The sequence below is a fragment of the Apium graveolens genome, chromosome 9 (genome assembly GCF_009905375.1).
Source record: "Apium graveolens cultivar Ventura chromosome 9, ASM990537v1, whole genome shotgun sequence".
NCBI lineage: Eukaryota > Viridiplantae > Streptophyta > Magnoliopsida > Apiales > Apiaceae > Apium > Apium graveolens.
Genome location: NC_133655.1, coordinates 248,295,039 through 248,367,127, shown reverse-complemented (window position 1 = coordinate 248,367,127; position 72,089 = coordinate 248,295,039). Strand labels below are relative to the sequence as shown.

Sequence of the window (72,089 nt, the reverse complement as noted above, 5' to 3'; positions counted from 1 at the left end):
AAAGAATTAACTAAATAATAAATAATAAATAATTACCTAATAAATAATTAAATAATTAAATAAATAATTATATTTTCGAATTTCTAACTTAATAAAACAATTTAGAATTTATTTACAAAATATTTCAGATTTTTAATCTGATTTATAATTGATTTTTATAATTTACAAAATTAAATTCTGTTTTATCAAAATAAAAGTAAATAAATTTAATTCCAGAAACATAATTCAGATAAACGAATTGGGTGATTTTGGATCGAAACCGGGTCAACCAACCGGGTTGACACCGGGTCTTCAAGAACACGAACCGGGTCGGTTCGCCGGTGACGGAAACTGGGAAAGCGACCGGAACCGGCCGTCGCCCGACTTGAACTCCGGTAGCCTCGCCGGAGTGCCATATCAACGTTGTGACCCTCGATTTCGGCTGGAATCGATCCGTGACGCTCCCAGGAACTCATCTATACCGTCAACCACCCCTCTCCATCCCTCCTTCGATTTCTCCGATCACCACCCGAAGCTTCTCCGGTGGCTTCACCGGAAAATCGTATCTCCCCCAAAACACAACCAAACCTATCGATTAATACATGAAATCGAAGCTACAGAGTTCCCTAATCGATTCCAATAGGCCACAACAATCACAGACATCCAGAAATCAACAAAAACTAAATCAAAATTCTCTAAAACACAAGAACTCGGGAACCACTTCCAGGGGTTATATAATCAAAATAAATATATGAAATCATTCCTAAACTCGAGATAAAGCTATCTGGATCAACCAAAACATCAAACAATTCACGAATCAAAAACGCCTAATTCGACTATAAACCCTAAAAATACGAATTGAAAATCAAAGCAACAAAACACAAAATTGATGACAGAAATAGAAAGTAGAGATCAAGAGCTTTCGATTGACTAATCACATGTCTGATTTGGAGGTCGGAATCACGATCAAATCTCTGGTTGAAATTAAGAACACCAAACCCTAATTTCTGGAAAATTGGGGAAATTGCAGAATTTCTGATTTTTAATTAATTAAATTAATAATAATTAGGGTATTTATAGCTGCAAAAATTAATACTCCTAAATAAAATTAAGGGGCTAATTATACATTTAATAAAAATATTTGGCCCTAATTTTTTGATTTTTGGGTATTAAAATTTAATTTATAAATATTATATATATATATAATATATATGCCAAAATTTCTCAAAAATTGTGAATAATGCAAAAATACAAAGAAATGGTATAAATAAAAGTCCTATAATTTTATAAAAATAAAAATGTGATTTTTGTGGGGTTTTTAACACCAAATGGGGCCCGAAAAAGTCATTTTCACAAAACGAAAAAATTTATAAAATATCTAGATGTTCAGAATAATGCGATGGTAAAAGCCGTTTGATGAAAAATAAGGCCCATTATTTTATTTGAAATACTGCCTTTAAATTCGTGGTTTGAGTCGTAAAACGTTTGAAATGAAACCTATGAATGCGAAATAAAACATCTGGAAAATATCTTAAAAATATAGAAATGACACGGAATGCACGTAACACGTAACAATTAGGGTTTAACAGATAATCACACATAATTGACATATTAATACACATAATTTATTATAAATATGATATAATACAATGTAAATTTCCCAGTCGTTACATCCTTCCCCCCTTAGTAGGATTCTGTCCTCAGAATCTTCTATGAAAACAAATGAGGGTATTTCTCTAACATTTCACTTTCAAGTTCCCAGGTTGATTCTTCAACCATTTGATTTCTCCACAACACTCGCACTAAATATACAGATTTATTTCTCAACACTTTCTCTCGTCGATCTAAAATTCTTACCGGCTGTTCTACAAAAGACAAATCAGGTTGGATATCTATCAGTTCATACTCTATTACATGCCTAGAATCAGGATTATATCGCTTAAGAATCGACACATGAAACACATTGTGAATATGTTGCATATGAGGCGGTGAAGCTAATTCGTACGCAACTTTTCCCACTTTCTTCAAAATTTTAAACGGTCCGACGTATCGTGGTTTCAATTTACCCTTATTGCCAAATCTGGTCAATCCTTTCTATGGTGATATTTTGAGTAATACATTTTCTCCTTCCTGATAGTCCATATCCTTCCTTGCTTGGTCTGCATATTTGCGTTGCCTGTTTTGTGCTGCATCGAGTCGTTTCTGAATGAGTTCAATCTTTTCTTTAGTTTGTTGAATTAATTCTGGACCCAAAATCTTGCATTCTCCAACTTCATCCCAATGTATTGGTGATCTGCATTTTCTTCCGTATAATGCTTCGTACGGTGGCATTCAAATGCTTGCGTGATAGCTGTTATTATAAGAAAATTCCACCAAAGGTAAATGCTTATCCCAACTGCCTTCGAAATCGATCGCACAAACTCGTAGCATATCTTCGATTGTTTGGATAGTTCTTTCACTTTGCCCATCGGTTTGCGGATGATAAGCGGTACTCATGTTTAATTTAGTTCCAAGACATTCTTGAAATTGTCTCCAAAATCTTGAGTTGAAACGAGGATCTCGATCAGACATGATAGATATTGGAACTCCATGGCGCATCACAATTTCCTTGAGATACAAGTGCACTAGCTTGTCAAGCGAAAATCTTTCGTTAATCGGTAGAAAATGTTCCGACTTCGTGAGTCTATCAATGATTACCCATATCGCATCATGATTTTCCCTAGTCCTCGGTAGTCCTACTACAAAATCCATCGCTAGATGTTCCCATTTCCATTCTGGAATGTCTAACGGTTGTAATAATCCGCTCGAACGTTGATGTTCCGCTTTAACTCTCTGGCATGTGTAGCATTTACTCACCCATTCTGCTATTTCCTTCTTCATATTCGGCCACCAAAAGTTTTCCTTCAGATCGCGATACATTTTTGTGCTTCCTGGATGAATGGAATATTTCAAACTGTTCGCATCTCGCAATATCTCTTCTTTTAGTTCGTACATGTTAGGGATCCAGATTCTCGATGCAAAGCATAAAATTCCTTCATTATCCTTCTTAATTGTGATTTCTTCTCCTGTTAAGTCGTCATCTTGACCCATCACTTCTTCTTGACAGCGGCGAATCTTTTCTAGCAACTCCGGTGGGAAAGTCATAGCGTAGATAGCTTCTACAGATTCATTGGGAATATGAATCTCGATTTCCAATTTGTCGAATTCCTTGGCTAATTCTTCACATGAAGTTAACCGATTCAATCTTTCTTTCCTGCTTAGCGCATCTGCTACAACATTTGCTTTTCCTGGATGATAACTGGTTGTGATATCGTAATCTTTAATCAATTCCAGCCATCGACGTTGACGCCTGTTTAGTTCCTTTTGCGTAAAGATATACTTCAGACTTTTATGATCTGTATAGATTTCGCACTTTTCACCGTAGAGATAATGTCTCCAAAGCTTCAACGCAAATACGATCGCTGCCAATTCCAGGTCATGCGTAGGATACTTCTGCTCATGAGGTTTAAGTTGTCTCGAAGCATATGCGATGACGTTACCGTGCTGCATCACTACATATCCTAGTCCACGATACGAAGCGTCACTGTAAATGACGAAATTTACATGCTCGTCTGGCAATACTAGTACTGGTGCGCTTACTGACCGATTCTTTAACTCTTGGAGACTTTCTTCACATTTATCATTCCATACGAACTTTTCACTTTTTCGAGTTAACTTGGTCAGCGTTGCTATTTTCGCAAAATCCTTGACAAATCTTCGATAATACCCTGCCAATCCCAAGAAACTTTGAACTTCTGTCGGTGTCTTTGGTCTTTCCCAATTTAACACGGCTTCAATCTTTGTTGGATCGACTTGGATGCCTTCTCTACTGACGATATGCCCTAGAAATTGTACTTCCTTTATCCAGAATTCACATTTTGAGAATTTAACGTACAGTTGCTCTTTCCTCAGAATTTCCAAAGCTATCCTCAAGTGCTCAGCATGCTCTTCTTCCGTCCTTGAGTAAATCAAGATGTCATCAATAAATACAATCACGAATTTGTCCAAATATTTCTTGAATACCCGATTCATCAGATCCATTAATGCTGCTAGCGCATTTGTTAAACCAAATGCCATTACCAAAAACTCGTAATGCCCATATCTTGTACGAAATGCAGTCTTTGGAATATCTTTAGCTTTAATCTTCAATTGATTATAGCCTGATCGCAAATCTATCTTCGAAAACCATGTAGCTCCTTTTAGCTGATCGAACAAATCGTCGATTCTCGGTAGCGGATACTTGTTCTTGATGGTGAGTTTATTCAACTCCCGATAGTCGATACAGAATCGCATGCTGCCGTCCTTCTTCTTCACGAATAACACCGGTGTACCCCATGGGGATACACTAGGTCGTATGATGCCTCGGTCTAGCAGATCTTGCAGTTGCGTTGATAATTCTTTAATCTCGACTGGAGCCATTCGATATGGAGCTTTCGATACTGGTTCTGTACCTGGTGCTAGTTCAATCGTGAACTCAATTTCCCGATCTGGCGGTAACCCTGGAAGCTCGTCTGGAAAGACGTCCGGAAACTCACACACAACTGGAATGTCTTCTATTCTAGGACTTCCTTTTTCTGTATCTAACACGTAAGCTATGTACACTTCACAACCTTGTCGAAGCAATCATTTAGTCTGCATCACGGTGATAAATTTCTTCCATTATTTTTCGCCCATGAATATTACCGTTGCATTTTCCAAAGTTCGCAATTTGATTTTCTTATTCGCGCAATCTATCTGAGCATTATGACACGCTAACCAATCCATTCCCAAAATGACAACGAACTCTCATAGCTTAAAAGGAATCAAATCTACAGAAAAATGATGTCCAACTATCTCTATATCACACGTAGGACACACTCGATCCACTGGAACTTGGTCGTCATTCGCTAATTTTATAATTAACATCTTGCCCAACCATTCGATTTTGCAATATAATTTATCAAGAAATTCTTCAGAAATAAATGAACGGGTAGCTCCAGAATCAATTAATACTTTTGAACTTACGGAATTCACCAAAAGCGTACATGCGATAACACTTGGACTCTGCACTGCTTCCTTCATTGTCATGTTGAAAGTTCTTGCTCTGGGTTGATTCGGCGGCGGGGGCGGAGGTAATGCCAATACTTTCAGAATACTGGCTGCCATTGCTGGTCCTTTACAATTTCTAGTGATATGCCCTTTCTTTCCGCATTGGTAGCAAGTGATTTCTGCTGTCTTTCCCGTTGGACATTCGTTAGAATAGTTCCGTTTCTGTTTGCATTTAAAACATGTCACATTTGATTTAATACATACGCCGATATACTTGCGTCCACAAGTTTTGCAATACGACACTGGAACCTTGACAATTCCCTGCTGTTTGGAGGCTTGGAAACGATTACCTGCTTTTTGTGTACCTTGTCCTATCCTTTTAAAATTCAAATTTTTCCGGGCTTGAAATCCCGGCTTCCTGCTGGAGCGGTCTTGGAAACTTCCTTGTCCTCTATCTCTTTGAGATCTTTCACTTTCTCCTTCGATGATCAAGGCTTTTTGGACTACGGCGGTATATATTGTTAATTCAAAAACTGCAACCTGTCCACGGATCCACGGTCGTAATCCCTCTTGAAACCTCTGAACTCGTTTCTCTTCAGTGTCCACCTGTTCTAGGACGAACCTAGCCAACTCATTAAATTTGGCTTCGTACTCTGTTACAGACATACTTACCTGCTTCAGTTTCAAAAACTTTATCTGCATCTGATTTCTTACGTAACGAGGAAAATGTTTCTCCAAAAACAACTCTTTAAACTTATCCCAAGCAATAACATCTTCACCTTCTATGGCCTTTTTAGATTCCCACCAATAATTTGCCTCTCCTTTCAACAAGTAACTAGCAAAATCAGTCTTCTGGTCCTCACCTATCTTCACTAGTGCAAACGCTTTCTCTATTTCTTTTAACCAGGTGGTGGCTTTAATAGGATCAGTAGACCCGTCAAATTCTGGAGGTTTAACTGACTGAAACTGCTTAAAAGTAACAACAAGTAATGCTGGTGGTAATTGAGGTTCAGGACCAGGTGGCTGCTATAACATTTGTTGTTGGATTTGCTGTTATTGATGTTGCATCTACTGCTGCATCATTACCATCTGTTGTTGCATCAGATGGAACATTTGGTTCATGGTCTCATTAGTCTGACCTTCAGAATTGCTGTTAGAGGTCTCATCCCTAGTCTTTCTTTTTGGTGCCATCTTCTTCTGATAATAAAACATGTGATATTTCTTTAACAGTTTAATAAACAATTGATAGTAGGTAAGAAAACAATTTATCCTGTATTAACAACATGCTTTAAATAAAGAAAACGGTTGCTGAATATAAAAAACTGGAAATGTAAGCAATCAAATAAAATAGTTGTTCTTTTCTTTTCTGTTTCTTTTTCTCTTTTTTTTTTCTTTTTTTTCAACAGGAATTATAATATGAAAAATGGTAAAACAATAAAGTAAAAGTAAATGCTGTAAAACTATAAAGACTGAAATTTAAATAAAAGAAATTTGAAAAAGTTCAGTTTATATATATATGTGTGACACCAGCCTCAGGTGTAAATGCTTGATACAAAAAGTCTCGTGATACTGGTAATCACTACGGCTACAAGTCATACTACCAGTACAGGTCAAACTACTACTACAGGTTAAACTACTAGTACACACGTACACACTACTCACTAGGTTATACTATGCTGCCTCTATATACATCTGTACTCTGAAGTCACTGTCTCAAAACCGTCACTGTCTCAAAACCCAGGCGGAATACGCCTAAGCTCCTCTCTAAGTGTCTGGACCAAAGTCTGTGTCAAGCGGAATATCCTATAAAACTCTGCGAAAGAAAGTGGTCCCTCATGGGTCAAATCATCAAGCTCCCAAGTGGCACTCATCAAAACTGACTGCAATCGTTGTCTCATATAGTAATCTGGCCGTAGGGCTGCTAACGGTCCTTTGTCCCTCTGGTCAAACAAATGCATGATCTCTCGACACTGTGCCCGCCAATACTCCATATCATCCCTCATAACCCTGTACTCATAGTATGGTACCATATGCGGCTGAGCAACCTGACCTACTGACTCCTGTGAAGGAACCCTCGGTATACCTGCACCCTGCTGTGGTAATCCTAACTGTAGATCCACATCATGCTCTCCCATCCCCTCGACTGGAATCATCTGAAATACATCCGGCTCTGGGGCATGCACTGGTATAGGAGGTAATAATGATGGTGGTGGTAACTCCTGCTCAATCCCCGGTATAAACTGATGCTCAACTGGTAAAGGAACCATCGGCTCAAAGAACTCAAATGTATTAAACATCAATATGGGGTCATGAACTATCCCCTGTACTGGTGGTACCAGCTCCTGTGGCAATGGTGGTGGAGGTAGTAGAGGAAAAAACATATACTGAGATACTGGAGGTATGACTGGTACTGCTGGCCCGATGACTGTCCTCTCAGAAGATGCAGAATAACCAGAAGATGCCATTTGATAATATACCAAAGAAAAGAAAAGGTCACTAAATAGTCCTAAGATTTATACTTCCTAATCTAATCTGACCTAAATCCTAACACTGATCTCCCTATTTACTATTCCTATTCTATGTGATCTCCCTAGCTTATCTTAATCCTAATGTTCTTGTTTTCAAGGACCAAACCTACAGCTCTGATGCCAAACCTGTCACGCCCTCCAAACCCGGGGTATAAGTCTGGGGGTTACTAGCTAATCTCCAAACCTGTACAATCTGATTAACAAATAATAAAGGAATGAAACTAAACCTCTTTAATACTAACCATGATTTTTTAGGTTGAAGTATGAAAATAAGAACCACTAACTACTTTATTACAAACCAAATTTAATATCTCACAAACTCTCTTTATTACAAACCATTGTCTAATTCATTTTAAACTAAGTTCAGCTTTTATTCAAACATACACACTATCTATCAATACTCCACCTGCTCAGGCAACTCAAAGCTTTCTTCCTGGATTGGGATCAACACCTTGGGTATGAGAGGATGCCGAGGCTTGACCCACATCTTTACCACTCGAGTTCTGATGGGTTTCATATTCCTTCTTAACTGAAAACAATACGGTGAATAACAAAAAAAAAGGGTGAGCCAAAAATTGCTCAACAAGTCCATAAAATATAAACATTATTAAAGCAATATAGATGAATCCGTAACCCGGGTATATCTGCAAAGATATAGCCCCGCGAGAATAGAAAGAAGGCCATTTCTGGTGAATACAAACGAACTAAACTGGACTCAAATTCGCAGCTATACCCTGCTGATTAGCCAGGATATAGTGCAGATCTATATCTCACTATATAGATCCCGTCGGGTCTCAAGGATCCGGTTATGTCCCGATCCTTAGGATTAAGTACACTTAATCCCCAAAGTATTATTATCCAGTCCCTAGAATAGCAACCAGAACAATCGGTATGCTTTGATATATTCTAATCACCAGAATATATCAAAAATTGTGAGTAACAATTGAAATATGAACAATGAATTCAAATGAAAAGAATAAATCAAAAGTTGAAATGAAATTTAAACAAGGGAATCAAAAGAGTGCAAACGTGATAAGAATATCACTATTCTGAAAATAGAATAGGGAAGAAACTTGCCTTCTACGCGACTCACTGCAATTAAATCACTTTCGTCTATCACCTACTCGACCTGCCTTGCTGGCTTAGCTTCTGTTAGCAAAATAGACTGGTTAAGTCATTTTGTACTTCAATTGCATCTTGAATCGACTTCATTTCGTTCCTATTATCTACCCATACGCTTATGACTGACTTGTATATTATATATAAGCAAGTAAGACTCGATTAACCACATAATACACATAAGCACATAAGCACATAATCATTTTTATAGTTAAAATAATTTTTAGAATCAAAATCGACTCGCTGATCGCTCCACTGATCGCCATCTGCTTCATTTCCCATTTTTCCGGAATTTTTCGAACTCGTCTGGGCACACATTTCGACTGATAATCAAGCAATTAATAAAGTCAACTAATTTCTAGAAGAAATTAGGTCTTAATGTTATTTTTAATGAAAAGGATTTATTTTTCTGAGTCAAATGGCTTTCGTTTCGCTTAAATCGGACTAACGGTCTAATTAATATCAATTAAACACTGATAATTTAATTTATTATTCAATATAAATAATTATTGCAAATTTTTAAATCCTAAAATCATTTTTAAATAATTATTTAAGAAAAATCAAAGTCAAATATAATTTTTTATAAGTTTTGGAGTTAAGATGAATATGTTATGATTTATTGAAAGTTACTTGATTAATTATCGAAATAATTAATCATTTTTAAATAATTAATAAATAAATAACTAATTAATAATTATTAAGTAATTATTTAATAATCTAAAATAATTAATCCCTACTTATTAGGATTAATCATAATTTATTACAAATATTTACAACTTATCATTATTTATTCGATTAGATCGATTATTTATAAGTAAATAATCGATATCATTAACTGATACGTTAATTATTGAATAAATAAGTTATTATCCAAATCATATTTCAACTCAACGATCCACTACTCGTATTTATACGAGTTATTCGCATTTCTCGCATATGTATCGAAACATTACGGTTTTTATTACAATTTATTAGATTTAAATCAACTATCTGTATTTAATTATTCATTACTAATAATTATTACGTAATCTAAACGAAAGTAAATATATAAATCGATACTCATACTCTGAATTCCTAAAATTCGAAACGTTACTCGAATAATTCTTAGTCACTCGCTTTAATCGATGAATTAATCGATCCAATTATATAATTTCATTTATTAAAGAATTAACTAAATAATAAATAATAAATAATTACCTAATAAATAATTAAATAATTAAATAAATAATTATATTTTCGAATTTCTAACTTAATAAGATAATTTAGAATTTATTTACAAAATATTTCAGATTTTTAATCTGATTTATATTTGATTTTTATAATTTACAAAATTAAATTCTGTTTTATCAAAATAAAAGTAAATAAATTTAATTACAGAAACATAATTCAGATAAACGAATTGGGGAATTTTGGATCGAAACCGGGTCAACCAACCGGGTTGACACCGGGTCTTCAAGAACACGAACCGGGTCGGCTCGCCGGTGACGGAAACTGGGGAAACGACCGGAACCGGCCGTCGCCCGACGTGAACTCCGGTAGCCTCGCCGGAGTGCCATATCAATGCTGTGACCCTCGATTTCGGCTGGAATCAATCCGTGACGCTCCCAGGAACTCATCTACACCGTCAACCACCCCTATCCATCCCTCCTTCGATTTCTCCGATCACCACCCGAAGCTTCTCCAGTGGCTTCACCGGAAAATCGTATCTCCCCCAAAACACAACCAAACCTATCGATTAATACATGAAATCGAAGCTACAGAGTTCCCTAATCGATTCCAATAGGCCACAACACTCACAAACCTCCAGAAATCAACAAAAACAGAATCAAAATTCTCTAAAACACAAGAACTCGGGAACCACTTCCAGGGGTTATATAATCAAAATAAATATATGAAATCATTCCTAAACTCGAGATAAAGCTATCTGGATCAACCAAAACATCAAACAATTCACGAATCAAAAACGCCTTATTCGACTATAAACCCTAAAAGTACGAATTGAAAATCAAAGTAACAAAACACAAAATTGATGACAGAAATAAAAAGTAGAGATCAAGAGCTTTCGATTGATTACTCACATGTCTGATTTGGAGGTCGGAATCACGATCAAATCTCCGGTTGAAATTAAGAACACCAAACCCTAATTTCTGGAAAATTGGGGAAATTGCATAATTTCTGATTTTTAATTAATTAAATTAATAATAATTAGGGTATTTATAGCTGCAAAAATTAATACTCCTAAATAAAATTAAGGGGCTAATTATACATTTAATAAAAATATTTGGCCCTAATTTTCATAATTTTTGGGTATTAAAATTTAATTTATAAATATTTTATATATATAATATATATGCCAAAATTTCCCCAAAATTGTGAATAATGCAAAAATACAAAGAAATGGTATAAATAAAAGTCCTATAATTTTATAAAAATAAAAAGGTGATTTTTGTGGGGTTTTTAACACCCAATGGGGCCCGGAAAAGTCATTTTTCGCAAAACGAGAAAATTTATAAAATATCTAGATGTTAAGAATAATGCGATGGTAAAAGCCGTTTGATGAAAAATAAGGCCCATTATTTTATTTGAAATACTGGCTTTAAATTCGTGGTTTGGTACGTAAAACGTTTGAAATGAAACCTATGAATGCAAAATAAAACATCTGGAAAATACCTTAAAAATACAGAATTGACACAGAATGCACGTAACACGTAACAATTAGGGTTTAACAGATAATCTCACATAATTGACATATTAATACACATAATTTATTATAAATATGATATAATACAACATAAATTTCCCAGTCGTTACACTTCAGAACAAATCTTTGATCCCTAATTGCATATCATTGATCATTGGTTATCTTCCCAGAATTTAAATCTGGAAATGATTTTGACTTTGGCAAAATTGCAGCTCATAAATGAGGACTCGAATATTATATGACGAGTTTATGAGGTATACTTCTTCATGGAAGTTGAGGGATATCAGGAATTTTGTCACTTAAAAGAATCCTAGTTTCCCCTCTCAGATAGAACATTTCCGAATCTCTTGACTGAGAGTTTCCATCCTTGAAGGTGGAAGGCGAATCTTCTATGAAAAGGATTTTCTCACAGGTACACTTGGATGTTTGGAGCTTTGAGTGAGTGACACATTGTGAGACTGAGTGACAAACACTTGAGTGTAGAGTGGAGTGAAACACAATGTGAGATCACTAAACAGAATTCACACACATGCACTGTGAGAAATGGTTACAATATATAATCTTTTCACTTGGTTGTTTGGTCCTGAGATTCCACTCTGATACACTTTGAAGGATTACTCAACTAAGGGGAAGAGATTATATAAAAGATTATAAAGATTATCAAGATTCAATAGTTTTTCTAACTTTATTATACTAAGGAGGGGATTCTTCATCTTAGGGGGATAGATCATCGGGTTTTGATTTTCTGAGTTCTAAAATGTTTTCTATGTACTTTATGGGAAGATCCGAAGATTATTGAAGACGTATCTATCTGTAACTTTACATAAGGAAGAGAAAAAATTGGTCTCTGCTGAAGCTGAATGTGTATAGAAGATGCGGTAGATATAAGATAGTATTATTTCCAATTCCAGTAATGAAAGTTGATTGAAGATTTTTGGTTATGGTTAGTTGAGTTATCCTCCAAACTGTGGCTTCTCCATTATTATTTGACCGTCAGGTGTAACAATTAAATAGGGGGAGATTGTTGAACAAGATTGAAGCTGTATGTATAACTCAACAATACTGGTTTGGATAACTCAACATAGGACAAAAGACTTTAAAATAATCTATATTCTACTAGAATCATTATAGATTGTCTATTGGGCATATACATAAAGATTTTGGTAGCTACAGTGAAGAAGACGTCAACAGTGATCCGTTTGAAGTTCATTAACATATTCAAGCATCGGAAGATTAAGGTTGGAGTCATTCGAAGCAGTTATCAGAATCAGTATGAAGACCTCAAGGATTCTTAGTGAAGTTATTTATATCTAATAGAAGACTTGACAATGATTTGAGCCTCATGTCTTTAGCCTCATGTAGCTTCTAAGTTGCAACCTAGCTTTCTATATTATACTAAATCGCAACTTAGGTCTCAAGAGTGAGCTCAGTCGCAAGTAAGGTTATACTAGGGAGATAACAGTCGCCAGTCAGTTTGCAGTAGGGGTATTGGTCGCAACTCAAAGGAAATACTAAGTACAAAGACTTCACTTACTTCATCTTAGTCGCAACTTAGCTTTATGGAGTGTTTCTAATCGCAACTCAAGTTAGCTAGGTGGAGTTTGAGTCACAACTCACCCTTTTCTCTAAGGCATTGTACTTGGTAACTCCCTAGTCGCCAGTTATGATTCTAAAGGCACTCAAGGATACTTCAAGTTGCAAGTAAAGGAAAAGATAATTCCCAGGGACGCAAGTGGTACAATTACAGGCTATTCAATTCAAAATGAAAGGTTATTATGAAGCCATGTGTCCCTTCTTCTCTCTCCAATCTATCAAGTCTATAAAACCTATAAATGCAGATTATAAATGGATCTCTCAATTTTACAACAGTGCAGAGCTCTTGCAAAATAATCTCAGCACTTATTGAAAGCTTGATTTGACAAGGAAAGGTCATGTATAATTTGATTCACACCATTTAAAGCCTTAAAAACTTGTAACACTCATTATTTAAAGCTCTTTTGATTGTATTTAATACCTTTTGATACGAGATTTAGATTTTTAGAGTGATAAGAAGAATCCTAGATTTATAGCTTGTTGCTTTGGTTCTTTTTATATTTGTAGCTTCGAATCTTTGTATTTGGAGTTGTAAGCAAACCTTGTGGGTATTTATACTTTTGAATAAAAAGAATATTGACCCATAATCTCTTTATTTGTTTATTTCATTTTAGTTTTGATATTACGCTGCATTAATTTGATAAAAATGAAAAACATACATTCATCCCCACTTTGTATGTACCTTTTGGACCTAACATTTTTAAATCAATTAACTAAAGGTCTATGGTGATGCAGGTTCACTATGTTTACACCAAACTAATCATAAAAGTATAGAAATTTGGTGGGTCAAGTAATTAAAGTAAAAGTTAATCTTTCCCAAACATTAACACTTTCAAAAATCCAGTGATGCTACCGCTCTCACTTTCAATTCTGTTATTATATGTGTGCCTCTAGTGAGTAAAATTTCCTGATCTATTACCCATATTGCATACAGAAAATCTATGATATTGGCCAATTACACATATTAAGTATTAAAACATATCGACTAGAATTACTTTTTACCCATTAAACTACTAATCAAATTAAAGCATATTCATGGTGCAAACATGGCTTACCTTTGCGCCCTAGAATTAAACTACTCACTCATGTTAGATGTAAAATTAATAAAAATAATGATGAACGCTATGTAAAAACAGATACTAATAAAATGAGAATAGATAGGAATACCTTAAACTTTAGATTAATGAAGAAATCAATATCCAAGCTAGAACAAAGTGCTATGAAAGAGATGGAGAAATTGAAAAGCCCTAGCTCTCTCTGTATATATCAACATATGTAACTATCTTCCTAGATAATAATAAAATTTGAAGTCTAATCTAATAATAAAAGTATTTTATTATTCTAATCACATTACAAGTGAGAGTTCTATACCCCGTAGGATTCTATAATAAAAATTCGTTGATGTCTATTCTCTGCAGTTTCTGGGTTTCTACGGCTAGATTCTCCTTACTAGACCATCTCTGAATTAAAGAAAATTCCGTGGAATTTGCGTGGACTGTAAAATCATCAAAATCGGTCTTCTGGATCTCTATATACGACCCAAATAGTATTTGCAGCCCGTATAGTCCAATAATACGAATTTTCTTCTATTTTCACTCAAAAATAGGACTTTTTGCTCTAAATCTTTCGAAGTCGAGAATTTCCTTGTATCCTACAATAAAATATCAAAACCTATTCAATGAATATCCAAATCAATGAAAAACACAGTAAATATGAGGAAAAAAATAATATAAAAATATACTCTATCAACGTCAAATATCATAATGTAGAGCATCTTTAAAATAATAAAATATAAAATTTGTTGAACTTGTAAGCTAATATAATTTGATGGTAATCTACTTTAAACGATCAACAATATGTTTAAAATGCATATAATTAATGATATGAGAATGACATGTCCATTTGCAGAGCTTTTGTAAAAAAATTAGATATTGACCTCACATATCCTATCTTGAAACAAATTATCTAAATTCCAGAAAAGGGGAAGATAAGAGTCAGAGATGAGAAAAAATAAAAGCCTGGTGTAAAATTAAATTCCACATTTTACTTTTTAGTTTAGGGGGAATGCAGCATTTAGAGATGCTCTAAATTTCCACGTCAAACTGGATTAAAAAAATGAAAAAAATGGACCAAAAATAATAATAAAAGGGGTCGATAAAAAACAAATTTCGAACCTTGTTTTAGTTAAATACTCGAACATTACTAAAAAAATAAAATAAAAGGTGTTAGATGAAAAATGAATCTCGGACCTTGGCTTAGTTAGATAATCGAACATTGAAATCTTAAAAATGTTATAGAAATGCATTAAAAACTAAATGAAAAGGAGAAATTACAAAAATTACTACTTTCTTTAATTTACGATTTTACAATCTTTTGAAAATAATTGAAAAAATACGGTTTGCAACCAAAAGCAACTACATATGTAAATTCTCTAAAAAATTATTGAAACTTTTTTGATTTGCATTTAAGGTTGCATCTGGTTGCAGTAAGTTGCAAAATTGTTTTTTTTTTGGAAAGAAAAAATATGAAAAGTCATATTTGAAAGAGATATGTCCTAAGTCCAATCATGTATGAGGATTTAGGAATAACTTTTTATGTAATCTGTTTTGATTTCATTGATATTAATAAAAGACTTGTTTTGTTTTTATTGCGAGCTCTATCTATTTTAAGTGTTTAAATAAGATATACCACAGTTTAGAGTAAAGCTTTTTATGGATTGTGATGAGATCATAATAATGAGACCTAAAAGATGATAACTCTAAACTTAAACAGTTCCTGGTCGTAGGAATACTAACTTGTAATTAATAATCCGCAAAGATCGGTACATACTATGCTTGCTTCATTATGAAGGATGTCTGTTCTCATAGACATTTGTGTGGTGACACTATAGCTAGTATGTAGGTGTTTATTATAGAATAAGTTCACTGAACATGACTCACACAGCTGAACAACTGATGGAGTTCACTCATGTGTCAACAGTTGTTCACATAGTGATACTTGTACAAGTATCCTTAGACTTGAGGTCATCATAGTCATCTTGTGTACACTGAACTATGCTTTGGTTTAGTTCTTAGTCTCCAGGGACAATTATAAGGGCTTTACTGGGTATAGGAATTTTTACACGAAGATAGTGTATGATCAATAAAGGATCTACCCCTTCTAGTGAAGGAAAAGAATGTTCAATGCTGATCCACTTATGCTAGTTCAGGAATCTCTGGCCAGAGTTAATAAAATTAGAAAGGAGTTTCTAATTTACATAAAATAGAACTAAGCATAGTGAATGGGAAAGCAAGTGATTAAATAAGATAGGCTTGACACAAGTTCCATGCCTTATATTTAATCGTGACATTGCAGGATAGAAGGAATTGATTGTACGGTAACTACTCACTGAATATGTTCTTGGTATTCTAAGCAGTGAATTCGTATTATCCGGATAGTTGCGATATACTGAGAAGTATCCCTCACGATGTAGAATAAATATGATTAATTAATTAATCATATTTAATGAATTAGAGAATTTATATAAATAATGATAAAATAGTTTTATTATTATTTATTTCTACTACCGGCTTAATATTGAACCTACAGGGTCACACCATAAAAGAGAATGATTTAATGGTGGAGGAATTAATTAATAATGGTTGATAATTATTTATTTATGAAATAAATAATTAATTGGCAAATTTAATAATTGATTAAATGATATTTAATTGATTATAAATTAATTAAGAAAAAGTTCTTAATATTATTAATTAAGAATTTAATTTTTGGAAATTAAATCAAGTGAGAGAATTATTTCTAAAGTGTTTAGAAAAGGATTAATAATTAAAAGGTGTTTTAATTATTAGTGAGAATAATAAAGGGTTAATAATAAAAATATTTTATGGGAAAATTTTCAGCTGAAAATTTTGCCTATAAATATACTATTATAAACCCTATTTTTTGCCTCAACCTAAAAATTTACAAAAAACCTAATTCTCTCCACCTCCTCCTCCTCCATTACATCGATTTCTTGGTGGATACCGGTGGAGTGCTTCACACTTGAGGTGCAGCTGCTAAGAATCTTCGCTCGTGATTCTTGGATCGCTTTTAAAGGTTAAAAACGATCCTTCGATTTAAATCATGATCTGTATGCGTATTATATGGATTTTATATCAATAAAAATGTTTTACTGTAACACCCCCAAATCCGGGGTCGGGGATCCGGGTTGTCACGAGTTCCATTTCCCTTAATAACACCCGGTCTTAATAAACAATCAACTACTCCATACTGTGACCCCACAATATACACACACACGCCACAAGTTATAGTCTCAGAGATGACTACCAAAAATAACACAAGTCATTTTATTCCACATTATAAGCCATTACACCTCAAGAAGGTTTCTGAATAAATTTACATTTCTTTGCCATTATTACAATTCATAAAGATACATAAGTCTGGTACATCAAAAGTTGAAAGCCTAGCCTATTGGTAGTTCCTACCTCAGCTACAGCGACATCAACGCCTACGGGAAACTGCGGAACATTTCCTAACCGCTCACGAATTGGGAGCTTGATCCTATTCATCTTGTCTATCTGTTGTTGTGTGATTAAAGAAGAAAGCAAGGGTGAGCAACAAGCCCACGAAATAATATGTATAATGAATAACAATATATGAGCATTCTCATAGCACTCATGAAAGTCCTGGTCAAGAAGAATTGAACCAAGTTGATATCTTAACGCGACCAAGTCGCAAAATATTCAATATATATATATGTATACTATAACTTGTGGCGTGTGTGTATATTATGGGGTCACAGTAAGGAGTAGTTGATTGTTTATTAAGACTTGGTGTTATTAAGGGAAATGGAACTCGTGACAACCCGGATCCCCGACCCCGGATTTGGGGGTGTTACATTTACCATGCTTCCATGATAGATAAAATCCTACAACTTTCAAATTAAAACTTAAAAAACAAGTAAGAAAATCAGAAAAAATGTGCAGAAGCGAGGAATGGAGCCTCGAACTTTGTTTCCGCTTGAAACAATTGACAACAAAATAAAATATGGAATTTGTTTCTCGTTAATAGATGCTCTACCAATTGAGTTACTTCCCAAATGATGATTTGTATGTTTTAATTAAATTGAATATATGACAAACATGGATTACACGGAACAATCAGATATGTTCGTTAAGAATTTGTGATAACTTACATGACTGTACTAATGTTGATTTGTAACCAAGGACTAACATTGTTGAGCACAAGGTGATTGTCTTGCCTATTTTTGCTTGATTTTGCATTTTCTATAAATGGTTGGCCACTTGTTGGCCTTTGAATCTTCTGATCTAACTATAATACCGACGTAAAATGAAATTAAGAGTATAAAAAAATGAAGATTACAAATTCAAGAATCTCAACATGAAGAAACTCTGAGAAAACAAAAGTCTTTCATGTGAATACAATATACAGGATGATAAAAAAGAACTTTTAAGGATGAAGGACCGCACAACCTACATATTACAATGTTCGGGTCTCTTACTATTTTGTAAATTATTTAGTGGTTGTTAGGATAGCCAATTAAATATTTAACCTTCGGGGTGAAAAGTATAACTCATTCATTTAAAGACAAGAAACATTGGTTGCGAAGAAAGACAGAGATGGATTTGTATTCAGATAGTGGAATTCGTATGAAGAAATCTTTCAATTTATAAAAAAGATCCAGTCATATTTTTGATATTTAACCTCCAAAAACATATATATTTCATCCAGAGTACTCTCCATTGCTTACATTCTACATAACATATGTTGGGTAATAATTGTATGGGTAAGCAATTATTATCATAATGAGATTGGGTAATAATTATATGGTTAGACAATTATTATTATAATCAGATTATGTATGTCTTGGTGATTAAGTTTTGTGATGACTATATATATACATATCATATTATGTTTGATAGGTATACATAACATATGTACCCGTCTTAGGTATCGTTTGAGAGATGTTTGGGAATTGGCTGGCTCAAGTTGAGGTGTTATGTATTGATTGTTATATTAATAATTGTTTGAATTAATAATACAAGTTGAGACGTGAGTTTTTTGCTTCATATATTATTGTGTTCGTACTTCACATTAGTAGATTGAATCTCATATATATATGTATGTGTTTCCTCCTAACAAGTGGTATCAAGAGCTAACATTCGTGGTGAATTGTGTTGGAGAAAAGTTTGAGATACAATTTGTATGGTGGAGTACAATGATGGATTTGATGATGAAAATCCTACTAACGTGGGAAGATGCAAAGTTACGTGCGGTATGACGGTTGACTTGCACCGTGGATCAATTCGTTCAGATTCAAGATGGAAGGGATCATTGCAACAGTTTCAGTGGTTTAATGGTTGATCAACTCGGTGAAACTTTTTGGATGATGTTGTTGTTCTTCTTCAAGAGGCTGAGGGATCGTGAAAGCAAGAATCAAGAGATTCTATATTGAAAGGAGGCATTCGTGGTTAATGAACGTGATTTGTGGATGAATATGTTATTATGATGAAGAATGGTAGGTTGGAGGTAGTTTGGAGGTCACTATACGGGTTTTAGTGATTCTCAAAAAGTTGGAAGAACAAGATGAAGGGATTCTTGTTCGAGGGGTGGCATCGACAAATGGGCGTTGCAGTTTTGATGGTTACCGTTCAATCTCATCCACAGTATTGGGTTGAAAGGGAGGATTGTTGGGTTTAAACCCAATAGGTTGTATGAGTTTGGTGATACAAAACATAATTAGATCGAGTAATAAATGTATGAGTAGATAATTATTATCATATTGAGTTTGGGTAATAATTGTATAATTAGACAATTATTATTATAACCATATTAGGTATGTCTTGGTGGTTAAGTTTTATGATGGATATATACACATAAATGTATTATATTTGATAGGTATGCATAAAGATGTAGGCGTCTTGGGTATTGTTTGAGAGATAATTGAATACTAGCATAATAACCCGTGCGAGGCACGGATCATTTGTTAGAGTTTTTTTATGCATCATGCAATTATAATATTTTTAAAGTAACTCCAACAATATCCTTATATAGGCTTTTCAGTCAAATTTTGAAGAAATGGAGATAAAGTTTCTCTCCAACAAACAACATGTCCCCCTCTTTAACATTAGGATCTTCGAATGTTTCCTCATGTTTAGGAGTGAATATCCCTTCAACTATTATTATATTATATTATATTTTTCTTACCCGTTATTTTATATTTAATGAATGAATATAAACAGGGTAGTAAGTGTACGTTTAAAACGAAACGATTAAACTTAATCTGTAGAATGCCGTTAGTATGTTTACAAATAAAAAACTACAAATTAACATATATGTTTAATACAGAGTTGACCAAAATCTTGAATTTTATTTAAATAAACTATATGTACTGCTCTATATTATTACTTAGTTCACTACTAACTTACAATTAATTTACTCAATTTACAAAGATAAAAAATGCATAACTGAAGTCAGAATGACTTGCAATCGTAATATACAATAATGTAAAATTTACATTATTGTTAATATTAAAGTTGATTTTAATGAAAAATACTAGTTTTTGAATTTCAACATATGTATGTATGGGAAAATGTTAGTTTTTTTATTTACACAACTGTTAACAAAGTAAGATTAAGTTATATGTATGTGTGTTAGCATGTAAATTATTGTATGTTACATCTCTTAGTAAATTAAGATGTTTTCAATTATTTATATGCTAAATATCTGATTTATGTACATGTATAATCATTATTAACACCTAGTGAGATAATTGATCACTTAAATAATATGCATTTATAATTATTCAAAAATTAAAATTATGTAATAAATAAATTGCAATAATTTATATATGGTATTCATATTATCACTGACAAACAATCCATATCTATTTTTTACGCAACCGGGTATCAATCGTGGTTGTAACATAATAATGAATTATATATTTTTAAGACTTATTATAGATATTCATGTTTTTTTTCAATAATTCGAAAGAGAAATTGTATTTATATCGTTATTTAAACCATTTTTAAGTTTCTTTCATTACGACTCTAATATTTCTTCATATAATAATTTTATAACATTTATACTATTCTTCTAAAACTAAAAATTTTCAGTTCGATAAAATTTTATAAATATCAGTTGAACTGGTTAATTCCTTCAAATTATTGAACAATATATATGTTTATCCTTAAATAATATAAAATGCATTGAATCAAATGCTACAATAAACTTTTATTTGAATATACAAAATATTAAAATAATTCAAAATATTTGTACAATATTATCTTGATCAATGAATATTCCTGATCTAAAAGTATTCATTTTAAAAAGTTAGTTTTCTTTAAATGAAAAATGAAAAATAAATCGATTTAATATATCATCGTAGTTTTAACAAAATCTAGTGAGATCTCATTTCAAATTTCAAATATTCTTAAAATTGGAAAAAATCCCAAAAATAATAATTTGTTACCATTGAAGTTAGTAATTTTAATATAAATAATCAATTGACTTGATCTTGTAAAGACCTCGAACGCATTAATTTTTATTAACATAAGATATTAAAAAAATTCACATTATTGGTAAGATATTCTCGCCGAGCTTGTAATTTTAATTTACTAAACATAGAATGTGACGATGTTTTTCGGCTGGGTCATATAGTCAAATTTCGAGTATTTTTTGAAAAATGTGCCAAGTTCTAAAATGCATTGACTCATAATAATTCGAACTTATCTAAATATGTAATATCAATATAGATTATTTATATATAAGCGATTCTATTTTCAATAATTTTTAAAAAATTATATATGTACATTATAATTACTTTTTATAATAAAAAATATGTTAAAAGTATATGAGATATATTTTCAAACTAAAAAATGATTAATAAATAAGATAATAATCTATTTATGTACTATGCCTAATTTTATATCTGCAATTCAATTCTTTAAAATTAACAGTACAGATATTCAACTAACTATCCTTTTTTCCGTGGAATTCAAATAAGTATATTTAAAGTTAAATAAAATATTCATTTAGTACACTTACATATTACGTGTATGATAAAAAACACATGTGACAATATGGTGTAGTGGTAAGAGGTTGTATAGTTGAATGAAATAACTTGAGTTCAATTTTCACAAACCATATTTTATATATAAATATTAAAAATAGGGGTAATTTAGTCTTTTCAATGAGGCTTTTTAATCTCATGAAATTATACCCTTGTTCTCCTATTACATATATAAGAGATTCGTTGGCCCAAGTATCAATTTTGGACACCATTGAGGTGTTATGTATTGATTGTGTTATTGATAATTGTTTAGATTAATAATATAAGTTAAGACGTGGGTTTTTCGCGTCATATGTTATTGTGTGTACTCCACATTGATAGATTGAATCTCGTGTATTGTGTGTTTTATCCTAACAAAACATAGTCTGGAAAAGTTATTCTTGAAGGGCTAACATCGTTCGACCCAGAGTGATTTTCATGCCTCATAATTTGGGTGTAATATTTGAAAAAATGGGACAGGATCGGTGAAAACTCATCTTTAACTTCTATCATAAATTTCCCATGCCTGTAAATCAATCTCTAAAAAAAGAATTTTAACATTTGAGGCCCTGTAAAGTAGAAAGAAGGAAAACTAAGCAAGCCAGATGAGGGGGGTAAGAACTGAAGTGAGATCTTCAGGGGTGGCTAATTTGGGCCACCAGCTTTCATGGCGCAAATGAGCATGGCCGACATTTATGGATTCAGTGTACCAGGCTTGGAGCTCTTTGTCATTGCAGATTATACTCGATTCTGTGTAGTAACGTTTCATGTATGTACTTACCCAGCTCTCAATGGCATCCCAGATTAGAAGCCCATCAGCAGCATATGGGTAGTCCTCAATAAGGAGTTTTAAACCATGTGGTTTTGTTGGGTCTGGTTCTGCCATTCCCCTGCAGTGAAGGATTTTCTCGTAAGCTACCACACTTTCAATAAATAAAAAAATTGCATAAACTTTTAACTATTAGAAATTTGATTAGTGAGCTTTGTTAACCGTCAAATTAATTATATGTGCAAGTTTACATTTAGAAGCCAATCAATCGTGATTTGTGATAAACTCGTAATGTAGGCATGATACAGCTGTCTAAAGGAGTTACCTTCTGATTAAATCGGCTGGAAGACCCTCTAAATCAAAGCGCCAATTCTTATAGGCAGAGGCACTGATCTCCATGCAGTAACACCCAGGAGTTAAACAAGACTCGATAACACCATCAACACTAATAAGAGTCTGGCGAGCTATAGCATTTATAACAAGAGTGTATCTCATGCGTGGTTCTAGCAGCTTATATATGGGGTGCATTGCGCTTAATTGCCTATGTGCAGACAGTATAAAGGGCTCCATGCACGCATGTGTACGCAACCTTCATGATAAAAGACAGATTTATCAAAACCATTCACATTTATGAAATCCCACTCATATAATAGACCATGCATTGTAATATTGCTTACCAATAGTTGGCAAGTTGATGAACTCCAGAATCATTGGAGCAAACATGGGGTTTTGCAAGCTGCCACATCCAGTTGCTAGTGGCATCAACTGGAGGTGTAATCACACACTTTGATTCTGAATCAGGTCCATTTGCAGGGAGGCTAAGCTCAATGGCTATAGGCTTAAGAGTGCCTACTGAAGTTAGGAAAAATATGGTACGCGTCGCAATCCGATCAAGAAATGTTAGCTTCAAGTGCAACTGAAGATAGCCCCCTTACAGAGATAGGTGTTAGTTTGCAAAGTTTCTGATGATGAACAAAATTCAACTATTCAAAAAACAAGATTGCGGTTTCCAGTTAAGGTTTAAGGTTTAATGTACATCTTAGTTCGATTGAATTTAAACCTCTTCTCCAACAAACCTTATCTTAAACTTAGTTTGAATCTTTCAAATAATTATCTTTAACTAAGTTTATCCATTTTCAAATACTCTAACAGATTATCTTCAGAACTTATAGTCTTTTCCTTGATTACAAATATAGCACTTGAAAGAAACCCTTTCCCAAGCTATCCTTGCTACCTAGCCAACTGCTATTATTGAGTCTTCTAGCTACCTTGCTATACTTTGAAATTAAGCTTTACCACACCCCGACACAAAGTTGATATGAATACACGAGTACAAGAATAAACAAATTGATTACAACTCAAACTATATCTTGTTCGACAGGATTTGTATTTAGAGAATAATGAACAAGAGAGTGTTTCAGATGAATAGAAATAGACGAGAAAGCATTAGTCCAAAACTGAAATACTCGAGTTGTATTTATAGACAAAGTCTAACAGATTCTGTTTCAAACAAAAGATAAGATAACTGATAAATATGAAAAGGTTTTGTTTGAAGTAATTGCTAATATACTTTGATGGTAATCTACTTTAAACGATCGACAATATGTTTAAAATGCATATAATTAATGATATGAGAATGACATGTCCATTTGCAGAGCTTTTGTAAAAAAATTAGATATAGACCTCACATATCCTATCTTGAAACAAATTATCTAAATTCCAGAGAAGGGGAAGAGAAGAGTCAGAGATGAGAAAAAATAAAAGCCTGGTGTAAAATTAAATTCCACATTTTACTTTTTAGTTTAGGGGGAATGCAACATTTAGAGATGCTCTAACCTTCCACGTCAAATTGGATTAAAAAATAAAAAAAAATGCACCAAAAAAAATAATAAAAGGGGTCGATAAAAAACAAATTTCGAACCTTGTTTTAGTTACTCGAACATTACTAAAAAATAAAATAAAAGGTGTTAGATGAAAAATGAATCTCGGACCTTGGCTTAGTTAGATAATCGAACATTGAAATCTTAAAAATGTTATAGAAATGCATTAAAAACTAAATGAAAAGGAGAAATTACCAAAATTACTACTTTTTTTAATTTACGATTTTACAATCTTTTGAAAATAATTGGAAATATACGGTTTGCAACCAAAAGCAACTACATATGTAAATTCTCTGAAAAATTATTGAATTTTTTTTTATTTGCATTTTAGGTTGCATCTGGTTGTAGTAAGTTGCAAAATTGTTTTTTTTGCAAAGAAAAAATATGAAAAGTCATATTCTTTCAAATTAAAACTTAAAAAACAAGTATGAAAATCAGAAAAATGTGCAGAAGCGAGGAATGAAGCCTCGAACTTTGTTTCCGCTCGAAACAATTGACAACAAAATAAAATATGGAATTTGTTTCTCGTTAATAGATGCTCTATCAATTGAGTTACTTCCCTAATGATGATTTGTATGTTTTAATTGAATTGAATATATGACAAACATGGATTACACAGAACAATCAGATATGTTCGTTAAGAAGTTGTGACAACTTACATGACTGTACTAATGTTGATATGTAACCGAGGACTAACATTGTTGAGCATAAGTTGATTGTCTTGCCTATTTTTGCTTGATTTTGCATTTTCTATAAATGGTTGGCGATTTGTTGGCCTTTGAATCTTCTGATCTAACTATAATACCGACGTAAAATGAATTTAAGAGTATACAAAAATGAAGATTACAAATTCAAGAATCTCAACATGAAGAGACTTTGAGAAAAGAAAAGTCTTTCATGTGAATACAATATACTGGATGATAAAAAAGAACTTTTAAGGATGAAGGACCGCACAACCTACATATTAAAATGTTCGGGTCTCTAACTATTTTGTAAATTATTTAGTGGTTGTTAGGATAGCCAATTAAATATCTAACCTTCGGGGTGAAAAGTATGACTCGTTCATTTAAAGACAGGAAACATATGTTGCGAAGAAACACATAGATGGATTTGTATTCAGATAGTGCAATTCGTATAAAGAAATCGTTCACTTTATAAAAAAAATCCAGTCATATTTTTGATATTTAACCTCCAAAAGCATATATATATTTCATCCCGAGTACTCTCCATTGCTTATATTCTACATAACATATGTTGGGTAATAATTGTATGGGTAAACAATTATTATCATAATGAGATTGGGTAATAATTATATGGTTAGAAAATTATTATTATAATCAGATTATGTATGTCTAGGTGATTAAGTTTTGTGATGACTATATATATACATAGTCATATTATCTTTGATAGGTATACATAACAGATGTACCCGTCTTAGGTATCGTTTGAGAGATGTTTGGGAATTGGATGGCTCAAGTATAAGTTTGGGACACCATTGAAGTGTTATGTATTGATTGTAATATTAATAATTGTTTGAATTAATAATACAAGTTGAGACGTGAGTTTTTCTCTTCATATATTGTTGTGTTCGTACTTCGCATTAGTAGATTGAATCTCATATATATGTATGTGTTTCCTCTTAACAAGTGGTATCAAGAGCCGAGGTTTGTGGTGAATTGTGTTGGAGAAAAGTTTGAGACACAATTTGTATGGTGGAGTACGATGATGGATTTGATGACGAAAAGCCTACTAACGTGGGAAGATGCAAAGTTACATGCAGTATGATGGTTGACTTGCACCGTGGATCAATTTGTTCGAATTTAAGATGGAAGGGATCTTTACAACAGTTTCAGTGGTTTGATGGTTGATCAACTAGGTGAAATTTTTTGGATGATGTTGTTGTTCTTCTTCAAGAGGCCGAGGGATTGTGAAAGCAAGAATCAAGTGATTCAATGATGAAAGGAGGCATTCGTGGTTAATGAACGTGATTTTATGGATGAATATGTTGTTATGATGAAGAATGGTAGGTTGGAGGTAGTTTGGAGGTCACTATACGGGTTTTAGTGATTCTCAAAAAGTTGGAAGAACAAGATGAAGGGATTCTTGTTCGAGAGGTGGCATCGACGAATGGGCATTGCAGTTTTGATGGTTACCATTCAATATACTACGTGAAAAACTGGAATAGACATCGGTTATTAGCCGATGTAAAAAAAAATCCTGACCGATGTCTTCAAGACTGCAAGGTGTGCCTTGTGTCACCAATGGGAATTCCGATTCTGTTGTATCTGATTTTGAACTTTTGCCCTTGAGCTTTCTTCGTCACGACCTTGTGCATAGCACAAACACCACGTGTTGCTCCAATATTTCTTTTCCTAGATTCTGTACTTGAAACCGTCTCTTGTGGAACATCAGAGTCTACCTTTTTTCCATCTTCTCCAGGGTCATCTGTAGGATGTGCGACATCCAGTTGCTTTTCTGGTATCAATTGCTTCACATCCGTTTGCTTTTCAGGTATCAATTGCTTCACTTCCAGTTGCTTTTCTTCATTTTTCTCACCGCCCCCCTCTGTCACTGTTTTTTTAGATATCAGTGTTCTGGGTTTCTTCTTCCCCATTCATGTGCTTGCAATTCCTGATATACATGGTGTACATAATTAGCTATATATAATAATCAACAGTGGGAATAAGCGTTCTAAATGCATTATAGTAAAACATAAAAAAATAAATAAAATAAAGAGCAGACAATTATATAGAAATAACGCGAATGTAACAAATGTAAAATGCATTGTAACTATGAAATAACTGAAAATCAAAGACAAATTATCCAGGGTTTAGCAAAAGTACAATTTTAAACATGTCCCAAAAGCATACTTCTGTCTCTCACAATAATACAAATATCGAAATTAATTAAAAATACATCGACATTCAAATTCAAAATGTAATCATTTTCTAATCCAAATTCCCTCGACATCCTCTCGTTTATTTCCAAGACTAGGCTCATCTGCATCATCATCTACATCTACTGGGACATCTACTTTAGGGATTTGAGAGCAGAATTGAGGATTTTCCATTGTTGTGTCCCCTAAATCGTCGTCATTATACACTTCATAGTAATCTCGATTCGTGGAAGTTAATACAACGGACCAGGTAATATGACTGGATCGTCGACATAGAAAATTTGCTTGACCTGGTCAACCGATACGTACTTATCATTTTTGTGACCTTGTCGACTAAGGTCCATAAGTGTGAAGCTGAGATCGTCGACCTTGACACCTCTATCGCTATCTGCCCATCTACACAAGAACAGTGGAGCCTTAAATACACGGTAATCCAACTCCCAAATTTCTTCAATAATGCTATAAAATGTCATATCGCTCTCCACGGGATTTAAATCCTTGGCACTACTCACTTGGACAGCTTTAGCAACTAAAGACACGCCGCTGTTTTGGACCACCCGCGCATTATCTCGGTCTTTTGTGAAATATCGAAGCCCATCAACGAGAAAGCCTTCATAAGTCAATACGGAAAAAGACGGTTTGCCTGCAAGCCATCTTATCGTTTCAGGAACATCTTCTCCATTCCTTATCATTTCACTGACCTTTTTTTCAAACCAACTAGAAAATAACCGATTGTGCTCTCCGATTAGCCATTGTACGGTCTTTTTTTTCCCTCGATAGGTTTCTTCTAATAATTCCTTGTGCATCCTAGAAATAAAAGTATTGATAAATAAATACCATAAATACTTGCTAAAAGAAGATTGAGACAAGGGTTAATTAATTTAACTTACGTGATGTATGGATACACTTCCAAGTTGTTTTGAAGAACATGTAGGTGTGCCTCATCTCGCTCTTTTTCTGACTGACTTTATTATTGCAGGAGATAATGGACCATCAAGTTTGGCTTTATCCTTCGGAAGACCTACAGTTGTGCAACTCTGTCGAACAAACTCGCTGCAAAATTCTACAGATTCTTCTCCGAGATAGCTTTCAGCTATACAACCTTCCGGATATAAACGGTTTCGCACATAACTTTTCAGCACCTTATTGAACCGTTCAAATGGATACATCCATCTGTAAAAAACCGGACCACACAAACGCAATTCTCTAACCAAGTGAATCATAAGATGTATCATTATATCGAAAAAAGAGGGAGGGAATATTTTCTCCAGCTCGTACAAGGTTAATATTATATCTGACTGTACTTTATCCAATTTTGATACCTCGACAACTTTAGTGCACAAAGAATTGAAAAAAAACACAGCCTAATGATGCTAACCCGGACATTTTTTGGGAGAATTCCACGAATTGCAACTGGGAGCAGCTGTTGAAGTAGTATGTGACAGTCGTGAAACTTCAGCCCAAATAACTTCATATCAGGCATTGAGACATAATTTTTAATGTTTGATGAATGTCCATAGGGAAGTTTCATTGATGATAATGACTTTAACAGTTTTCTTTTTTCTTCCTTTGAAAGAGTATAAGCAGCAGGGGGCAGGTACGTTCTCCGTGCTCCTACTTTTTGTGGAGCCAAATCTGTCCTAATGCCCATTTCAACCATATCAAGTCGGGAGGCCTCGTTGTCTTTAGTTTTAAATTTCATATTTAGGAGTGTCCCAATAAGATTGTCGCACACATTCTTCTCGACGTGCATAATATCGAGACAGTGACGAACATGATGAAACTTCCAATATTCTAACTCAAAGAAAACTGACTTTTTCTTCTATGGACAGTCGACCTTTTTGGACTTCTTTACTGCATTCCCGAAAGCAAATTTAATCCGCTCCTGTTGCCTTAACACCTCTTCTCCAGAAAGGATTTGACGAGCATTTCCTAACTCTTGCTCACCATTAAAAGCCGTCTTTTTCCTCCTATAAGGATGATTCCTAGGTAAATATCGATGATGGCCTTGAAAACACATTTTCTTGGTATGAGGTAAATACGGTATCGTTGCCACAAATTGGACAACACATATAACCCTTGTTGACACAACTAGACAAGTTCCCATAAGCGGGAAAATCATATATTGTCCACATTAATATTGCCCTCAAAGTGAAAGAAGATTTAATATGAGCGTCATACACATCTGGTTCACCTTCTTTCCAGAGCTTTTTGAGATCATCAATAAGTGGTTGCAAAAAGACGTCAATGTTATTACCTGGCTCTTGCGGACCAGACACTAATATTGTTAACATCAAGAACTTTCTTTTCATGCACAACCACGGAGGAAGGTTATATGTTGTCAATACTACTGGCCAGCAGCTATACCTATTGTTCATGCCATTTTTATGGGAGTTTATACCATCCGCCGCCATGGCTAATCGAAGATTTCTCGGCTCATTACCGAATTCTGGCCATTTATAATCGACATTCCGCCATGAAGGAGAGTCGGATGGATGATGCATCTGCCCATCTTGACTTCTTTGGTTAGCATGCCAAGTCAGAAGCTCATCGATAAATTCGACTTAAATATCCGTTTAAATCTTGGAATGATTGGAAAATACCACATAACTTTAGCCGGGATGTTAACTCTCACTTTACCATCCTTGCCTAACTTCCAGTGAGATATGTGGCACTTGGGACACTCGACAAAATCAGAATTTACACCTCTATATAGAATGCATTCGTTCGGACATGCATGGATCTTAATATATTCAAGACCTAAATCGGATAGGGTTTTCTTAGCTGTGTATGCATTACTTGGCAAGACGTGATCTTTAGGAAGTAAGGAGCCAACAGAAGAAAGTAAATCCGTAAACGCACTATCACTAATACCAAATCTTGCTTTCCAGTTATGTAACTTGAGCATCGAATCTAATTTACTAGAATCGCTGCCTTCAAACAAAGGTTGCTCGGCATCGGCCAAAAACCTCTTAAACTCCTCTGAATCCTTATCACAATCATCACCCAAATTACCCCGGTTATTATATGTTGCTTCACAGATATCACCTACCTGTGATGTAGCAAAATTTTCTTCAATGTTCTGTTCAATATTTTCTGAACACGGAGGTGGCATTGTGCTACCAGCCGATGACCTACAGCTAGCTTTAGCTCCATGCCAAATCCAATCGATGTACCCTAAACTAAAACCCTTTTCATATAGATGCCCCCTAATGATTTTTACCGAGAATTTCTTAAAATTACAGCAACGTGCACATGGACAGGGTATCATCTTAGGATCCTTACAGTTTTTTTCAGCAAATATCAAAAACTTTTCAACCCCAATTCATAGTCTAATGAATCCCTATCTGTAGATATCCATGACTTATCCATATAACCTACCTGATCATAATTTCAAATATTAAATAAAAATTCATAATTTACTAACACCTAATCATTTTCTTGAGTATATAATAACTACGCATAATTTTATTTGGATAATGATAGTTATTAAATTATTATGGTTACAATTGCCTTCCATAAATTGCACAGTTTATATAAAAAAAAATTGTAAAGCCCCATATCAGCACAAACAGACAATCAAAACAGAAAGAGGATTACTAAAATACATACACATTTTAAAACATACAATCAAAAAAGAAAGAGGATTACAATCATTTTAAATAACATTAGCACAAATATATCAACAAAGCCCCATTTCACACAAGTAAAAACAATGCATACACATCAATTCACAAAGATACACAAATTCAGTAATAATCTGACTATAAGACACACACACACCAATCAAAAGTCCCAAAAAATCAAATTTAATTGAAAATACACTAACAAATTAGGGTTCGATTTCGGTGAAACAGAGCTCGATTTGTGTAAAACTTGCTTGATTCGGGTTGTATGAACACTTCTCAGGGCTGCATGTCAACCTTCTTGCTCGATCTGTAATTAGAGGGTTTAACTTTGTTTTAGGGCTTGTAACGGGTAGAGGTGAAAGAGAGGGAGAGTGATAGTTGAGAGGTGAGAGACGGAGACGGAGATGGGGAGAGAGAGAGAGAGAGAGGGAGAGAGAAGTCGGGGAGGGAGAGTGTACCGAGAGAGAGAGAGGTCGGGGAGGGAGAGCAGTGAGAGAGAAGGGGGGAAATGAATTTTGTTTAACTAAAAATTTCCCCCGTGTTTTTTTAGTTGTAAAGGCGGAACAATTTGTTCCGTGTTTTTTTAATTTTTTAAAAAGCAGTTATATACAACGGTCGGCCATGAAACTGATGTGAATAATGTTGTTTCACATCGGTTTGAGAGCAACTGATGTCCAAAATTGTTTTTACATCGGTTTTTTTTGTAACTGATGTAAAAATGTGATGTCTATTCCAGTTTTTCATGTAGTGATATAATCCATAGTATTGGGTTGAAAGGGAGGATTGTTGGGTTTAAACCCAATTGGTTGTATGAGTTTGGTGATACAAAACATAATTGGATCGGGTAATAAATGTATGAGTAGATAATTATTATCATATTGAGTTTGGGTAATAATTGTATAATTAGAAAATTATTATTATAATAATATTAGGTATGTCTTGGTGGTTAAGTTTTGTGATGGATATATACACATAATTATATTATATTTGATAGGTATGCATAAAGATGCAGGCGTCTTAGGTATTGTTTGTGTTAGAAAAATTAGATTTTAGATCATATTTTTATTATGTTCTTGATAATAATCCTAAAATCTAATGATTGGAAGTTGTTCCATGATATGTGAACTTAAACTTTCATGTATGGTTTTAAGAATTTTTCTTAATGAAATCCATAGAGAAATAGAGTTGAAACTAGTAGCTTGTAAAAGCTTGAAATGGAGAATGTGTCATTTGTCCCACATTGAAAATAAATAAAGTGAGGATTTTATTTATTTGTGATTTAATTTTTTAATTAGAATTAATTTATCAGTCGGGCTGGGTTATTGTCTCTGTTGGGCTTGGTCACTTTGTAAGTGGGCTGAGTCAGATTCAATGAATCTGGACATGTAACTGATAAATAAAGATTCATAATTAAAAATATTAAAATTGATTTAATGTGTGGATTAAATACAAAAGCTGTTACATTCTATTTAAATTCAAAAACAACAGTTTTGATTTATGTATTAAATGAGCAGTTTTGATTTCTGATATTAATGTATATTAAAGTCTATTAATGTTAGGGTTGTAAGTTACACTTAGCCTATACTATAAATAGAGGCCTAAGTTGTTGATGAAACATACCACACAACATTCTCTTCTTTTCTCCCTCTCTCTGCATTTCTCTCCAAAAAAACACAAGTTCGAAGTGTTGTTATTTTCTGGCGACTGAGGTGCTAGTCGAGGTGGAGGTTTTGTTGCTGCTGTTAACATAAACTTCGAGCTATTTTATTATGGTGGAGATATTGTACGCATCCCAAACGCAGCAGGTAGGGGGCAATATTCTCTTCAAGAACAACCAGGGCTTCGAGAAGGCCTGGTGACTCAGCTGTGATCGTATTTTCTTGGCATTTTGTATCTGTGCACCATTCTTTTTCAGACACATTTGAAAGCTATTGTTTCGGGTACATCTTCATTTTTCTCTTTGTTATTTCAGTCTAGGATGCTCGGACTCTTGTAAAAGGATCGGACACGGACACGGATCAGAGTGTCAGACTCTTCAAAATTTAAATTCGTAGACTCGGGGACACGTTTAATAAGGATCGGACACGGGGATATGGACACTTCAATTTTTTATTTTAAATAAATTTAAATTATATATAAAGTGTTTTTCGGAATTTATGTTGAGTTATGTTATTCAAAAAAAATATAACAAAATTAAGAACTTAAATTCCATGAAATAACCATCAGAAAACCAAGTAGCAGCAATTGCAACAATAATTCAAATGAAACAAACTTAGTGATAAAGTTTTGAAAAACAAAGGAAAACATATGAGATGCCACGGTGCATCATTAGGACTTCAAAATTAGTCTAATCATTTCTCAGCATTTTCTTCTCCTTCTCCACCTTCCTCATTAACAACATATCCTTGGCATTAGGATCATCAATAAATATATTAGCAAATGCTTCTGCATATCCATCATCAATATAAAGTGAATCTCCACCTTACAAAAAAAAGAGAAAATATTAGCATTAGTTAGAAAAAAATAAATAAATTGGCTGTAAAGTTTAAAAATCATACCAACATCCCAATATTTCGAAGGACCCTTAGTGTATTCTTCACTTTTACGAGATAGCAATCTCAAATTACTATGAACATACACAAGATCTTCGGTTCTACTTGATGCTAATTTGTTCCTCTTTACACTTTGAATATTTCCGAAAGAACTCCAATTTCTCTCGCAGCAAAAGGAAGAAGCAGGTTGTGAAAGTAACTTGAAAGCCAAGTTTTGCAACATTGGTGTTTCAGACCCATAAATAGCCCACCAACTAAGTGGTTCCTCATGAATCCTAGCATCCATAACATGAGACTCCGAAAAAAACCCAACGCAGCAGAAAATATTCCATATTCAGCATTCACCTTTCTTAAATCATCTGGATTTGGAAACATTTTTTTAAAGCACTTGGCCCTATTAAGAGAAACCTCCTGGCCTCATTTGGGGCCACTCTCGGAACAATTCCACTACCACTTTCCAACCATGTTTGAATATAATATTTAGGAACAAGTGAATGAGCCATGCAATGAAGAGGGGTGTTACTTTTATTCCACCTTGCTTCCAAAATATGTTGAATACCATTAAAAAATGAAGATTCACCCATTTTTAAATCTACCCCCTCTTCCTTAAAAACTTTTTCCCTTACTTCCTCAATCATTGTGTCCCACATATCATAAATTAAGTGCAAACATGGAGTATCAGTATCTCCCAACCTTATCATGTTATATATAGGAGATGTGAAGCCTATAAAATACTCAAGTTTATCCCACCATCGATCAGAAATTACACACTCCTTAACATGATCAGCCTTGAACTCTAAGTTTGTTTTTCTAAATGTTTTCCAGTTAGGATCTAAAACTGTTTTTTCAAGAGAAGTTTTAACCAACAATAACCTTTGGGCCATGATGACATGGGATGCAAAATGAGTCTCGGCCGTTTTAACCAACATATGATTTGAATGCTTTTGGAACAAAGTGAGGGCCTTGCCATGATTTAGAATGAACATAGTGATTTCATCACAATCAGAAATTAAGGTTGAGATCCACTTACAATTTTCAAAGTGGTTGGAGTTTACCGTTGGTTCACAAATGGACTTGAGAGCCAAATTAAGCGAGTGAACCACACATGGAGTCCAGAAAATGTGCGGGTACTTTGCCTCGATGCTTAAACCAGCTGCCTTGAAGTTAGCAGCATTGTCGGTGATGATCTGAACCACTTTATCAGCCCCTTCTTGATCAATAACATTCAGAAACAAACTTGCAACATAATCAAAATCTTTTATATTGCCACTTGTATCAAATGATTTGATGAACATAGAATTTCCTCCCGAAGCTGCCATGACATTGATTAGTGGCCTCTTTTGCCTATCTCCCCACCCATCAGAGCACAATGAAACTCCTCTTTTCTTCCAAGAATCTCGAAATGGTTGGAGCAAAACATTAATGTGTGCCTTTTCTTGCTCAAGTAAGGTAGTCCTCATCCTATTATATGTCGGAGGAACATAGCCAGCCACCTTGCTATTTGATAGTCTCCAACAAAATCGACGAAAGAATGGATTCTTGAGTAATGAGAATGGTAGAGCAGATGCATATAACATACGAGCCAATTCTTTATCACACCCATCTCTGTCAACAACATTAAAGCATGATTCCACCGTTCCTTTCAATTTTTTTTGTTGCTTGATGTCCTGGGAGGCAAAGACATGTATTCTTGTCTCCTCTTCGCTTCCAGAGCCTGCCTTGACTTGCGACTTTCAGCTGCTTCATGCTTTCTGCTCAACTCATCTCTTGTTTGATCAGATATACTATTACATAGAACAACGCCATTTCCTTTCAGCTGTAGAAGATGACTTTTTACTTTGGTATAGGACCCTGTCACTTGTTTGTGGCAGTAGTTGCAAATCCAGACACGATTACCTCCACCTTTTGTTGGAGCTTTAACAACTGTTACATGACTCCATAAAGGTGCTGGATCAAACGGGGTCTGTTGTATTGTGTTTGGCCTTGTTGGCTGCTGTGATGATGCCATTGCAGAGGTCCGGGTGATTAGCAGAGAGAAGAGGATGGTGTTACTGTGATGTGTGTTTACAGGCTAAACGATATGATATTATATAGCTGTGTAGGTGAAGTAGTCGGTGCTTCTGTTAGGGTTTAGAGAGTTATATGGAATTAATATATTGTGAGCAGAATCAGCAGATTAGTAGAATAAATTAGGAGTGACAGATATGAGCCTATGATGATATAGGTTTTTTAGATAAATAAAATATTTTGTTTTGATACTATTTTGATTGTGAGTCTAAAAATTGTTACATTTGAAATATGTATTTTATATGTCCAAAGATTGTACACTTGATGTGTTAAACAAATTTATGCCATAATTTATTTATTTCATTGTCAGGTTATTTAATTTTTCATATTAGAAATAATTTTATTTTAATTTAAAAGTAAAAATATATTCAAGTAAATTTACAAGTTAAATTTACAAGTGAATTTTATCATTTCAATTTGTTACATTTATTTATTTATTTGTAGAGATTTGTACTTTAATTATTTTTTTTCTTGGTATTCATAATCACTTGATTTTGATCCAAAGGTGTGTAATTACTTTTGATCATGTTTTATATTATTTGATCACCAATTTTTTCTATTTACATTAATTTAATTGTAAAAATTTCAAATTATGATAGGTATACGAGATTATATTTTGATTACTTTATTTTCTTGGTTTTGACCCAAATGTGTGTATTTGATCATAATTTATATTATTTGATCACCAACTTTTTTTAGTTACATTAATTTAAAAAGTTCAAATTATGGTAGATATATGATATTATACTTTGATTACTTTATTTTCTTGGTTTTGACCCAAATGTGTGTAACATTTGATCTTGTTTGATCACCAACATTTTTCAATTATTTTATTTTATTGTAGAAATTTCAAATTATGATAGATATATGAAATTGTACTTTAATTACTTTTGACCCCGAAAGTGTATAAGTGCATTTGATCATATTTTATATTGTTTAATGACTAACTTATTCAAATTATATTATTTTAATTGTAAAAATTTTAAATTATGATAGGGATATGAGATTGTACTTTGATTACTTTATTTTCTTGTTTTTGACTCAAGTGTGTGTAACTATATTTGATCACCAACTTTTTTTAGTTACATTAATAGTAAAAAGTTCAAATGATGGTAGGGATGTGATATTATACTTTGATTACTTTATTTTCTTGCTTTTGACCCAAATGTGTATAACTACATTTGATCATATTATTTTTTATTATTTTAATTATAAAATTTTTAAATTATGATATATATATATATGAGATTCTAATTTGATTATTTATTTTATTAATTTTAATTTGAATACATTTGATCATATTATATAGTTTTTATTATTTTATTGGGTTTGACCCTAAAAATATATTGTTGATCATATTTTATATTATTTGATCATTAACTATTTTAAATCATATTATTTTACTTATATTAATTTAAAATTACGACATCTATTTATTTATTTTCTGAAATTATTTTAATCTTCCATCCATTAGATAGTTTTTCAAAAATATTCTTAAACTTCTATCATTTTTTTCTTTATTTTTGACGAATGTCAAAAATAATAAAGGTGCTAATTTTTAGTTAACTTATTTTATTAATTTTTGACGAATGTAAAAAATATTAAAGGTATTTTTTGAAAAATCTCCTACCCCATAGAATAATTGAAAAGAAGGGACGGTACATCTTTCTTCTTAAAATATATGACCTAAATAAAAAAAGTCAAAGATAGTGTGAAATTGAAAAAAAAGACATCTTTCTTCAGAAAAAGAAAATTTTAATAAAATATTATAGAACTATACTTTTTATTCATCTTAAAATGGGTGCCGGACACTCTCCCAAAACCATAACAATTGGGAGGGACAGGAGTATGACCTAAAAAAAAATCAAAGATAGTGTGAATTTCAAAAAAGAGATCTTTGTTTTTAAAATATAGTGTGAAATGTAAAGAAAATGATTTACATTGACATAATTTTTTTATTTTTGGATATCTTACATCAGTCAAAATAATATGAAAATACACATCAACTTAAAAATATATTGCTTGATCGAAATTTGTGTCAGATTTTTTCAGTTTTTGATTAGTAAAAAAATATTCAATCATATCTTTTGCATATGAATTTGTAGGATGTTTTTTTTTGAATTTAAATCATTGATACTAACCAAAAATATGTAAATATGAAGAAGATCTATAGACTTAAAAAGGTGATCTGTTAATTTGCATCAAATAATTTGAATTACATACTTAATTTCCTGTCAAAAAAATATATAACAAATTGTTAAATTCTTTTTAATTTTGGATTCACTTTTATTTATTTGACAAATATCCAAGTAATTTTTTTTTTATAATCCAATTTTCTAACTTACCAAATTAAGACAGAATTTTAAAATTCTCTGGTCTCACAGTTACGGCTAATAATAAGTTGAAAATTAAAATACAACAGCTCCACAATTAATTGTACAGCTTTGAGATATAATAAAATAATACAAGGTTCTTATTCTAAAAGGTACTATCTTGATAACTGTGCAATCTTGATAACTGTGCAATGCAATGCTTTCTTCTCTTCTTCTCCATCGCGCCGCTGCTCAATTTTTTAGGGTTGCAGCTCTCTTAACTTTTGACACATAACAGAAACTCTTCCTTTCTATCATTTTCGTCAACTTCCCTCTTTGGTAAATGAAATCTGACTGTGAATGGAACGTCGAAATATCAGGTGAGTCGCCGGAGAGGTGAGTCGCCGGAGCAGACGAGTCGGGTTTCCAGGTAACGAGTCCGATCCGGATTCCGTGTCCGTACCCGGGTCGTGTCGTGTCGACACCGGTACGACATGGTAAACAGTCGAGTCGGAGCATCCTAGATTTCAGTTATTAATTTTGTTTACATGCATGCTTTGTTTTGTTAACTGTGGTCTTAGCCTGGACTTGCTAAATTTTATATATACTTGCCTCTATGTTGCAGAATTTGTTAGTGAACTTTACAACAGTTTGAGAGATAATTAAATACTAGCATAATAACCCGTGCGAGGCACGGATCATTTTCTAGAGTTTTTTTATGCATCATGCAATTATAATGTTTGTAAAGCAACTCCAACAATATCCTTATATAGGTTTTTTAGTCAAATTTTGAAGAAATGGAGATAAAGTTTCTCTTCAACAAACTCCATGTCCCCCTCTATAACATTAGGAGCTTCGAATGTTTCCTCACTTTTAGGAGTGAATATCCCTTCAACTATTATTATATTATATTTTTCTTACCCGTTATTTTATATTTAATGAATGAATATAAACAGGGTAGTAAGTGTACGTTTAAAACGAAACGATTAAACTTAATCTGTAGAATGTCGTTAGTATGTTTACAAATAAAAAACTACAAATTAACATATAGGAATACAGAATTGATCAAAATCTTGAATTTTATTTAAATAAACTATATGTACTGCTCTATATTATTACTTAGTTCACTACTAACTTACAATTAATTTACTCAATTTAAAAGATAAAAAATGCATAACTGAAGTCGGAATGACTTGCAATTGTAATATACAATAATGTAAAATTTACATTATTGTTAATATTAAAGTTGATTTTAATGAAAAATATTAATTTTTGAAATTCAACGTATGTATGTATGGGAAAATGTTAGTTTTTTATTTACACTACTGTTAACAAAGTAAGATTAAGTTATATGTATGTATGTGTGTTAGCATGTAAATTATTGTATGTTACATCTCTTAGTAAATTATGATGTTTTCAATTATTTATTTGCTAAATATCTGATTTATGTACATGTATAATCATTATTAACATCTAGTGAGATAATTGATCACTTAAATAACATGCATTTATAATTATTCAAAAATTAAAATTATGTAATAAATAAATTGCTATAATTTATATATGGTATTCAAAATATCACCGACAAACAATCCATATCTATTTTTTACGCAACCGGGTATCAATCATGGTTGTAACATAAAAATGAATTATATATTTTTAAGACTTATTATTGATATTAATGATTTTTTTCAATAATTCGAAAGAAAAATTGTATTTATATCATTATTTAAACCATTTGTAAGTTTCTTTCATTACGACTCTAATATTTCTTCATATAATAATTTGATAACATTTATACTATTCTTCTAAAACTAAAAATTTTCAATTCGATAAAATTTTATAAATATCAATTGAACTGGTTAATTCCTTCAAATTATTGAACAATATATATTTTTTTCCTTAAATAATATAAAATGCATTGAATCAAATGCTATAATAAATTTTTATTTGAATAATTCGAAATATTAAAATAATTTAAAATATTTGTACAATATTATCTTGATCAATGAATATTGCTGATCTAAAAGAATTCATTTTAAAAAGTTAGTTCTCTTTAAATGAAAATTGAAAAATAAATCGATTTAATATATCATCGTAGTTTTAACAAAATCTAGTGAGATCTCATTTCAAATTTCAAATATTCTTAAAATTAGGACAAATCCCAAAAATAATAATTCGTTACCAGCGAAGTTAGTAATTTTAATATAAATAATCAATTGATTTGATACTGTAAAGACCTCAAACACATTAATTTATATTAACATAAGATATTAAAAAAATTCACATTATTGGTAAGATATTCTCGCCGAGCTTGTAATTTAAATTTTCTAAACGTAGAATGTGACGATATTTTTCGGCCGGGTCATGTAGTCAAATTTTGAGTATTTTTTGAACAATGTGCCAAGTTCTAAAATGCATTGACTCATAATAATTCGAAATTATCTAAATATGTAATACCAATATAGATTATTTATATATAAGCGATTCTATTTTCAATATTTTTTAAAAAAATTATATATGTACATTTTAATTACTTTTTATAATAAAAAATATGTTAAAAGTATATGAGATATATTTTCAAACTAAAAAATGATTAATAAATAAGATAATAATCTATTTATGTACTATGCCTAATTTTATATCTGGAATTCAATTCTTTAAAATTAATTACACAAATATTCAACTAACTATCCTTTTTTTTTGGAATTCAAATAAGTATATTTAAAATTAAATAAAATATTCATTTATCACACTTACATATTATGTGTATGATAAAAAGCACATGTGACAATATGGTGTAGTGGTAAGAGGTTGTATAGTTGGATGAAATAACTTGAGTTCAATTGTCACAAATCACATTTTTTATATAAATATTAAAAACAGGGGTAATTTAGTCTTTTCAATGAGGCTTTTTAATCTCATAATATTATAACATTGTTCTCCTATTATATATACTAGCCTATAACCCGTGCAATGCACAAACTATTTATAATATTTTCAAATTTTTATTTTTTTTTATTTTATATAAATTATAAAAAATAATAAGCGTGTAGATGCACTGTTACGCAGCGGTCTATGTATTTCCAAAGTTTTTCCACTTATTCAAGATTGAGATTAATGAAATTCAAATATTTACGTATTAAATTGAAGGATTCAAATTTTAGATAACTAAAATCTTAAAATGACATATTACTACAGTCTATAGGTCGCATTGTTGTGCCGGTGTCGAGCTTATAGGAAATTGGGAGTCTTGAATAGGAGTGGTATATGTGGATGACTTGGTATTATTTTTTAAATATTATTTTTAAAAATTTTCTTGATTTATTAATTATTTTGTTATATTGTAATTTGAATTACTAAAATTAATTTTGAAAGTATTTGATTTCTTAAAAAGAGGTAAGAAAGAAGTTGAGTGCAATTAGAAATTAAGTTGAATAATAATTCATAGAGTTTGTAGTTATATTATATACATGATTTAATATTTTTAATAAGATTATATTTGTTTAAACTTTATTTTGGAAGTTGTTAACATACTTTTTAGGAAGATGTTAACCAACCGACCAAACGAAACCATATTTCGCTTATAATAGTATAGTATATATAAGAGATTTGTTGGCCCAAGTATCAATTTGGGACACCATTGAGGTGTTATGTATTGATTGTGTTATTGATAATTGTTTAGATTAATAATATAAGTTAAGACGTGGGTTTTTCACGTCATATATTGTTGTGTGTACTCCACATTGATAGATCGAATCTCGTGTATTGTGTGTTTTATCCTAACAAAACATAGTCCGGAAAAGTTTCAGTAAAAAAAATATAGACATACAAGCTACATAACTAGTAAGAGGCTGGGTCTGGTCAAAAAATAAATTAAAAAATAAATGGAGAAGCGAGGAATCGAACCTCAAACCTTGTTTCAGCAAGAAACGATTGACTATCAAGAACCGAAAGTTTGTAATTTGTCAAAATTTGCTCTACCAATTGAGCTACTTCCCCGATATTAATTATTATGTTTTTATTTAACTTGAATATATGATAAACATGTACGGAATAATCATGTACAATATATTCGTCATTGTGATAAACTGATGATGCAGCTGCTATGCAACGGAACTTTGAGCATAAGAATTCAGACGTATTATCAGTCTCTGCCATATCCAAAGGTACTTTATTTTTCTTGAAGGGCTAACATCGTTCGGCCCAGAGTGATTTTCATGCCTCAGAATTTGGGTGTAATATTTGAAAAAATGGGACAGAATCGGTGAAAACTCATCTTTAACTTTTGTCATAAATTTCCCATGCATGTAAATCAATCTCTAAAAAAAGAATTTTAACATTTGAGGCCCTGTAAAGTAGAAAGAAGGAAAACTAAGCAAGCCGGATGAGGGTGGTAAGAACTGAAGTGAGATCTTCAAGGGTGGCTAATTTGGGCCACCAGCTTTCATGGCACAAATCAGCATGGCCGACATTTATGGATTCAGTGTACCAGGCTTGGAGCTCTTTGTCGTTGCAGATTATACTCGATTCTGTGTAGTAACGTTTCACGTATGTACTTACCCAGCTCTCAATGGCATCCCAGATTAGAAGCCCATCAGCAACATATGGGTAGTCCTCAATAAGGAGTTTTAAACCATGAGGTTTTGTTGGGTCTGGTTCTGCCATTCCCCTGCAGTGAAGTATTTTCTCGTAAGCTACCACACTTTCAATAAATAAAAAAATTGCATAAACTTTTAACTATTGGAAACTTGATTAGTGAGCTTTGTTAACCGTCAAATTAATTATATGTGCAAGTTTCCATTTAGAAGCCAATCAATCGTGATTTGTGATAAACTCGTAATGTAGGCATGATACAGCTGTCTAAAGGAGTTACCTTCTGATTAAATCGCCCGGAAGACCCTCTAAATTAAAGCGCCAATTCTTATAGGCAGAGGCACTGATCTCCATGCAGTAATGCCCAGGAGTGAAACAAGACTCGATAACACCATCAACACTAATAAGAGTCTGGCGAGCTATAGCATTTATAACAAGAGTGTATCCCATGTGTGGTTCTAGCAGCTTATATATGGGGTGCATTGCGCTTAATTGCCTATATGCAGACAATATAAAGGGCTCCATGCACGCATGTGTACGCAACCTTCATGATAAAAGACAGATTTAGCAAAACCATTCACATTTGTGAAATCCCACTCATATAATAGACCATGCATCGTAATATTGCTTACCAATGGTTGGCAAGTTGATGAACTCCAACATCATTGGAGCAAACATGGGCTTTTGCAAGCTGCCACATCCAGTTGCTAGTGGCATCAACTGGAGGTGTAATCACATGCTTTGAATCTGAATCAGGTCCATTTGCAGGGAGGCTAAGCTCAATGGCTATAGGCTTAAGAGTGCCTACAGAAGTCAGGAAAAATATGGTACGCGTCGCAATCCGATCAAGAAATGTTAGCTTTAAGTGCAACTGAAGATAGCCCCCCTACAGAGGTAGGTGTTAGTTTGCAAAGTTTCTGATGATGAACAAAATTCAACTATTCAAAAAACAAGATTGGGGTTTCCAGTTAAGGTTTAAGGTTTAATGCACATCTTAGTTTGACTGAATTTAAACCTCTTCTCCAACAAACCTTATCTTAAACTTAGTTTGAATATTTCAAATAATTATTTTTAACTAAGTTTATCCATTTTCAAATACTCTAACAGATTATCTTTAGAACTTATAGTCTTTTCCTTGATTACAAATATAGCACTTGAAAGAAATCCTTTCCCAAGCTAACCTTGGTGCCTAGCCAACTGCTATTCTTGAGTCTTCTAGCTACCTTGCTATACTTTGAAATTAAGCCTTACCACACCCCGGCATAAAGTTGATATGAATACACCAGTACAAGAATAAACAAATTGATTACAACTCAAACTATATCTTGTTCGACTAGATTTGTATTTAGAGAATAATGAACAAGAGAGTGTTTCAGATGAAGAGAAATAAACGTGAAAGCATTAGTCCAAAACTGAAATACTCGAGTTGTATTTATAGACAAAGTCTAACAGATTTTGTTTCAAACAAAAGATAAGATAACTGATAAATATGAAACGGTTTTGTTTGAAGTAATTGCTAATATACTTTGATGGTAATCTACTTTAAACGATCGACAATATGTTGAAAATGCATATAATTAATGATATGAGAATGACATGTCCATTTGCAGAGCTTTTGTAAAAAAATTAGATATTGACCTCACATATCCTATCTTGAAACAAATTATCTAAATTCCAGAGAAGGGGAAGAGAAGAGTCAGAGATGAGAAAAAATAAAAGCCTGGTGTAAAATTAAATTCCACATTTTACTTTTTAGTTTAGGGGGAATGTAGCATTTAGAGATGCTCTAACCTTCCACGTCAAACTAGATTAAAAAATGAAAAAAATGCACCAAAAATAATAATAAAAGGGGTCGATAAAAAACAAATTTCGAACCTTGTTTTAGTTAAATACTCAAACTTTACTAAAAAAATAAAATAAAAGGTGTTAGATGAAAAATGAATCTCGGACCTTGGCTTAGTTAGATAATCGAACATTGAAATCTTAAAAATGTTAGATAAATGCATTAAAAATAAAATGAAAAGGAGAAATTACAAAAATTACTATTTTCTTTAATTTACGATTTTACAATCTTTTGAAAATAATTGGAAAAATACGGTTTGCAACCAAAAGCAACTACATATGTAAATTCTCTGAAAAATTATTGTAAGTTTTTTGATTTGAATTTGAGGTTACATCTGGTTGCAGTAAGTTGCAAAATTATATTTTTTTGCAAAGAAAAAATATGAAAAGTCATATTCTTTCAAATTAAAACTTAAAAAACAAGTAAGAAAATCAGGAAAAATGTGCATAAGCGAGGAATGGAGACTCGAACTTTGTTTCCGCTTGAAACAATTGACAACAAAATAAAATATGGAATTTGTTTCTCGTTAATAGATGCTCTACCAATTGAGTTACTTCCCAAATGATGATTTGTATGTTTTAATTGAATTGAATATATGACAAACATGGATTACACGGAACAATCAGATATGTTCGTTAAGAATTTGTGACAACTTACATGACTGTACTAATGTTGATATGTAACCGAGGACTAACATTATTGAGCACAAGGTGATTGTCTAGCCTATTTTTGCTTGATTTTCCATTTTCTATAAATGGTTGGCGACTTGTTGGCCTTTGAATCTTCTGATCTAACTATAATACCGACGTAAAATGAATTTAAGAGTATACAAAAATGAAGATTACAAATTCAAGAATCTCAACATGAAGAGACTTTGAGAAAAGAAAAGTCTTTCATGTGAATACAATATACTGGATGATAAAAAAGAACTTTTAAGGATGAAGGACCGCATAACCTACATATTACAATGTTCGGGTCTCTTACTATTTTATAAATTATTTAGTGGTTGTTAGGATAGCCAATTAAATATCTAACCTTCGGGGTGAAAAGTATAACTCATTCATTTAAAGACATGAAACATTGGTTGCGAAGAAAGACATAGATGGATTTGTATTCAGATAGTGGAATTCGTATGAAGAAATCGTTCACTTTATAAAAAAGATCCAGTCATATTTTTGATATTTAACCTCCAAAAGCATATATATTTCATCCCGAGTACTCTCCATTGCTTACATTCTACATAACATATGTTGGGTAACAATTGTATGGGTAGACAATTATTATCATAATGAGATTGGGTAATAATTATATGGTTAGACAATTATCATTATAATCAGATTATGTATGTCTTGGTGATTAAGTTTTGTGATGACTATATATATACATAGTCATATTATGTTTGATAGGTATACATAATAGATGTACCCATTTTAGGTATCGTTTGAGAGATGCTTGGGAATTGGCTGGCTCAAGTATAAGTTTGGGACACCATTGAGGTGTTTTGTATTGATTGTAATATTAATAATTATTTGAATTAATAATATAAGTTGAGACGTGAGTTTTTTGCTTTATATATTATTGTGTTCGTACTTCGTATTAGTAGATTGAATCTCATATATATGTATGTGTTTCCTCTTAACAAGTGGTATCAAGAGCCGAGGTTCGTGGTGAATTGTGTTGGAGAAAAGTTTGAGATACAATTTGTATGGTGGAGTACGATGATGGATTTGATGACGAAAAGCCTACTAACGTGGGAAGATGCAAAGTTACGTGCGGTATGATGGTTGACTTGCACCGTGGATCAATTCATTCGGATTCAATATGGAAGGGATCATTGCAACAGTTTCAACGGTTTGATGGTTGATCAACTACGTGAAATTTTTTGGATGATATTGTTGTTCTTCTTCAAGAGGCCGAGGGATCGTGAAAGCAAGAATCAAGTGATTCAATGATGAAAGGAGGCATTCGTGGTTAATGAACGTGATTTTGTGGATGAATATGTTGTTATAATGAAGAATGGTAGGTTGGAGGTAGTTTGGAGGTCAATATATGGGTTTTAGTGATTCTCAAAAAGTTGGAAGAACAAGATGAAGGGATTCTTGTTTGAGGGGTGGCATCGACGAATGGGCGTTGGAGTTTTGATGGTTACTGTTCAATATAATCCAGAGTATTGGGTTGAAAGGGAGGATTGTTGAGTTTAAACCCAATAGGTTATATGAGTTTGGTGATACAAAACATAATTGGATCGGGTAATAAATGTATGAGTAGATAATTATTATCATATTAAGTTTGGGTAATAATTGTATAATTAGACAATTATTATTATAATCATATCAGTATGTCTTGGTGGTTAAGTTTTGTGATGGATATATACACAAAATTATATTATATTTTATAGGTATGCATAAAGATGTAGGCGTCTTAGGTATTGTTTGAGAGATAATTGAATACTAGCATAATAACCCGTGCGAGGCTCGGATCATTTTTAAGAGTTTTTTATGCATCATGCAATTATAATGTTTGTAAAGCAACTCCAACAATATCCTTATATAGGCTTTTCAGTCAAATTTTGAAGAAATGGAGATAAAGTTTCTCTTTAACAAACTCAATGTCCCCCTCTATAACATTAGGAGCTTCGAATATTTCCTCACTTTTAGTAGTGAATATCCCTTCAACTATTATTATATTATATTTTTCTTACCCGTTATTTTATATTTAATGAATGAATATAAACAGGGTAGTAAGTGTACGTTTAAAATGAAACGATTAAACTTAATCTATAGAATGCCGTTAGTATGTTTACAAATAAAAAACTATAAACTAACATATATGTTTAATACAGAGTTGACCAAAATCTTGAATTTTATTTAAATAAACTATATGTACTGCTCTATATTATTACTTAGTTCACTATTAACTTAAAATTAATTTACTCAATTTCAAAAGATAAAAAATGTATAACTGAAGTCAGAATGACTTGCAATCGTAATATACAATAATGTAAAATTTACATTATTGTTAATATTAAAGTTGATTTTAATGAAAAATATTAATTTTTGAAATTCAACGTATGTATGTATGGGAAAATGTTAGTTTTTTATTTACACTACTGTTAATAAAGTAAGATTAAGTTATATGTATGTATGTGTGTTAGCATGTAAATTATTGTATGTTACATCTCTTTGTAAATTATGATGTTTTCAATTATTTATATGCTAAATATCTGATTTATGTACATGTATAATCATTATTAACATCTAGTGAGATAATTGATCACTTAAATAACATGCATTTATAATTATTCAAAAATTATAATTATGTAATAAATAAATTGCTATAATTTATATGTGGTATTCACATTATCACTGACAAACAATCCATATCTATTTTTTACGTAGCGTAAATCAATCATGGTTGTAACATAAAAATGAATTATATATTTTTAAGACTTATTATTGATATTCAAGATGTTTTTCAATAATTCGAAAGAAAAATTGTATTTATATCGTTATTTAAACCATTTTTAAGTTTCTTTCATTACGACTCTAATATTTCTTCATATAATAATTTGATAACATTTATACTATTCTTCTAAAACTAAAAGTTTTCAGTTCGATACAATTTTATAAATATCAGTTGAATTGGTTAATTTCTTTCAAATTATTGAACAATATATATTTTTTTCCTTAAATAATATAAAATGCATTGAATCAATGCTACAATAAACTTTTATTTGAATAATTCAAAATATTTGAACAATATTATCTTGATCAATGAATATTGCTGATCTAAAAGAATTCTTTTTAAAAAGTTAGTTTTCTTTAAATGAAAAATGAAAAATAAATCGATTTAATATATCATCGTAGTTTTAACAAAATCTAGTGAGATCTCATTTCAAATTTCAAATATTCTTAAAATTGGGACAAATCCTAAAAATAATAATTCGTTACCAGTGAAGTTAGTAATTTTAATATAAATAATCAATTGACTTGATCATATAAAGACCTCGAACACATTAATTTATATTAACATAAGATATTAAGAAAATTCATATTATTGGTAAGATATTCTCGCCGAGCTTGTAATTTAAATTTACTAAACGTAGAATGTGACGATGTTTTTTGGCCGGGTCATGTAGTCAATTTTGAGTATTTTTTGAACAATGTGCCAAGTTCTAAAATGCATTGACTCATAATAATTCGAACTTATCTAAATATGTAATACCAATATAGATTATTTATATATAAGCGATTCTATTTTCAATATTTTTTTAAAAATTATATATGTACATTTTAATTACTTTTTATAATAAAAAATATGTTAAAAGTATATGAGATATATTTTCAAACTAAAAAATGATAAATAAATATGATAATAATCCATTTATGTACTATGCCTAATTTTATATCTGAAATTCATTTCTTTAAAATTAACTGTACAAATATTCAACTAACTATCTTTTTTTTGCGGAATTCAAGTAAGTATCTTTAAAGTTAAATAAATATTCATTTAGCACACTTACATATTATGTGTATGATAAAGCACATGTGACAGTATGGTGTAGTGGTAAGAGGTTGTATAATTGAATGAAATAACTTGAGTTCGATTCCCACAAACCACATCTTTTATATAAATATTAAAAACAGGGGTAATTTAGTCTTTTCAATGAGACTTTTAATCTCATGAAATTATCCCCTTGTTCTCCTATTATATATATTGATTGTGTTATTGATAATTGTTTAGATTAATAATATAAGTTAAGACATGGGTTTTTCGCGTCATATATTGTTGTGTGTACTCCACATTGATAGATTGAATCTCGTGTATTGTGTGTTTTATCCTAACAAAACATAGTCCGGAAAAGTTTCAGAAAAAAAAATATAGACATACAAGATACATAACTAGTAAGAGGCTGGGTCTTGTCAAAAAATAAATTAAAAAATAAATGGAGAAGCCAGGAATCGAACCTCGAACCTTGTTTCAGTAAGAAACGATTGACTATCAAGAACCGAAAGTTTGTAATTTGTCAAAATTTGCTCTACCAATTGAGCTACTTCCCCGATATTAATTATTACGTTTTTTTATTAACTTAAATATATGATAAACATGTACGGAATAATCATGTATAATATATTCGTCACTGTGATAAACTGATGATGCAGTTGTTATGCCACGAAACTTTGAGCATGAGAATTCAGATGTATTATCAGTCTCTGCCATATCCAAAGGTACTTTCTTTTTCTTGAAGGGCTAACATCGTTCGGCCCAGAGTGATTATCATGCCTCAAAATTTGGGTGTAATATTTGAAAAAATGGGACAGGATCGGTGAAAACTCATATCTTTAACTTTTGTCAAAAATTCCCCATGCTTGTAAATCAATCTCTAAAAAAAGAATTTTAACATTTAAGGCCCTGTAAAGTAGAAAGAAGGAAAACTAAATACAGCGGCAACATCAGAAGCCACATATTTAGAGGTATATTATTTTGAATTATTGATAATAATTTATGAATTTTAAAAAAAAATCATTGTTTATAAAATGTTTGCGGATTTTGACGTGGTTGATTAAAATGTTCGCGGATTTTGACATAGTTGATAAAAAAAATTGCATGAGTTTTTATGATTTTGTGAATTTTTTTAAAAATTCTTCAAAACCCATGTATTTTGAATAGATTTCAAAAGATTAAAAATATACTACTAAATTCATCAAAATCCACATATTTTTCAAATAAAACAATATTCATAGATTTTTGAATACCATCATATTTCAGTGAAAATTTTAAAATCTAAATTTAATACCATAAAATTTTGATATATTTTTTTAAATCTAAATTCAATACACTTAGATTTTAATAGATTTTTTACAATCCAAATAAAAGGATTTTTGAAAATCTAAATTGAATACCCCTGAACTTTTGAAATTCTTAAAAATCCTTTAAAATCTTGATCGAATACAGATGGTGCAAAATCAGATCACGTACAATATTTATATAATATGTATATGAATGTAAAACTGGAGAGAACAAAACTATTTAGCCAAAGCTACTCAAATATTTCTTATTCATTCAAACTGAGACTCTAATACATGAAGAAAGAGAACATTGTTATTTCTAGTGAACTAACAATGAGATTTACAGAAGGGGGGTTGAATGTAAATCTCAAAACTTTTTCAAGTTTTGAGCAGTTTATAAAGACTGTGTTTTCAAGATGAACAAGTGTGTGAATTGCTTTAAGCTGATACAGACAGATATATATTCAAACATAAATGTAAAGAACACAATAAACCTTTAAAAACTTTTCTGGTGGATTTGTTGTTCCACCAGAGATGGTATTTCAGAAATTCTGTGATCTAAGAATTTGATCACAGCTGCATCCTAGTACAAACTAGATAATTTTTCTCTCAAGATTTTTCTAAACAGCTCTGGAAAAATTCTTATCTAATTACTAGCTACTACTTGGTTTATATATTACCAAGTTTACAAGTGAAGACAAGGATAAAAATAATAAAGTAAGTTCTCCACTTGTTTCTTCTCCAGTTCACTCCAGTACTTTGTTGACTTAATGTCTCTTTATACTAGAGTAGAACGGCTGCTTTTTCTGATGTTCCTGAAATTAGGCTGCCACATTTCAGTTATCTCTGTTCACCCACGTGCCTCTGTTTGTAGGTACAACTACCACTTATCAACGGTTAATCAGAACATCCGTTGAAGCTTTCATCCGTTGATACACTCATCCGTTGAAGGATGTTATCCGTTGATGCTCTCATCCGTTGAAGGATGTTATCCGTTGAAGCTTAGCTTCTCATCCGTTGAAGGTCTTTAAGTCATCCGTTGATACCACTTCATTTATACAAAATTACAAGGCATGAAATATTTACAATTGGCCTTCCTATCTGCATATCTTCTAGTAGTCAACATGACTCATAGTTTCTCTCAACTTCTAAGAATTACATCTTAAATACAGAGACTGAAATATGCTACAACACTAGACTTATTTCTAAGTAAAGCTACACCATCAACGGATAGCCAAAGTGGTCTTATCCGTTGAGGCTACAGACACTGAATTTCTACTTAAGTGTTTTGTTAAACATATCATCAAACTAATGCACATATATTCCTAACAATCTCCCCCTATTTATGTCTATAAGAATTGTAGGCATAAATTCAGGTTTAACTTGATGATAACAAAACACTTAACAGATATATGAATTGAAACTAAGTAGAAATTTAAAAATGCTGCAAAAATGTATGTACTAGGAGGTAATTGAAGATTTACAGTATTTCCAAGGGTGCTCCTCTAGCCTGAGCAAATCATCATTTTCTTCTTTGTTCCCTGGTTTTCTTTCCTAGCCCTTTGTCATTTTCCTCAATTTGGAGTTGGAGTTGTCTGAAGAATTCAGCTTCATCTTCAACACTGATATCCAACTTAGATTGCATTTCCTTGAGAGTTTCATTGCTGGCAATCTTGAGTTGGTCTTCAAGTCTGAAAAATCTTCTGACTCCTTTGTCATCTCTAAATTCCATCAACCATTGAGGTGATTTGTGAATTGTTATTCCCCTTTCTTGAATGAGTAAAGTCCTGGGTAAAGCATTGGGCTCCCTCCAAGTTTTCCTTATATTGGCAATCTTGTTGAGAATTTCAGTCTTGGCAGTTCTGGTAAAGCCAGAATCCTTTTGTATAGCTGAAAAGACTCTAATCAAGGTAGAGTAGCCTTCATTCAGAATCCTGTGGAGAGGCCATGTTCTTTCCCCAGCTCCTTTGTATCTGAACACTAATCTCTCTGGTAGCTGTCTGTAAGCAGCTATTCCTCTTACATCCTCCAGCTCATCCAGATAGAGTTCAATGTCTGAAATTTCTTTTATGTCACAGATGTGAACATAATCATCTTTAGAAATGGATGGCTTAGGCTTAGGCTTTTGTTTTTGAGTGAATTTCTTAGAGGTTATGGGAGGTGTAGATTTGGGTTTTCTTTTCTGTTTCTTTGGTAGTGGAAGAGTGGTTAGAAAGGTAGGCAATTTGATGGTGTCCCAATCAATAGGTTCCTCTTTTGGAATGATTGGTTCACCATGGATGTTTATAGTGGGATTAGCAACAAGAGGTTTAGGTATGGAAGGTAGTGGTTTAGATATAGATTTGGTTACTTCAGTATTATCTTCACTCCTTCTATGTGCCTTGGCCTTTCTTCTGTTTCCCTTCTGCCATTCCTCTCTTTCTTCCATACTCTCACCAAATATACTCCCAAAAACCTCATCTAGGTTTGCAATCTTGTCTTCACCCCTGACTTCAATTCCTTTCTCTTCTTCAACTTGACTTGACTTTAGCTGTTGTTCAAGCTTTGCTTGTGCTCTTTTGTCAGCCTTTAGTTGCTTGACTTCTTCCTTCTTGGCTATTGAGAATTTGGGATGTCCTTGCATCACACATATGCTTTTTCCCTCTCTAGAGATAATAGCCCTATTTCTCCTTACAGCCTCATCCATGGTCTCTTTGAGATAAGCAATACTCCTACCTAAAAGCTTGTTCTCATCAGCTTCTGGAGGAGGAAAGTCCACTTCTTTTAAAGGATTCTTTGTAGAGTCCTTATTGGATCTTTTATTGGGCTTGAGAATTATAGCTTGTAGTTCTTTGGAAGAAGCTTCTCCATCCTTATGTCTCCCTACTGGCTTGAGCTCCATGTTGATTGGTTCAATCTTTGTGCTATATTTCACAGATGTTGATTTATCTTGTGTAGAGCCAAACAACAGTTGCAACCTTTCATCAATTCTCCTCCTTTGCTCTTTCACTTGAATTTCAGCTGCTGCTAGCTGAATCAAATCAATTCCATCAGGCTTTCCTTTGATTTGAATGATTGGAGAAGTAGTGATGGCAGGAACTAGCACTTTAGATATTTTGATTTTTGTAGATGGCTCTCCTTCCCCTTCCCTTTTACTCTCCCCCTTTTTGTTATCATCAAGGAGAGGGGTCAAGCCTTGTGCTTTTGCCAGCTGCATTAGGAGACTGGTTTGAGATTGTTGGTTGTGAAGAATGGTGGCCACAGAATCTTCAATAACTTGAACTCTGTCTTCCAACTTGGCCAGCCTTTTCTCAGTAACTGATTCCTTTTTCAATCTCAAAACCAAGTCCTGCAATGTACCATAGGGCATGACTGAATCCAATTTTTCAGAACTGTAGGATTTCAAGTCTGCAATATCCTTCCTGAGATCATCCATACTCAGATTCTGCTTTACTTGCTGCAACTTCATGAGATGCAGTGAGTCCAGGTGAGCTTGAAGGATAGCCTTGATACTTGCATGTGATGTGTTCTGAATGGCCTGTTGAATAGTGTTGATTTGTTTGACTAAGGAGACATTGAATTCCCCTGATCTATACTCCTTTGTCAAAGCCCATTCAGGTAGATTTGGAATTGAACTAGGGCCTTCATCTCCCCCTAAGTTCATGCTTCCATCAAAAGAAACAGAGTCATCATCATCAGAATTTACTCCAAATTCCTCAGATGGCTCACCAGCTGTAGAAGGCATCTTGTTAATAGCAGCTTTATCCCTTTGAAGAGATTTTGTTGTGTGTACTAGATGTAGTGTCTTTTCTGCCTCCTCATTGCCCTGAGCAGCCAACATTTGATAGGCTGACACAGGATGAGTAAAAGTGTCAGCATCCAAGGAAATGTTATCAATTACAGCTTTGTAATGTTGCTGAAATTGTCTTTCCTTTTCAGCATCATCCACAATCATTGACTCACTAGCAATGGTTGGTTCCACCCTTATATCTACTGTACCTGCCTTTCTCTCTTTTTCTCTATTTTCTTGCATCAGGGGCTCCCCCTGGCTCACACAACTCACTCCCTCACCTTCACCTACTAAGGTGGTACTCCTCTCACTTACTTTTGCCATGCTGGAAGAAATAGCATGCATTTTTGAGCTCTCAATCTCTCCTTTTGCCTGGGAGCAACCCAGCCTCTCACTCAAATTTTCACTCCCTTCCCTCAATCCTAAGAGTGATTGCACAGTATTCATGTCTTCTACACTTGGAATAGATTCAGTTATGTGTGTAGAGACTATCAACGGATGTGGAATATCCGTTGAAGGTGAAACTGATGTTATCAACGGATAACTGCTGTTAAGCTTATCCGTTGAAGAGCAACCACTTGTCAACGGATGAGTGATATCCGTTGAAGAAGGAAAAGAAGTTGAAATTGAAAGTGATATAACTGTTGAATCTGTGTAGATTGATTTGAGATGTGGTGACACAGATTTTTCAATTATTTCTGAAAAAATTTGCGGGTGATCCAACAAATCATCTAAGAGATGATGATCACCTGTATTTGAGTGGGGCTCCTCCCTGAGTTGTAAAGAGGGAGAATCAGGAATTGATGGGAATAACATATCCACATCTAGAGATGGTGATGAAGTGTTTGGTGATTGATGTGTGATTATTGTGAGAGAATGGGGCTGTGACTCCACATTTATTGGAGCCACATCAAACTGAGTTTGAGAAGGCATAGATACAGATGGATGTATCTGTGCAGTGTGTGCACCCTGTGTAGAAGATTGGGTTCTAGCCTTCTTTCTTCTAATAAAAGCTTTTGTTGGTGAGTGTTTGGCTTCAGTGTCCCTCCCTCGTTTGTTCTGTGTTCCTGGTTGGGAACTATTTTCAATAGTAACATCCTTTTGGGAGGATGCAACTAGGGATTTGCTAGATACCTTTTCAACCACCACAGCTTTTTGAGAAACTGTGGCTTGGCTAGCTTGGATACCACTCACCTCTCCCACCTTATCCTGGGGGGCTTTTTGATGTTCACCCCTCCCCTCACCACTCACTCCCTGTTCACTCCCTTCAGGGTTTTTGGTAGTTGTTACAACTGTTGTCTTTTGAGAGACAACAGAGGTAGGCTTCTTTGACTTGACTTTGGAAATTTTAGTTTTGGTGGCTTTGGTAGGAGCCTGTTTGGTCAAAGACACAGGTTCCATAGCCACACTAGAAGGCAAAGAAACAATGGGGTTGGAAATAGTAGGAGTTATGGAAACATTTACCTCACTTACCTGTGGTGCATTCATAATTGGCAAGTATACCAATGGCACCTGGCTGTTGAGGTTCATTCTCAAAAGATCTGCAAGGACCCTTTTTTCTTGTGCCCAGCATTTGAGCTTATTATTCTCATTGGATATAACCAACCCTTCAGCAACATGGTTAGCTAACAACATAAAGAATCTAGCAAAGTAGATGTTATGTGATCTATTAGCTTTGTTACCTAATCTGGAACCTAATTCTAGCATAACACAGTTGCTAAAATTAAAATACCTATCAGAAACAAACATATAGAGCATATTAACTAGAGATGAAGTTATGGCATCAAAATTACTAATTTTCCCAGAGAAAACCTTGATAAAGGCATCTCCAAGAAAACTCCATTCTTTCCTAAGGCCTTTCCTTCTAATACTACCTAAACTAGCAGAATCAAAAGCATAGCCTATGGAATCTAGCATTACAGAGACATCTTTATCAGTGTGTGGTGTCATGGCATTATTCTCAGGCAACTTAAAGCAAGATTGTATATCATCACAATTAATGCAATAGTCCTTACCTTTGAGAGAGAAGGTAATAGTCATATCTGTGGAGTTAAACTCTGCAGTTGTCCAAATTTCCTCTATCACCTCACAGTAGATAGTTGGGGCTTCCAACATCGCATAGCTCAGTTTGCAGTTCTTGATGAAGTCCATCATCTTGTGATAATCAGAATGGGCTTCATTCTTTTCAACCAAGACTATGAAGTTATTCTTTTCATAAACAAATCCTGTTTGAGACATAATTTTGACTACTGGTGCCATTGTTGTGAGTAGAGGTTGCAGAGAAGAACTTGAGAAATAAGAGAGAGAGAGAGTGATAATTGCAAGAAAGCGTAAAGTGAGAATAAGAATTCAATTGGGCTTTTATACTTTCTTGAATTAAAACGTAAATAAAATAATTAAAAGATACTTTTAAGTAAGTGATAGCCGTTCAGGAATAAATAAAACTGTAGAAATTCTGAAAACTACCGTAAATACACATACATATAACACTGTATATTTGTATCAACGGTTGAGTAAACGAATCAACGGCTGTGACTTACTGACGTGACACATCAACGGATAAGATAATTAGTTATCCGTTGATGAATAACACCATTTTATCCGTTGAGGGATAAAATTACCAGAAATGTATTTGTCTTTCAACGGATAATGAGCATCCGTTGACAGAACAATTTTGACTTTCAACGGATAGGGAACATCCGTTGATGGAATAATCTGTGTTAGAAGTCAAATATGTTCTAGTAGCTAATACATTTCAGGCTTCAATTCAAATTGCGATAAAGACATGAATTTTAAGAATAATTAAGCATACCTAGCTCACTTACCAATCTTGTGAATGTTGATTCATCAAGTGGCTTGGTAAATATGTCAGCAATTTGTTGTTCACTTGGAACAAAATGTAGTTCCACTGTACCATTCATGACATGCTCCCTAATGAAGTGGTACTTGATATCAATGTGCTTGGTTCTTGAGTGCTGTACAGGATTCTCTGTTATGGCTATGGCATTTGTGTTGTCACAAAAGATAGGAATTCTATCAACATGAAGTCCATAGTCAAGGAGTTGATTTCTCATCCATAACACTTGAGAGCAGCAACTTCCAGCAGCAATGTATTCAGCCTCAGCTGTAGAAGTAGAGACTGAATTTTGCTTTTTGCTAAACCATGATACAAGCTTGTTTCCCAGGAATTGACAGGAGCCTGTTGTACTTTTCCTGTCTATTTTGCAACCTGCATAGTCTGCATCTGAATAACCAATTAGATCAAAGCCAGATTCTCTAGGATACCAAAGACCTAAATTTGGTGTACCCTTGAGATATCTGAAAATCCTTTTGATAGCTATTAAGTGAGACTCCCTAGGATCAGCTTGAAATCTAGCACACAGACATGTAGCAAACATTATATCTGGTCTGCTAGCAGTTAAATATAAAAGTGAACCAACCATGCCTCTATAACTTGTAATGTCCACAGACCTTTCAGTCTTATTTAATTCAAGTTTGGTGGCAGTGGCCATGGGAGTTTTTGCAGATGAACATTCCATTAAGTCAAACTTCTTTAAAAGATCATGAATATATTTAGTTTGACTAATGAAAATTCCATTACTAACTTGTTTAATTTGTAAACCAAGAAAATAGGTTAGTTCTCCCATAAGGCTCATTTCATAATTACTTTGCATTAGCTTAGCAAACTTTTTACAAAGTTTATCATCTTTAGAACCAAATATTATGTCGTCTACATAAATTTGAACAAGTATACTAGAGCCATTAACATTCCTAAAGAAGAGAGTTTTATCAACAGTACCTCTAGCGAAGTGATTCTCCAAAAGAAATTTTGATAAGGTTTCATACCAGGCTCTAGGTGCTTGCTTCAGTCCATAGAGTGCTTTCAACAGATAATACACATAGTCTGGAAAATTTGGATCTTCAAATCCTGGAGGTTGACTTACATAGACTTCTTCCTCTAATTTCCCATTTAGAAATGCACTCTTGACATCCATTTGATAGACTTTGAAATTGGCATGAGCTGCATAGGCTAGAAAAATTCTGATGGCTTCAAGTCTTGCAACAGGAGCATATGTCTCATCAAAATCTATTCCTTCTTGCTGAGAATAGCCTTTAGCAACCAGTCTGGCTTTATTCCTTATGATAATGCCATTTTCATCCATCTTGTTTCTGAATACCCATTTTGTGTCAATAGGACTCTTGTTCTTTGGTTTGGGTACTAGCTTCCAAACTTGGTTTCTCTCAAATTGGTTTAGCTCTTCCTGCATAGCTAATATCCAATCTGGATCCAATAAGGCTTCTTCCACTTTCTTAGGTTCCTCCTGAGATAGAAAACTACTATACAGACATTCATCTTGAGTAGCTCTTCTTGTTTGCACTTTAGATGATGCATCACCAATGATCAGTTCAAAGGGATGATTCTTGGTCCATTTTCTTTGAAGTGGAAGATGTGCTCTAGATGAGGTGGCCTCAGTATTGTCATGATGTGAGACAGAGTGTTGACTAGTTGAAACTCCCCCTGAGTTGTTGGTCCTTTGCAGGGAACTTGGAGTTCTATCAACTGATGATGTAAATCGATTATCCGTTGATGAAATATGATCAACGGATGCTTCATTTTGTACTTCAACGGATGATGCACTATGTCTTTCAACGGATACTGCATTGCCTCTATCAACGGATGCAGTATTTTGTGCATTATCCAAGGGCATGTTTTGAATCCCTTTTGAAGTGTCATCTCCATCAATCTCCTCTTCACTATCATCACAATATATCTCAATGTTGTCAAATTTGAGTCTCTCATTTTGTCCCTCATCTGTTAGTCCATCAATCTTTTTATCATCAAACACAACATGCACAGATTCCATAACAATGTTGGTTCTTAGATTGTAGACCCTATAAGATTTTCCAGCTGAATAACCAACAAATATCCCTTCATCAGCCTTTGCATCAAACTTCCCTTTATGGTCAGATTGATTCCTTAGTATAAAGCATTTACATCCAAAGACATGAAGAAAGTTTAGAGTTGGTTTTCTTCTCTTGAACAACTGATAAGGAGTCATGCCTTTAGCTTGATTGATCAAAGAAATATTTTGAGTGAAACAGGCACAATTAACAGCTTCAGCCCAGAAATATGTTGGTCACTTTGATTCTTCAAGCATTGTTCTGGCAGCCTCAATTAAAGATCTGTTCTTTCTTTCAACTACCCCATTTTGCTGAGGTGTTCTTGGAGCTGAGAACTCATGCATGATTCCATTTTTTTCACAGAACAGCCTTATTGACAAATTCTTGAACTCAGTTCCATTGTCACTCCTGATATTCCTAACCTTCAGGTCAGGATGATTATTGACTTGCCTGATGTGATTGATAATGATTTCACTTGCTTCATTCTTTGATCCAAGAAAATAGACCCATGAAAACTTTGAGAAATCATCTACAATCACTAAGCAATATCTTTTTCTTGCAATTGACAATACATTGACTGGTCCAAACAAATCCATATGTAGCAGCTGTAATGGTTCATCAATTGTTGTTTCAAGCTTCTTTTTGAATGATGCTTTCCTTTGTTTGCCTTTCTGACAAGCATCACACAAACCATCCCTTGAGAATTCAACAAGAGGAATTCCTCTTACTAGGTCCTTTTTGACTAGATCATTCATTGTCTTGAAATTCAAATGGGATAGCTTCTTGTGCCATAGCCAACTCTCAACTGAACTTGCTTTGCTGAAGAGACAAGTAATAGATTTTGCATTTGCAGAGTTGAAGTCAGCTAAGTACACATTTCCTTTTCTAACTCCAGTTAGAACCACTTTGTTGTCTTTCTTACTAGTGACAACACAGGCTTCAGAATTGAAGGAAACTGTATTCCCTTTATCACATAGTTGACTGATGCTCAGTAAGTTATGTTTGAGACCATCAACTAATGCAACTTCATCAATGATGACATTCCTTGTTGAAATCAAGCCATATCCCATAGTAAACCCTTTGCTGTCATCTCCAAAGGTTATGCTAGGGCCAGCTCTTTCCTTAAACTCTGTGAGCAGGGAGAAATCTCCTGTCATGTGTCTTGAACAGCCACTGTCCAAGTACCATAGATTTCTTCTATTTCCCTGCACACCATAAAATCAATCAATTTGATTTTGGTACCCAAGTTTCCTTGGGTCCATTCTTGTTAGCCTTTCTCCTAGACTTCATTCCTCCTGCATCTCTAGACTTAGGTAACTTTGAGTCAACCTTGGTCTTGGATGTAGTTGGTTGAGGTGTAGGGTTAGTCACAGAATCATTTAGCACATTTGGAATATGATAAGGAATGGATTGTGCATACATGTTATTCCACATAGGCATATTGTATGGCATTTGAGGCATACTAAATGCAGCAAGATAAGGATTGTTAAAATATGGCATGTTTGCAAAATGTGCATAAGGATTCTGTTGAGACATAGTAGGCATAGCATGTAGAGGTGATGCAGACATGTTAGGCATGGAAGAGGGTACAGTTATGGGGGTTTTCTTAATAGATTTGCAATTAGCAGATAGATGATTAACACTACTACAATGCACACAGCTTTTTCTAGGAGCATACCTATCAGGTGTGTAATTGTTATGTTTGTTAACACCTACCTTCCCATTTCTGTTAGATTTTATTTTAGTTTCCTTTTTATCCTCAACCATCTTGAGCCTATTATTTAACTGTTCTAAGGTCATGTGCCCTATATTCACCTTACTGACATCTTTGGATGTGCTTGCTTCTTCTTTAACAAAGTTCTTGGAAGTTGAACCAAACTTTTTGTTGAGTTTCTTTAGATTTTCACTATTAGAAACATCTGCCTGTTTTAATTGAGGAACCTTCAACGGATGCTCATTTTCTTCCTTCAACGGATAATCTTCATCATCCGTTGATTCCACATCCGTTGACAGCCCATCAATTAATTCCAGTTTCTTTTTGTTTTTATCCCAGGCAGTTTCACAGAATGATTCAATTCCTTGAACCTTGGCAATTTGAGCACTAACATCCCTAGATGTTTTCCAGGCTTTAATCACCTCTTGCTCTCTCTTTAATTGATTAGAAAGTATTTCTACTTTCCTAATAGATTCAGCTAGTTCATTCTCAACAGATATACAATGCAGCGTGGTTTTCTCTAGGTCAATCAACTTATCTTCTAACATAGCATTTCTATTACTTAAAAACAGATTGTTCTCTTTAATCCTACTATTTTCTTTAGCAAGAGATTTAAGAGACACACGCAAATGATACAATTCAGTAGACATGTCATTAAAAGCATCATTGCACTCTTCTTTAGTAAGTTGTGTTACATCAGTAGTGATTACCTGAGTTGTTACCTGATTGCTTGATGAACTAACTTCATTTTCCTCAGAATCAGCCATGAGAGCTAAGTTGACATACTCCACATCTTCATTCTCTTCCTCTCCATCAGCTGCCCAATCTTTTTCTTGAGTAATGAAAGCCCTTTCCTTTTGCTTGAGCAGATCAAAATATTTCTTCTTGTAATCTACTTGGTCAAATTTCTTCTTTTCAGAAGTTGGCTTTCTGCACTCACTTGCAAAGTGTCCACTTATACCACAATTGAAACACTTGAACTTTGATTTGTCCACCATGTTCTTATGAGGTTTAGTGGCTCTAGTGTTTTTCTTAAACTTCATCTTTGCAAATCTCCTGGACAGAAATGCAAGATGCTCATCAACACTATCAGAGTCATCTTGACTGGAGTTGTCTTCATTCTCAACAACTTGCTCTTTTCCTTTGCTTGATTCCTGATATCTTGTACCATCTTTGGAGTTTGATGTAGATCTCACAGCTTCTTGTCTGCATTCCCTCTCATTTTCAGCTACCAATGCAACTGAACTTCCTTTCTTTCTCCCCTTCTCCAATACCTCATCCTGTTCCAACTCTAGTTCATAAGTCTTCAAGATTCCATATAATCTTTCAAGAGTGAAGTCCTTATAATCCTGAGAGTTTCTTAAGGAGACAGTCATGGGTTTCCATTCCTTTGGCAAGGATCTTAAGAATTTAAGATTTGAATCCTTCACCTGGTACACTCTACCATACAGCTTCAATCCATTCAACAGCTTTTGGAATCTGTTAAATGTGTCATTTAAAGATTCATTTTCTTCAAAATGAAAATACTCATACTGTTGAATGAGAAGCTGCATCTTGTTCTCTTTTACTTGTTCTGTACCTTCACACAGCAGCTGAACTGTGTCCCAAACCTCTTTGGCAGTTGAGTAATTTATCACATTATCAAACATATCCTTGTCAAGACCATTAAACAAAATGTTCATAGCCTTCTTATCCTTGTGGACTTCTTCTGTGTCTTCCATTGTCCATTCTGCTCTAGGTTTTGGAATGGATTAACCAACAGCAATTGTGGCTGTAGCAACTGTGGCTACTTTGTGGGGAATGTGAGGACCATTCTCAATACAGTTTACATAACCTTCATCTTGGGAGAGTAGATGAAGGTGCATTTTCACCTTCCAGTGGTGATAACTGTCTCTGTCAAGAACTGGGATTTTTACTCCAATATCCTTCTTACTCATCTTTGTTAGTTTCCAAGATCTTTAAACTCTTTGTTTGTCAAGAGCTTGCTCTGATACCAATTGTTATTTCTAGTGAACTAACAATGAGATTTACAGAAGGGGGGTTGAATGTAAATCTCAAAACTTTTTCAAGTTTTGAGCAGTTTATAAAGACTGTGTTTTCAAGATGAACAAGTGTGTGAATTGCTTTAAGCTGATACAGACAGATATATATTCAAACACAAATGTAAAGAACACAATAAACCTTTAAAAACTTTTCTGGTGGATTTGTTGTTCCACCAGAGATGGTATTTCAGAAATTCTGTGATCTAAGAATTTGATCACAGCTGCATCCTAGTACAAACTAGATAATTTTTCTCTCAAGATTTTTCTAAACAGCTCTGGAAAAATTCTTATCTAATTACTAGCTACTACTTGGTTTATATATTACCAAGTTTACAAGTGAAGACAAGGATAAAAATAATAAAGTAAGTTCTCCACTTGTTTCTTCTCCAGTTCACTCCAGTACTTTGTTGACTTAATGTCTCTTTATACTAGAGTAGAACGGCTGCTTTTTCTGATGTTCCTGAAATTAGGCTGCCACATTTCAGTTATCTCTGTTCACCCACGTGCCTCTGTTTGTAGGTACAACTACCACTTATCAACGGTTAATCAGAACATCCGTTGAAGCTTTCATCCGTTGATACACTCATCCGTTAAAGGATGTTATCCGTTGATGCTCTCATCCGTTGAAGGATGTTATCCGTTGAAGCTTAGCTTCTCATCCGTTGAAGGTCTTTAAGTCATCCGTTGATACCACTTCATTTATACAAAATTACAAGGCATGAAATATTTACAATTGGCCTTCCTATCTGCATATCTTCTAGTAGTCAACATGACTCATAGTTTCTCTCAACTTCTAAGAATTACATCTTAAATACAGAGACTGAAATATGCTACAACACTAGACTTATTTCTAAGTAAAGCTACACCATCAACGGATAGCCAAAGTGGTCTTATCCGTTGAGGCTACAGACACTGAATTTCTACTTAAGTGTTTTGTTAAACATATCATCAAACTAATGCACATATATTCCTAACAAACATGTCCTACAAAGTAGGAACTAAATCAACTGAACTCCTAAAAGCATTCAACTACTAACGTTATTCTTCAATACTCTTATTATGACGCTAAGCACATGAAGACCACGACCAAGTCTTAACATCAGATACATACATCAAGACATTAGCTAACAAACACAGCAACAACAAAAACATATAAACTAACTCGAGTTTAGATTAAATACCAACAAATACCCCCTTAATCTAAACTCGTTTAGACATAAAGTTTAACTCCAAGCAGAGTCCTCATGTTCTCGAATTTGAATGTAGTAAGAGCCTTGGTAAGGGAGTCTGCACGCTGTTCTTCAGATCTCACATGCTTCACAATAATTTCTCCATTTTCGACACACTCTCGAATGAAATGATAGCGTATGTCTATATGTTTACTTCGACCGTGAAAGACTGGATTTTTAGCCAAATCAATGGCTGACTTGTTGTCAATAAACAGAGTTATCGGACCGATGCTATAGCTGGTAATTTGAGTTAGCAATTTCCTCAACCACACGGCTTGACACGCAGCTGCAGTTGCTGCCATGAATTCAGCCTCACAAGAGGAAAGCGCCACATACCTTTGTTTCTGTGAGGAACATGTAATCAAACTATTGTTTAGATAGAACACCATACCTCCGGTACTTTTCCTGTCCTCTATATGTCCTACAAGGTCGCTGTCTGAGTACCCAATGATCACTTTATTATCACTATTTTACGAGTACACCAGTTCATGATCAATAGTCCCCTTCACATATCGAAGTATACGTTTAGCTGCTGCCAAATGCATCATTGTGGGCCTTTCCATGAATCTGCTAATGATGCCTACAGAATAAGCAATATCTAGCCTAGTGTGGACCAGATATCTCAAACCACCAACCAGACTCTTAAATTTTGTAGGTTCCACAGGAGTACCTCCCTCATCCTTGTTGATAATTTCCTTAGGGTGCATTGGTACCTTAGTTGAATTACAATCCAACATCCCTGCTTTGTTCAGAACCTTTCTCGCATAACTTGACTGCTTCAGTTGAATGCAACCTTCCCTTTGTATAACCTCTAATCCCAAGTAATATGTTAGATTTACAAATCTGTCATGTAAAACTTTGTTGCCATCTGTTTCTTGAACTCTCTAATTTCGGCAATACTCGATCCTGTAGCGAGTAGGTCGTCTACATAAACCGCAATAATCAGCACGTCCTTTCCATAATTTCTTGTATACACGGCTTGTTCATAAGCACACCTCACAAAACCAATTTCTTTTAGACATTCATTCAATTTCGAGTACCAAGCTCTCGGTTCTTGTCGGAGTCCGGACAAGGCCTTTAACAACCTATAAACCAGATGTTCTTTGCCCTTTTTTTCAAATCCTTTTGGCTGCCTCACATACACTTCCTCTTTTATTTCACCGTTCAAGAACGCCGTCTTTACATCAAGATGATGAACTTCCCAGTTTTCCTTTGCTGCAAGTTCTAAAAGTAGACGAATTATTTCAATCCGAGTGACTGGTGTGAATACTTCATCATATTCTATGCCTTATTTCTACACATATCCCTTGGCTACGATTCTGGCCTTATATTTAATGACATTCCCATCTGCATCTGTTTTAAGTTTATAAATCCACTTCAAGTCAATTGGCTTTCGACCTTGAGGTAGCTCTGTTACTTCCCAAGTCGCATTTTTCTCCACAGCATCCATCTCAATGTACATCACCTTCTTCCATTCACTCCCTTTCGCTGCTTGTGCATAATTTTTTGGCTCATCAATTCCCATCAAATATAGTTCTTCATCTTCGAGCTCAATCTGCTATGTATTTGCATATGCCTCAGTAAGAGACCTGAACTTTCTAGGCTCATCCTCTGATTCAGAACTCGACGAAGAGTTAAATTCATTGGCCTCACCCTCAAACTCTGAACTTGACAGCGAGTTAGTAGTGTTTGGCATTTCACCCCGTGAATTCTCATTGTGATTTTCGCCTTCAATTTTACTATATGTAGGTATAATAAATGAACCATTCTGAGCCTGACTTAGATCTATTCTTTCATCCCAGCACCATGATTTGCGTTCCTCAAAAATGGCATCATGGCTTACACAAATTTTCTTTGTCTCGGGATCATACATTCGGTAAGCTTTAGCACCCGGTTCTTTGCCAAGGTAAACAACCACCTTGCTTCTATTGTCGAGTTTCCTTAAGTTTACTGAAGGTAGCTTCATATAAGCTAGGCACCCAAAAACTCACAAATGTTCCACATGAATTGAGTCTCTCTTCATGTGTCTTGAGTGAATCCACCGTTTCCTCGATTGTCATAGTTTCTAGGTTACGAAACTCTTCGATGGTAGATGCTATTTGTAGGAATTTTGAGGGGACAACATGGAGTATCTTCTTTACTACATAGCTTTCAGCAACCTCTTCCCCCAACGCTCGTATATTAGTAACTAACCCGTTCAATTTCATGATAAAGTCGTCGATTATCTCATTGTCTTTCATGGTCATGGACTCAAATTCAGCCCTGATTGTTTGTGCCTTGGCTATCTTCACTCCTTCAGCTCCTTGACACAGTACCTTTATGGCCTCCCAAGCTTCCTTAGCTATTCCCTTGTTTGCAAGAGAAAGGAGCACATCCTCGGGGATTCCCTGGTAGATTGCTGCCAGTGCAATACTATCTATCTTCTTGTAACACCCCCAAATCCGGGGTCGAGGATCCGGGTTGTCACGAGTTCCATTTCCCTTAATAACACCCAATCTTAATAAATAATCAACTACTCTGTACCGTGACCCCACAATACACACACACACACCACAAGTTATAGTCTCAGAGATGAATACTCAAAAATAACACAAGTCGTTTTATTCCACAACTATATGCCAATACACCTTAAAAGGGTTTCTGAATAAATTTACATTTCTTTGCCATTATTACAATTCATAAATATACATAAATCTGGTACATCATAAGTTGAAAGCTAGCCTATTGGTAGTTCCTACCTCAGCTACAGTGACATCAACGCCTATAGGAAACTGCGGAACGTTTCCTATCCGCTCGCGAATTGGGAGCTTGGTCCTGTTCGTCTTGTCTATCTGATGTTGTGTGATGAAAGAAGAAAGCAAGGGTGAGCAGCAAGCCCACCAAAATAATATGTATAATGATTAACAATATATGAGCCTTCTCATAGTACTCATGAAAGTCTTGGTCAAAAGAAATGAACCAAGTTGATATCTTAATGCGATGAAGTCGCAAAATATTCAGTATATATATATACATATATACTTTTCAAAATATTGGAAGTCCTCTTCCATGCATAATACACACAGAGTTCCAGTGTATAACTGTATAAAAATATCGTTGCAAGGTGATCTCATATATCTAACCTTGTCTCAACGTTTTTCTGAAAATCTTTGTCATGCATAAGATAATCATTTACTAGATATAAGTTTAAAAGATGAAGTTACAAGATACTCCAATATACTTATATCTTTTCCAAATACTACTTGAACTACCACCGTTCAAGTTATAATTAGTTTCAAAAGTTCATCACACTGATGAGACTACAAGATAGACTTGAATAGATTCAATCTTTGAAATATTTTGAAGGAAATGAAGTTATGATATACTTCATTAAGTCCCGATATATATATACACCTATATATACATACGTTTCCTGAAAACCTCTGTCATGTAAAGCATGAACAGAATTGCAATATCCAATAAATTTGGAAAGGAAAGAATTTTGGCATAAACCTGATATCTTGCTGATCAAGCAAATATACCAATAAGTAACATTTTCTATTAGTAGATGGACGAATTCCCCACTGGTCATCACCCTGGTCGCAATAGGACCTTATGCTGGACTGCCACTCAGCCACTTATGCATTTGATGGACTCCCACTGAGCCACTTACACTATCATGGATGCCCACTGAGCCCATGTTGCTTATGCCGACTCGATTGATGGATTTACTTCCCGAACATTGGGTAAGTAATCAATTCATTTACCAAAACAACAACCTCGTTGCGAATATAAAATACACCACAGAGCCGGATCCCTCAGGTTTTGAGCGAGTATTTAAATCCCCTTTAAAAGGAAGATCTTAATTATAAAAATGAGTTTTGGGATCCGCTCTAACTTTTAAAAATTATTTTGAAGACTCGAAAACACTTTAAAGAGTGTTTGGAGTAATGCTAATTTAATGAAGTAAATCAGCCCCAATATATTAGAAAATATCTGAATATTATTATTTAAATAATAGTTCCATAATGATAATCCTTATAAAAATAATTGAAGTAGAAGTTGTAAAACTTTATACTTGAAACGAGTATTAAATAACCAAAGATATACTTATTCGAAAGTACTATCTTTATTTGAATAATCAAAAATAAGTTTGATTATCGACAACTTATTCTTTAATAAAATAAAGAATATATCTCAGCAAATAATCGGAGTCATAGATCCTCAAATGAATATTCAAAATAATATTCAATAAATAAAATAAAAGGAGTCATAAGTCCTCGGATGAATATTCAAGTAATATTCATTAAATAATATAAAGGAGTCATAAGTCCTCGAATGAATATTCAAGTAATATTCATTAAATAGTATAAAGGAGTCATAAGTCCTCGAATGAATATTTAAGTAATATTCATTAAATAAAATAAAGTGAGTCATACATCCTCAATTGAATATTCAAATAATATTCATTAAATAATATAACTGAGTCATAAGCCCTCGAATGAATATTCAAAATAATATTCATTAAACAGAATAAAGTTAAAGTTATCGAATAAACCTTATTCGATTAATAGTTTTGAAAACTATAACCATATATATATAATATATATATATATATTATACTCGGGAACATCGACTCCCGGTTTAGAAATATGTTCACCTTTTGATCCCCTATACTAAGGGTAAACTCGAATACCGCTTATCTCTAGCATATGTATTATGCAACTATAAGCATTTTAACCAACAGATATATAATTCAAGAATATGAAACAGGCATGCATATATACCATATCACATGCTACAATATATCGCATGAATTTGCTAATAACAAATATGCATTTATCGCAAGATCATGCATATACATATATACATCACAACAACATTATAACGGGTAGAAAACTTGTCTGAGCGACTGGGGGTTACGAATGGCTCAGGACGAGTCTGGTAACCTATAAACAACAAGTAAGTTGGAATTAAACCAAAGTCACTTGTAAATCTATACAGTAACCAACTTAGACTCTAACGCTCGCTTTGCGCTTACTGATTCTCTTAAGTCACTCGAGTACCCTCGGCTCCACCATTTTTAATAATTTAACCATTACGAGTTTTAAGGCGATTCCTTCGCGAGTCTCTTACCATCTTCCTATTACACCTTACATAAATGTTTCATACTTCAATTAGTCCTTTAAGGTCTTTAACCTATGTTTCAAAGTAAGGCGAGGGGTAAGGGTTCGTTCGCGAAACGTCGTTACTTAAAACGGCCGTTTCTCCTAAACCATTCATCAGAATCAAACGAACCACATATCAAAACGAAGCTCGTAACATGAACTATCTAAACATGGCAATGGTAAAAACCTAGCAGTGAGTTCAAGGGTTCTGATGTTAAGATAAAAAACAGTCTACGGTAAATCGGGCATTATGGCGGCTATGTTTACGCGATTTCCCAAATTTAAACCATTCCAAAACAACCACCAATCAACCCCAAATCAATCATACAACCAACATCCATCCAAAACACACTCCAACAGCCCCAACAACTCAATATTATCAACTTTATACTACCCTCAAACATGAACTAAAAGCTATACTTAAGTTCATTAACTAATTAACAAGATTTACAACTCCAAAAACACCACAAAACCAACTAATCTCTACAAACTCAACCAAACTTTAAACAAACAAGCCTCATGCTTCACATATACTATATCAATCATATTCATTCCTAATTACTCAAAACCAAAGCTAGGGTTTGGAGTTTATACCTTCCTTGGAGCTTTTAATCCATGAAAGATCCTTGAAATGCCCATGGAAGCCTTAATCTAACCTCCTACAAGCTTGTTCTTTCAAAGAAATCAAGAACACAAAAATTAATTTCAAGAAAGTACTATTCACCATCTTCTTCCATGATTTATAGAAAAAGATTGGCTTGGAATTAGAAGCTTAAACTTATAGGAAGTATGTTACTATCCATGGGGAAGCTTAGATAAATACCTTGCTAAATAGTAAGTGGTGGAGCTTGGATCTTCATTTTTTAAGAAAAGGGGCCGAGAGCTTCATGAAGAAAATGGGGGTTTTGTGTTTTTTGATGAAAATGAAATGTTTTGGCTTGGTTGGTTGCTTTTTGTTTTGTTTTTTGGTTAATTACCTTTCTAGCCTTGACTTTATGTGGTTTTAAATCAACCACATCTCCTTCCCCTTATGTCATGCTTATGTCACATTGCTATGTCATCATCCCTTCTAATCTCTTTGATTAACTTCTAATTGTTTGCCTAATGACCGCTGATCTGTTATACGGTTCGCTTAACTTTCATTTTCGTTTATCGTTTGAGGGATCATACCCGGGATCTTATTACTTAGCTTCCCTTAACCTTTCTCAATATATTGTATTCCTTTTATGATCCTCTCTTATAATCCTTTAATTTAAATCCTTTTTATCATGTTACCTTATACTCAATTCTTTCCGTATCTAGTGGATTTCCGGGAAAAATCAAAGTGTTCGGAATTGGATTCTGACGATCTTTACATACACTTATATACCATATAGAGTGCCAATAAAATCTCAGAATATCCATAAAAGAACCCCTACCTAGTATGGCATGAAAAGTTTTCTCATTCAGCAAAAATACTATTCATAAGGGTTTCAAAATTTTTCCAAAAATTGGGGTTATTACAGTCTCCCCTCCTTAAAAGGATTTCATCCCGGAATCAGATAGAAAATGAATAGGGATACTCTCTTAGCATTGCACTTTCTAACTCTCGAGTAAATTTTCCCACATTGTGGTCCTTCCATCAAACTCTGAATAGTTTGATAACCCTTCTCCTAAGCACTTGTTCCTTTTCGATCTATAACCCTTTTCTGGTTGCTCCATATAGGTTACGTCGGGTTGCATGTCTATGCGCTCATATGCCCCTATTTATCTGGCATCTGAATTACACTTCCTTAACATTGATATGTGGAACATGTTATGAACTTGCTACATGTTCGGGGGTAAGGCTAGCTCATATGCTAACCTCCCAATACTTCTTAATATATCCAAGGGTCCAACAATTGGTGGACTTAGCTTTCCTTTCTTTCCGAATCTCATTAACCCCTTCCAAGGGAATACCTATAACAACACTAGGTCCCCTACTTCCCATTCCTTGTCCTTTCGTGTCAAATCAACATACTTTTTATGTCTATCTTGGGCTACTACCAGCCGTCCTCTGATTAGATCTATTAAATCCTCGGTCCTTTGGACTACTGCGGGTCCGAGCATCTTGCGCTCTACAACTTCATCCTAACATAAGGGAGATCGACATTGTCTTCCCCCAAGGATCTCATAAGGAGACATCTCGATAATGACATATGATCTATTGTCGCAAGAAAACTCAATCCGTGTTAAGTGATCATTCCAAATTCTTTCAAGTCTATTGCACAGACTCTCATTATAGCTTTTAGCATTAGAGCTTTTGCTTCTCAATACCTATTCTTTTCCAGTTCGTAATCGCTACTACCTTCCGTTCCTAATATTATACTGGTTATACTTTTGCTCGTTAGCGTTCTATAACCTTTTAATAACCACGCCAACCTTAGTATCACGAATGTGTTTCCATTCCGAATACTACCACAACTTTATTACTCCTTTTTCAGCTGTTTCTATTTCCCAAAGTTTGATCAATCATATAAAAGTAAAAGAATTCATTGAGAGATCACTATGATCATGAACACTTGTTACATTGCATAGTTAGTACAGAAGGTGGCAAGCCTTTAGTACTTGACAAGCAATTAAACAATAGCTGGTATCCTACTCGGCTTCTATCACACAGATAGATAGTCATTCGGCAATACCTCCCCTTCTGGAAGGGTTGTTCTTCTCAGTTTATATGAAATGAAAAGAAGAGAAAAGAACGAACTGAAGAAAATTGTATACATGAAAAAAAAATATACTGCCACAAAATATCTGGCTTGGAACCTACATCTGAATTATAGAGGTTTGTCATAGGAGAACAAAACATATGTGTATATATATCAACATCAAGTATTATCGCATCGTATTTCACATGCCTAAATATTTTTGCTATTCC

The 72,089-nt window shown here is 33.6% G+C and overlaps 4 protein-coding genes across 4 annotated transcripts; all 4 read right to left on the bottom strand.

Moving 5' to 3' along the window:
* Positions 1–22,649: 22,649 nt before the first annotated feature.
* LOC141686135 (linoleate 13S-lipoxygenase 3-1, chloroplastic-like) lies at positions 22,650–27,320 on the bottom strand. Its single transcript, XM_074491190.1, has 4 exons — positions 27,033–27,320; positions 23,504–23,742; positions 23,152–23,415; positions 22,650–22,947 (listed from the first exon to the last, which is right to left on the bottom strand). Exons 1-4 carry the CDS (start codon positions 27,318–27,320, stop codon positions 22,650–22,652), a joined length of 1,089 nt encoding a protein of 362 aa, XP_074347291.1.
* Positions 27,321–29,587: 2,267 nt separating this feature from the next.
* LOC141686134 (uncharacterized) lies at positions 29,588–30,873 on the bottom strand. Its single transcript, XM_074491189.1, has 2 exons — positions 30,206–30,873; positions 29,588–30,119 (listed from the first exon to the last, which is right to left on the bottom strand). The coding sequence occupies exons 1-2, from the start codon at positions 30,871–30,873 to the stop codon at positions 29,588–29,590; spliced, it is 1,200 nt and encodes a 399-aa protein (XP_074347290.1).
* A 3,260-nt stretch (positions 30,874–34,133) lies between these two features.
* LOC141686133 (uncharacterized) lies at positions 34,134–35,360 on the bottom strand. The gene has a single exon (XM_074491188.1). The coding sequence runs from the start codon at positions 35,358–35,360 to the stop codon at positions 34,134–34,136; it is 1,227 nt and encodes a 408-aa protein (XP_074347289.1).
* Positions 35,361–42,536: 7,176 nt separating this feature from the next.
* On the bottom strand, positions 42,537–64,753 carry LOC141686132 (linoleate 13S-lipoxygenase 3-1, chloroplastic-like). Its single transcript, XM_074491186.1, has 5 exons — positions 64,570–64,753; positions 64,034–64,482; positions 43,391–43,629; positions 43,039–43,302; positions 42,537–42,834 (listed from the first exon to the last, which is right to left on the bottom strand). The coding sequence occupies exons 1-5, from the start codon at positions 64,751–64,753 to the stop codon at positions 42,537–42,539; spliced, it is 1,434 nt and encodes a 477-aa protein (XP_074347287.1).
* Positions 64,754–72,089: the final 7,336 nt, after the last annotated feature.

What these genes read in the sequence shown, in the direction of transcription:
- LOC141686135 (XM_074491190.1), bottom strand. Translation starts at nt 27,320, where the DNA reads ATGGGGAAGAAGAAACCCAGAACACTGATATCTAAAAAAACAGTGACA. An exon ending in GTGTTTGTGCTATGCACAAG is followed by an intron (nt 23,743 to 27,032) that starts GTCGTGACGAAG and finishes GGCTATCTTCAG; the next exon opens with TTGCACTTGAAGCTAACATT. An exon ending in CCAGCCGATTTAATCAGAAG is followed by an intron (nt 22,948 to 23,151) that starts GTAACTCCTTTA and finishes CCTTCACTGCAG; the next exon opens with GGGAATGGCAGAACCAGACC.
- LOC141686134 (XM_074491189.1), bottom strand. Translation starts at nt 30,873, where the DNA reads ATGATACCCTGTCCATGTGCACGTTGCTGTAATTTTAAGAAATTCTCG. An exon ending in ATCCCGGCTAAAGTTATGTG is followed by an intron (nt 30,120 to 30,205) that starts GTATTTTCCAAT and finishes TAACCAAAGAAG; the next exon opens with TCAAGATGGGCAGATGCATC.
- LOC141686133 (XM_074491188.1), bottom strand. Translation starts at nt 35,360, where the DNA reads ATGTTATATGCATCTGCTCTACCATTCTCATTACTCAAGAATCCATTC.
- LOC141686132 (XM_074491186.1), bottom strand. Translation starts at nt 64,753, where the DNA reads ATGCACCCTAAGGAAATTATCAACAAGGATGAGGGAGGTACTCCTGTG. An exon ending in TGCTTGGAGTTAAACTTTAT is followed by an intron (nt 43,630 to 64,033) that starts GTCTAAACGAGT and finishes GGCTATCTTCAG; the next exon opens with TTGCACTTAAAGCTAACATT. An exon ending in CCGGGCGATTTAATCAGAAG is followed by an intron (nt 42,835 to 43,038) that starts GTAACTCCTTTA and finishes ACTTCACTGCAG; the next exon opens with GGGAATGGCAGAACCAGACC.